Source organism: Bidens hawaiensis, unplaced genomic scaffold (assembly GCF_021521415.1).
Source record: "Bidens hawaiensis isolate Kalapana, Puna unplaced genomic scaffold, B.hawaiensis_p1.1 tig00032748_1, whole genome shotgun sequence".
NCBI lineage: Eukaryota > Viridiplantae > Streptophyta > Magnoliopsida > Asterales > Asteraceae > Bidens > Bidens hawaiensis.
The window spans coordinates 139,656-211,744 of record NW_027495584.1 but is presented as its reverse complement, the minus strand read 5'-3'; the positions used below and the strand labels follow the sequence as shown (position 1 = coordinate 211,744).

The 72,089-nt window shown below is 36.9% G+C and overlaps 3 protein-coding genes and 1 pseudogene across 4 annotated transcripts; 2 read left to right on the top strand and 2 right to left on the bottom strand.

Annotated features, from left to right (window-relative positions):
• The first annotated feature begins 22,603 nt into the window (after nt 1-22,603).
• On the top strand, nt 22,604-26,180 carry LOC143583959 (protein FAR1-RELATED SEQUENCE 5-like). The gene is made up of 2 exons (XM_077066127.1): nt 22,604-24,861; nt 25,857-26,180. The coding sequence occupies exons 1-2, from the start codon at nt 22,651-22,653 to the stop codon at nt 26,028-26,030; spliced, it is 2,385 nt and encodes a 794-aa protein (XP_076922242.1). The 5' UTR covers nt 22,604-22,650; the 3' UTR covers nt 26,031-26,180.
• A 3,121-nt stretch (nt 26,181-29,301) lies between these two features.
• On the bottom strand, nt 29,302-32,653 carry LOC143583970 (uncharacterized; annotated as a pseudogene). The gene is made up of 6 exons (XR_013144272.1): nt 32,408-32,653; nt 30,978-31,130; nt 30,757-30,889; nt 30,627-30,666; nt 29,545-29,678; nt 29,302-29,470 (listed from the first exon to the last, which is right to left on the bottom strand). The product of XR_013144272.1 is annotated as an uncharacterized LOC143583970 (transcript).
• Nucleotides 32,654-50,611: 17,958 nt separating this feature from the next.
• Nucleotides 50,612-53,648, top strand: LOC143583966 (uncharacterized). Its single transcript, XM_077066133.1, has 13 exons — nt 50,612-50,724; nt 51,536-51,620; nt 51,723-51,793; nt 51,882-51,996; nt 52,081-52,160; nt 52,238-52,322; nt 52,406-52,486; nt 52,586-52,680; nt 52,769-52,819; nt 52,893-52,973; nt 53,064-53,136; nt 53,221-53,298; nt 53,566-53,648. Exons 1-13 carry the CDS (start codon nt 50,624-50,626, stop codon nt 53,602-53,604), a joined length of 1,035 nt encoding a protein of 344 aa, XP_076922248.1. The 5' UTR covers nt 50,612-50,623; the 3' UTR covers nt 53,605-53,648.
• Nucleotides 53,649-59,266: 5,618 nt separating this feature from the next.
• Nucleotides 59,267-62,381, bottom strand: LOC143583965 (WAT1-related protein At1g44800-like). The gene is made up of 7 exons (XM_077066132.1): nt 62,164-62,381; nt 62,000-62,062; nt 61,480-61,596; nt 61,139-61,391; nt 60,227-60,385; nt 59,642-59,793; nt 59,267-59,536 (listed from the first exon to the last, which is right to left on the bottom strand). Exons 1-7 carry the CDS (start codon nt 62,355-62,357, stop codon nt 59,338-59,340), a joined length of 1,137 nt encoding a protein of 378 aa, XP_076922247.1. The 5' UTR covers nt 62,358-62,381; the 3' UTR covers nt 59,267-59,337.
• Between the last annotated feature and the right edge of the window lie 9,708 nt (nt 62,382-72,089).

The following is a 72,089-nucleotide window of genomic DNA, read 5'->3' as shown; positions in this document are numbered from 1 at the left end:
TGAACTGTTTTGAGTTTAAGAACTTTGTAAGTTTCTTGTATGATTACCAACTGTAGGATTCCCGGGATTCGGGGTCTTATGGTGAAATGTTGCATAAAAATAAAGGTAATATATTTCCAACAAACCCAAAATCTCCAAAAACCACAAACAACCACAATCAAAACCGAATCAAACAAATCCTATACCAAGAACCACAAACCCTATTCCTTTCACCAAAGTCCTACCAATTTACCCTTTCACCGGTATAATTCAGCATTGGTCTTTTACCGGCAGACCCTAAAGAACCGGAATGCATTCTTTTTAGGGAGAGAATCTTTCTCTTCAGAAATGAGGTGAGGAAAAAGTGGCGCCAAGAGAAACAAAGGTCGCCATTTTGTGGGATCTCCAAAAGCGCCATGAAAAGAAGAGGAAAAAGATATGATGTTGGGGCTGAGGAAACTGGTCTTACGAAGGAAGATGCAGAGTAAGTCAAACCCAATCCCAATATGAATATACCAAACTAATGAGGGTGGGGGGCTATTAGGTTCAAAGCCGAACGATCCATTAGAGTTGGAAGTTATGTTCAGAACAAGGTTGAAGAAGAACCGATCCACATCTTGAAACAAACCGTCTTGATGATCCGACCTTAAAAGAGTCATTGCAATTGTAAAAAAATTGCTGATTCACCACATTTTCGAACGAAGAAGGAAGAAAAAGAAGACAATTAGAAGAAAAAGCTCAATTAGTCATTCCCTTCCAAAAACACCCTTGCCGACAAACCTAATAAAACCTTTCACCCACACTGAAAACCTATGGAAATATACTATTTTTTAATGTATGTAGCATCTCACAAAGTGGGTGGAGAATTGATCTCTCGACAAGCATATTTTCTGTAAGTTGCATCTTGTCTAAGGAGTGTTTATACATACAACATTACACGTATGTCCAGATATAAAGCCGACTTTGTGTGAACATTGCGAGCACGTAATGTTTTGCATAAATTAAAGTTCTTAAAAGCAAACCATAGTTTTAAATATCACTACATATATTAACATGTTTTGCTCTTATGGGTTACTAGGACTTTTCAAAATTTCTCGGATGTTTAGCTTTGATTCAATGTGTTGTTCGAAGAATTTGTTTAGAGCTTGCTTGAGGACAAGCAAGGTTCATGTATGGGGAGATTTGATTTATATAAATTTATACATCTTTAAGGACTAAAATATCTCCAAACAGACATAATATCAGCTATAATATTAGAATAAATAACCACTACTATTTATAATTTCTATTTCTAGATAATTATAGCTTTAAAGAATAAAACAAGCGGATATACAAAGAAAAACGGAGAAAATTGTGAAAATAGACTCAACATACCCCATGATTGAAGCAAGGCATGGCCCATGTTAAGAGCATACAAGGAAAAGACAAAAAATCAGAAGTCTCAGCATGACCCATGTTGACACTACCACACCCCATGGTGAAAGCACAAGACGAAAAGACAAAAACTGATGAAACACAAGCCATGTTAATACCAACACGCCCCATGGTGATAGTACAAGAGAAAAAGACAAAATGGAAGCTTCCAAGCTCACCACGGGCCGTGTTCTCTCACCTGCATACTTTCTAACAATAGGAAATTAATACTATCTGACAAAACACTCAACACGGTCGTGTTGACATCAACACAAGCCGTGTTGAGACCCTTGATCAGCCTATAAATACCTGTCATTCTTCATTGAATGCACACACTTAACACTCCATTAATACACTTCACCCACCTCTTTTCACCACAATTAATAAGGGAATTATCCCATCCATCCATCTTTTGAAGATTAATGAGATTAAGCTCTTGGAAGAAGTCATTAGCATCAAATATTAGTCATCCTAATTGGTTAGATTATTTCAATTTGATCATGTTTGTATCTATTACTTGATGAATAACATTATGCATAGTATTGGCTAATCTTTTATGGTATCATCTTGGTTTATAATAAGTCTTAACTAAAGTTTAATAATATTGGTTAAGCATGTGAATGGCTTATAAAAAGTAAAGATTAAGTTGTAATTATCACTTGATGAGAAATGTTATATCACCTTCAAAAGAGACACAAAGTGCCGAGCTTGATGATAAGATAGGAAACTGTCATTCTTGTGAGGCCTTTGTTGATAAAATATATATCCTTAAAGAGACACCAAGTGTCGATCTTGATGATAAGCCAGGGAACTGCCATTCTTGTGAGACCTTGGTTGATAAAACATAAATCCTAATATGAACGTGGACCAAATGAATTATTAGTAGTAATTAATCATCTTTAAAATAGCAACATTGGCAATGATGTGAAAACGGTTTGTGAAAGTTAATCCGCTAAAATTGGTTGGTTACTTGTTAAGTGAGTGTACAATATAATCTAGTTTAAACAACTCTTGGATGGTTATTACAAAGTTCTATAATTATCTAATAGTTGTGTGGGTTAATAATTGGTAATTCAAGGTTGATCCTTAACAACTTAACGAATCTCAATTGGTATTTTAAGTATAATACAAACGTTATTTTTACTAAAATATCAAAGACAATTCACTTAGTAATTTAATGGATTGTCTCATTTTTAAAGTAAGTTAACCCATGGATACTTAATATAAACCAACTTACTTACATAAAATGATGTTTTTATGGAGGTCATGAAGTTATGCATACCTCTTTCTTTAACTATCATGGAATAACATGACTTAGGAATAAGGTGTTATTCCGGCATTTATTACCAAAGTAATTTTATATCACATGTTAACCAATTAATTGTTAAACCAAGTTAAGAGGATTTTTAACCAAGATGATACACGTTTATCTTTGATCATCTCTATAAAAAATTCAAAAATGTTATCTTTTATTTATGCTTTTAAATTCCTTTGAAGTTTACTTATTAAACCAAAACCATGATGATGTTTAATTCTGGTTAAAATAAATATAATGATTTAATAGTACAAATCAAACAAGTGTGTCTATGGATCGATGTTTGGTTCTTACCCATACTATACTACATACACGATAGGTACACTCAGTGGCGGATCTTGAACGTCTATTATGGATGGGCCGAAATTCACGAGAGCCAAAAAATTTTGTTTTCCCCCACTCCTATGTTTCGGGTCGGCAATCCGGTTCGGGTCGGGTCATACAATAAAAACGTACTATATTCAATCAATCAACTCAAATACCAATTCAATAATTAAAATTTAAATTCAATCATTCAAATTACCATTCTTACACAAATAATATGGATGGGATGGACTCAAATTTCAAGGACGAAATGATATAACTCACCAAAACTTAAACACACAATAATTAATATTGAATAACTCTCAATATTATATAGAGGAAATATAACTCAAAAACACCTATTACACAAAAATCGTGTTTCTCTAGATGAACCCTAACTCGTTTGCATATCGTGTATGTTTCTAATGTCTAATCATAACTCGTTTTTATATATACTAACTTAACTTGCTAGCCAAGACATTACCAAATATAATAAACCCTAATTGCAACCTCATAAACCCATTACATATTAATGAATCTCACGGGCCCAATAGGTCCGACCCGGTCCTCTACACGTGACAGGCCTATTGTCACACCCTCAAAATCCACTAACGGAGTTTTACCGTCAGAGGGTGTGAACTAACAGGATCGGAATCATTAGTTATAATCAAACCATAAAAACGTTTAAATGAAAATAAGTGCGGAAGCGTAAAAACCAAAACATAAACGTTGCGTCACGCAGGACGACTTAAAAACCCAAGTAATAATAGTTAAAAACATGTTTGCATATCAGAATATTCAAAAACCATGCATGATCCTATACCGCGCGCCCGCCTCGGCTACCTGAGAATAACATACTAAAAGTGTCAACACGGGGTTGGTGAGTTCACAAGTTTATATAAAATAAAGCGTTTAACGTCTGCGTTCAGCGTTTTGCGTTAAGCGTTTTGCGTTCAGCGTTTTGCGTTAAGCGTTACCAGATAATGTTATGTCAATTATATATCTATAGGTAGCTAGCCTATAAAACAAGTATTACTAAGTGTTCGACACCGAAGCTGACTGTTTATCATTTGCCTTGCCACCAAGTCTATCCCGACCATGGTATGTGTTTAGCCAAGATTACACCCACTCGACCTCCAGTCGAGTTTAGCGTTGGGTGGGGTTTGTCAAACCCAGTAGTACTACTCAACAATGACTCGCTATTATCCAATATTAAACTGTTCGATGTGAATGAAGGACTTTGGTTATTGCGTTTGCCACTTAGTCAAGTGATATATAATCTATATTAACAAAATCTTAAATGCGTTTTCGGAGTATGTTATCTTCCCCAAGTGAAAAGCGTTTGAAAACAGTTTAAAAGGGGTAAGTGAACTCACTGTTTGCGAAGTATTCCCAAAATAATTCACCAAGATGCGCGTCACAGAAAAACTCTCTCTAGCGTTCTAAAACAACAAAGAGATTTTTCTAAGTGTCGGAATATTATCGAGTCTCTAGACCCGGCACATAATACCTATGCACACAACATGTTTCGTGTTTCGTTTGTGAATCGTGTGTGACTTTAACAAGTGTATTTGTGATACGTTACACGTGTGAGCAATTATTTACGTGTCATGTATTCATAATGTACATCACTAGCAATTACTCCCCGTAAGGGCAATTTGGTCAACACATAACAATTAACCAGTAATTATTCCCCACGAGGGCAATTTGGTCAAATCATGACAATCAATTAGCAATTATTCCCCGCAAGGGTATTTTGGTCAAAATACGACAATTAGTTAGCAATTATCCCCCGCAAGGGCAATTTGGTCAAAACATGATAATAAATTAGCAATCACGTTGTTTCATGCAACTTTCACAAAATTCAGCAACTAGTTTCTTAACGACAGAATTCTACTTGACAAACTAGTCTATCCCACCGATCATAGCATCACAATTAATTTACCAAAAATCATCACAAAAGCATATATGTCTTAGGTTTCCAGAACATATTTTATTATATTTTTATTCCACATAGGTTTCTCACAATAATCAAATCATTACAGCAAACTCATAACAGTCAAATTCATGCGCAACAGAATGTTATTTGAAATTCCGTTAAACGAAAAATCCAATAATTGCAAGACCACTTGGGTTAGGTTCCTAACTTAACAAGTCAACTTTCAGAAGTGGAACCAACCCAATTGGTCTCGTAGTTCATGAGATATAACATTTACAAAACAACCTAACTGCAGGTCTAACAACTCAGCTTTGCACAATGTTTTTGTAAAATCATAAAGGTTAGCTTATACACGTCCAAAAATTGCAAATTTATATTCTTTAGAAACTAGACTCAACCTAGTTTACTGTAGTATCAATAATCTCAACCAATTTTCACATTTACACCCAGATACAGTCAATTGAACATCAACAACACAATCTGTCCAGAAACTGTTTGCAACAAAACTCAACAATTTAACCATCTATAGACCACAATTCATTCATATAACACTTTAGACTCCATAATCATTATCCATGCACATAAATTACACATTACATACATGATTAGGGTTTTATTTGATCTCAAAATCAAGACACAACAATTAACATGTAACAATATCAATTCTAGTTATCAAATCATCATCAATACACCATCAAATCAAACAAAATCATATGAATACAATAACATGTAGAAATCGGACCTAGGGTTTATAATTAACCCATTGAAAATTGAAAATTAAGCATAGAGGATGCATAGGATAGTTGTTTATACCTTCCTAGCACCTTAATCTTCAATCAAAAGCTTGAAAGATTGCTTGTATGTGTGTGTGTATATGAGGCCGATCACAAGGGGGGGGGGGGCTTAGAGCTGCCGTCGGGTTTGGGAGGGAGAGAAAGAGTGTTAGGGTTTTAGTTTATGTTATTATTTATAATAACATGTTACACTTTAGTCCCTCAACTTCCAAATGTTACTTTTCTAGCTTAAATAACTAGTTCTAGCACATTGAGTTAACGTTTATACCATGTTATCACATAACACATAAGTCTAACACATAATTATCACATAATTATTGTTTTGACGTTTTTCGTTTATTCCCCAATCGTTTGCGTCAACTCGTTTGCGTTTCGGTGCCATTCCCGAAAGATTACACATGTAGTAAGTGTTAAGCGTCATTTAAACCCTAGTTTAAATGTAATGAGGTGTGCGTTATAGATTCAGTGATCTTTAAGTTTGAATTGACGGAGTTGAGTTAACGGAGTTAACCTGAAATTGACGATTGTCACACCTATTAAGATAGAAATTGCATCCAACAAAATCTGGGCTTATATTTTGTATTGGGCTTTATTTTTTAACCTTTCGTGGCTGGCCCGGACTCAATAATATGGATGGCCCAGACTCAAATAACATGGATGTGCCATACTTAAATAACATGGTTGGGCCGGACTTAATAAATATAATATTTTTGGAATTTTCCGGTAAAAATACACTACTAAACGAAAAGGATGGTGGGACCGTGGCCCGGTGTGGCCCAAAGAAAGGACCGCCCTTGGGAACACTTGCCTATTTGTGTGTGGTCTAGTTAAGATAAAAATCATTTTATAAATTTAGAACTTGACTTTACGTGAAGCAAAACTCTTTTGAAAAACTCACATTTTTTCTACCACTACGCACGCACATCAGCCATACTGGGACATCATGAGTGCAGCCATTTGAGGATATGTTATACCAGGTAGCATGACGCCTAGTTGTAGGTAAGCCTGAGGCATGGAGCACATGGCTTCTACGAATGATGAGGTTACCATGCTTCTCAACAAAGGCAAGGACATCAGGGCTTCCGTCAACGAAGTTCTTGTTGGGGGAGTATTGCAGAAGGTGAGGTTTGGAACAACTACGCCATGGTGTAATCTCTTGTTCCCATGGGAGTTATGGGTGAAGGCGATAGGCTTACCCTTTCTCGGGGAGAGTTCATGTTTTCTACCTCCCCACATGGTAAGTTACCTAGTCCCGGAGTGTTTCTTCTTGACGGGGAAGGTGTAATCATGCTTGGTGGACTATGTGTCGGGGAGAGTGTGATATCAGGTTCTTCAGTGTAATCTAACTTTATTCTCACCTCTTTTGCTCGTTCCTCCTGAGCGTAGTTGTTCATTAGTTCCCTGAGTTGAAGGAAGTTTCGTTTAACGCATTCCAGTGTCATGTCTATCTTCTCTGTGGGGAGTAAAAAGTCATCCCTCAGAGAGAAAATGCCATTTCTAGACGAAGGTGGTGTTTGGAGCTGAAAAGCTTGCGCCGACGGTGTGGTCGACGGTCTGTTAGTATTTGGAGAACTACAGCCGATATCATCCTCCGAAGAGGAGTTATCTTGAGGCCGATCATCGTTCGAAGGAAGACTTTGTTATGAGTGCTCTTTTCAGCCATACGAGAAGAATATTTGAGAACAAAAGGACTGAGACTACTGGAATTTTTGTTCTAAGTAGCGCCAACCCCACGTTGGGCGCCACTTATTGCTATAACAGGTATATCAACAATGAATGTATGCAATCCAAGAGTATGACACTAACATAGCTTCCTAACCTGCTAGATTTAAAGAACACGACCGGTTAGTCTCACCGCAGAAGGGGATCGTTTGCGTCAACTCGTTTGCGTTTCGGTGCCATTTCCGAAAGACTACACATGTAGTAAGTGTTAAGCGTCATTTAAACCCTAGTTTAAATGTAATGAGGTGTGCGTTATAGATTCAGTGATATTTAAGTTTGAATTGACGGAGTTGAGTTAACGGAGTTAACCTAAAATTGACGATTGTCACATCATTCCCATGTTAAAGAATTTTCGTCCCGAAAATTTGAGTCAAGTCGTGATGAGTGTCTGAAAAAGTAAGAAAAATTTTCAGTTTGTCATATCATCCCCTAGCAGAAAGAAATTTCATCCCGAAATTTAATTCATACATCCGGTGATTTCTGACGGTTTGTCGGGTTTCGCGGTTTTCTGTGTTTGGTCAGCCCTTCAAAAAGGTGAGGATACTTTTTCATCATTTGATCCTCGCGTTCCCACGTGAACTCTGGTCCACGTCTCAAGCTCCAACGAACCTTAACGATTGGAATTTTGCTGTGCTTGAGTGTTTTGGTTTCCCAGTCCAAAACTTCAACTGGTTCTTCAATGAAGCGTAGCTGTTCATCAATTTGCAGTTCATCCAAAGGGACTACTTGGGTTTCATCGGATAAGCATTTCTTCAAATTGGATACGTGGAAAACATTGTGTACACTGCTGAGTTCCGCTGGTAAGTCCAGTCGGTACGCCACCGGACCAACGCGTTCCGTTATCCGGTAAGGACCAACGTATCGTGGGTTGAGTTTGTTTCGCTTCCCAAAGCGAACCACACCTTTCCAAGGTGAGACTTTGAGTAACACTTGGTCATTCACTTGAAATTCGAGAGGTTTTCGGCGCTTGTCGGCGTAACTCTTTTGGCGATCTCGTGCTGCTGCCATGCGATTTCGGATTTGAACAATCTTTTCCGAAGTTTCGAGTACCAGTTCTGGACCAGTGGTTTGGCTGTCACCCACCTCTGCCCAGCAGAGTGGTGATCGACACTTCCGTCCCTACAGTGCTTCAAACGGCGCTGCTTTAATACTTGCGTGGTAGCTGTTATTATACGAAAACTCTACCAAAGGTAAGTGAGGTTCCCAACTTTTTTCGAAATCCAACACACATGCACGCAACATGTCCTCTAAGGTCTAAATAGTTCATTCACTTTGCCCATCCGTCTGAGGATGGTATGCTGTGCTCATATCAAGACGGGTGCCTAGCGCGCTTTGCAGTGACTTCCAAAAGTGCGAGGTGAAACGGGAATCTCGATCAGAAATGATTGAGACAGGCACTCCGTGTCTAGACACTACTTCCTTCATGTAGACGCGAGTCAGTCTTTCCATTCTGTCTGATTCCTTAATCGCTAAGAAGTGTGCAGACTTAGTCAACCGGTCAACGATCACCCAGATGGTATCGCATCCCGTCGGTGTCTTAGGTAAACCCGTGATAAAATCCATTGAAATGTGTTCCCATTTCCACATTGGAAGTTCCGGTTGTTGTAGTAGGCCAGATGGTTTCTGGTATTCTATTTTGACTCTGGCACAAGTCAAGCATTTGCTCACGTAGGTGGCAATGTTGGCTTTCATATTCGGCCACCAGTAAAGTGCCTTTAAGTCATGATACATTTTGTCTGAGCCAGGGTGGATAGAATATCTGGACTTGTGTGCTTCGTCCATCACCAGAGTTCTCAACTCTCCGTATCGTGGAACCCAAATCCGGTTCTCAAAATATCGGACCCCGTCCGTTTTGGTTTCAAGTTGCTTGTTCATGCCCCGCATGAGTTCCGATGGAAGATTATATCTTTCAAAGCTTCAAGTTGTGCATCGCGAATCTGATCGGGTATGTTTGCATGAATCGTGAGTTGCAATGCTCGCACTCGTCTGGGTTTATCTGTTTCTTTTCTACTGAGGGCGTCGGCCACTACATTGGCCTTGCCAGGGTGGTACTTGATGGCACAATCATAATCTTTAAGCAACTCGACCCAACGATGCTGTCGCATGTTCAGCTCCTTCTGATCGTAGATATGTTGGAGACTCTTGTGGTCGGTGTAAATGGTAAACTTGGTACCGTACAAGTAATGCCTCCATATCTTAAGGGCAAACACCACAGCTCCGAGTTCCAAATCATGGGTTGTGTAGTTTTTCTCGTGAACCCGTAGTTGTCGAGAGGCATAAGCTATAACCCTCTCGAGTTGCATCAGCAAACAACGGAGACCTTGTATCGATGCGTCACAATGTACCTCGAAATTTTCCGTTCCCTCGGGTAGGGCTAGAATAGGGGCGCTACAGAGTTTGGTTTTCAATAGTTGAAAAGCGGATTCTTGCGCGTCACCCCAAATGTACTTAGTACCCTTGTGAGTCAAAGCGGTGAGGGGTTGGGCAATCTTTGAAAATCCCTCGATAAAACGCCGGTAGTAGCTAGCCAGTCCTAGGAATTGCCGCACCTCAGTCGGGGTCTTAGGTGTTTCCCAGTTTTTGATAGCCTCTACCTTACCGGGATGGACATGGATACCATTCTCGTTGATCACATGTCCTAAAAAGTGAACCTCGCGAAGCCAAAACTCACATTTCGAGAGTTTAGCATACAGTTGTTCCTTCTTTAACAATTCCAGAATTACCCTTAAGTGTTCTTCATGGTCAGCCTTGTCCTTGGAATAGACCAGGATATCGTCAATAAACACAATCACAAACTTGTCGAGGTACGACTTGCATACTCGATTCATAAGATCCATAAATACGGCTGGTGCGTTGGTTAAGCCAAAAGGCATAACTGAAAACTCATAGTGACCATACCGTGTTCTGAAAGCCGTCTTTGAGATATCTTCTTCGCGCACTCTTAGTTGATGGTAACCAGACCGCAGATCGATCTTCGAGTAGTAACTCGATCCTTGGAGCTGGTTAAACAGATCATCAATTCGGGGTAAAGGATAACGGTTCTTGACCGTCACCTTGTTCAACTCCCGGTAGTCGATACACATGCGGAAAGTCCCGTCCTTATTTCTGGCAAATAAGACAGGGGCTCCCCATGGCGATGAGCTAGGTCGGATAAAACCCTTATCCAACAAATCCTGCAACTGAGTGGACAGCTCCTGAAGCTCTGCCGGTGCGAGCCGATACGGGGCTCGTGCTATGGGTGCTGCACCGGATGTCAACTTGATTTGGAATTCGACTTGTCGAATAGGAGGGAGTCCAGGCAAATCCTCCAGGAAAACTTCCGGAAAATCTCGCACAATCGGTATATCTTCAATTCGCTTCTCCTCCGCGGGTTTCTCAACAATATGCGCCAAAATTGCCGGATGACCCTTTCGTAGATACTTATGCTCCTTCATGAGGGTAATGACGCTGGTGGTCATGCCGCTTCTCTCACCTCGGATCGAAATGATCTCGTCGGAAGGGATAGTAATGTGGACTATCTTGTCGTGACATAAAATCTCCGCTCGATTCTCGGATAACCAGTCCATGCCGACAACGACATCGAAACTACTAAGCGTAAAAGGAATAAGGTCGATATCAAAAACATGACCTGACAGTTTTAACTTACATCCCGCAAGTACATGAGTCGCTACTATAGTCTTTCCGTTAGCTAATTCAACAGGAAACTTAGCATCTAACGGAGTTGGAGTTAGGTCTAAGAGTTGACTAAAGGCTTTTGATACAAAACTCCTATCAGCTCCAGTGTCAAACAAAACAGAAGCAAAACAATCGTTCACAGGGAACTTACCAGTCACCACGTACGGATCATTGCGGGCTTGACCCGACCCAATAACAAAAGCTCTTCCTTTACCATTGTTTCCACCACCACTGCCACTTCCATTACCTCCATTGTTGTCGTTCTGTTTCAGCTTAAAGCAGTCTTTCTTAAAATGTCCCTCTTGTCCACACTCAAAACATCCCTCGGTTGTCATGGGTGGTTTAGGAGCACCCTTTCCCAGCATAGCCGCTCTAACCCTGCCCGCTACCGTTGTTATTATTGTTGTGACTCTGACTGTTGAAGCTCCGAATGGGTTCGGGCTTACGGTAGTGGTGTTGCTGTGGGGGGTTCGAGGATGAGGATTTGGTGTTGTCAAACTTTCTCTTTCCGCTGCTCGGGTTGCTGTTGCTGTTGTTGTTGTCACTGCTCGGGTTGTCACGGGCTTTAGTGGTTGAACCCCTATGTGGTAACGCACCTTGGGTCACTGCTTGATCCGTCAGTTTGTGAGCTAACCGAATCGCTTGTTGAATCGTGGCTGGTCTGGAAGACGTCACCATGCCCTGAATCTGCGGTGCTAACCCATCAATATACATTTCAATCCTCTTACTCGGCGGGTCTACCATCCGCGGACACATCACAGCTAACTCGTGAGAACGGGTAGTGTAGGCTTCGATTTCTGAACCCACCATCTTCAATGACCAAAATTCTGACTCCAACTTTGCAATCTCCTCTCTCAGACAGTACTCCTCTCGCATCATGTTTTTGAACTCCTCCCAATTCATCGCGTTAGCTAGTTCCAATCCAAGAATCTGTACGTTCGAATTCCACCAAGTAAGGGCAGAATCCTCAAGTGTTCCAGCAGCGAATTTGACCCTACTGGCAGGTGGACAATTACACATCTCAAAAGCTGATTCGGCCTTCTCAGCCCAACGCAGGAAGCCTATAGCTCCCTCAGTGCCCTTAAACGAACTGGGCTTGCAGTCAAGGTAATTCTTGAAGGTACACGTTCCAATTGGACCTCCAGCTTGGTTCTGTACATGTGCGGCTAGAGCGGCCGCCGCGTGGTCGTTCAGCAGAGTTTGGAGTTCTGCTGCAGTCAGGTTGATGTTACCACGTCCGTGTCCAGCGTTTCTTCCAGCCATTTCCTAGAATCACAGTATAAAATGTTAAACATGAATTTTTCTTTCATATACAACACACCATACATGTAATAGAAAGATAGGTAAGAAAGAAATAAGAAACAAACATCACATCACAACCATATATTAATCCAAATAATAATTCATGATTAAAACCATTGTATTCGCTACAAAGTATTTCCAATCAATCCTTAAAATCATAAAAAATAATAGTTCGGATGTAGACAACCCCTCCATCTAGGTGTCATCATCACTAGATGTCATCATCTGAGGACACCTCTGAGTGTGCCTCCTCCTCAGCCGGTTCTTCCTCCGGTTCTTCTTCTGGTTCCTCCTCGGGATCTTCCTCGGGATCCTCCTCAGGCTCCTCTTCGGGCTCTGCCTCAGGTTCAGCTGCGTTCTGAGCAATTTGCATTTGTAAGACATCGTATCGCTCTAGAGCTATCTCGGTTCGGGTCCTTGCTACTTGGAGTTGCTCTTGCAAGTCTATCATCTCGGCTTGCATCTTTCTCATAATCTTCATCTGTTGATCACTAGCCTCTTGCATTTCCTTCATTGCCGCTGTCATGCGGGAAATTTCCTCCTTAGTCTCGGTTCCATCTTTTAACAGTCCGGAAACGTTAGCTCTCGTATAGCGCATGTAACCCACATCACGCTCCAAACAAGAAATGACAGCTGCGAGAACTCGCTCTACAGGTTCGGTTATAGGTGGTAGGGTGTTGGGATAAGCAGGATGGTTCGGGTGAGGTAGCGGGGGAACTTGTTCACGGTAGACCATACGCCTGATCATATTAGAATACCAATCCCAGCTAACTTCGTTTTCGTACATGCCTCCGGATAAGCGATACCTCTTCGGTGCAGGCGCTTCGAGTTCCGGGACTACACGGGATGGCGATGAGGTAGGTAACTGCGGTTCCTTCCCATGTGCATGAGTCATCGGATCGGATGATGATGAGGGTGGCGTCGACATCCCTACAGGTAAGCCGTGTATGCGCGCGTATGAGTGAAAAGAGGTAAAGAGATAAGATAACAAAGACTACACAAACATATGCAGTGCGTATCATTATAACTAATGGGTCGTCGCGGTTATAGTCTAGTATGCATGCAGCTTCTAGTTCGCTATAACCAATGGATCTGATACCAATCTGTCACACCCTCAAAATCCACTAACGGAGTTTTACCGTCAGAGGGTGTGAACTAACAGGATCGGAATCATTAGTTATAATCAAACCATAAAAACGTTTAAATGAAAATAAGTGCGGAAGCGTAAAAACCAAAAGATAAACGTTGCGTCACGCAGGACGACTTAAAAACCCAAGTAATAATAGTTAAAAACATGTTTGCATATCAGAATATTCAAAAACCATGCATGATCCTATACCGCGCGCCTGCCTCGGCTACCTGAGAATAACATACTAAAAGTGTCAACACGGGGTTGGTGAGTTCACAAGTTTATATAAAATAAAGCGTTTAACGTCTGCGTTCAGCGTTTTGCGTTAAGCGTTTTGCGTTCAGCGTTTTGCGTTAAGCGTTACCAGATAATGTTATGTCAATTATATATCTATAGGTAGCTAGCCTATAAAACAAGTATTACTAAGTGTTCGACACCGAAGCTGACTGTTTATCATTTGCCTTGCCACTAGGTCTATCCCGACCATGGTATGTGTTTAGCCAAGATTACACCCACTCGACCTCCAGTCGAGTTTAGCGTTGGGTGAGGTTTGTCAAACCCAGTAGTACTACTCAACAATGACTCGCTATTATCCAATATTAAACGGTTAGATGTGAATGAAGGACTTTGGTTATTGCGTTTGCCACTTAGTCTTTACAAGTGATATATAATCTATATTAACAAAACCTTAAATGCGTTTTCGGAGTATGTTATCTCCCCCAAGTGAAAAGCGTTTGAAAACAGTTTAAAAGGGGTAAGTGAACTCACTGTTTGCGAAGTATTCCCAAAATAATTCACCAAGATGCGCGTCACAGAAAAACTCTCTCTAGCGTTCTAAAACAACAAAGAGATTTTTCTAAGTGTCGGAATATTATCGAGTCTATAGACCCGGCACATAATACCTATGCACACAACATGTTTCGTGTTTTGTTTATTAATCGTGTGTGACTTTAACAAGTGTATTTGTGATACGTTACACGTGTGAGCAATTATTTACGTGTCATGTATTCATAATGTACATCACTAGCAATTACTCCCCGTAAGGGCAATTTGGTCAACACATAACAATTAACCAGTAATTATTCCCCACGAGGGCAATTTGGTCAAATCATGACAATCAATTAGCAATTATTCCCCGCAAGGGTATTTTGGTCAAAATACGACAATTAGTTAGCAATTATCCCTCGCAAGGGCAATTTGGTCAAAACATGATAATAAATTAGCAATCACGTTGTTTCATGCAACTTTCACAAAATTCAGCAACTAGTTTCTTAACGACAGAATTCTACTTGACAAACTAGTCTATCCCACCGATCATAGCATCACAATTAATTTACCAAAAATCATCACAAAAGCATATATGTCTTAAGTTTCCAGAACATATTTTATTATATTTTTATTCCACATAGGTTTCTCACAATAATCAAATCATTACAGCAAACTCATAACAGTCAAATTCATGCGCAACAGAATGTTATTTGAAATTCCGTTAAACGAAAAATCCAATAATTGAAAGACCACTTGGGTTAGGTTCCTAACTTAACAAGTCAACTTTCAGAAGTGGAACCAACCCAATTGGTCTCGTAGTTCATGAGATATAACATTTACAAAACAACCTAACTGCAGGTCTAACAACTCAGCTTTGCACAACGTTTTTGTAAAATCATAAAGGTTAGCTTATACACGTCCAAAAATTGCAAATTTATATTCTTTAGAAACTAGACTCAACCTAGTTTACTGTAGTATCAATAATCTCAACCAATTTTTATATTTACACCCAGATACAGTCAATTGAACATCAACAACACAATCTGTCCAGAAACTGTTTGCAACAAAACTCAACAATTTAACCATCTATAGACCACAATTCATTCATATAACACTTTAGACTCCATAATCATTATCCATGCACATAAATTACACATTACATACATGATTAGGGTTTTATTTGATCTCAAAATCAAGACACAACAATTAACATGTAACAATATCAATTCTAGTTATCAAATCATCATCAATACACCATCAAATCAAACGAAATCATATGAACACAAAAACTTGTAGAAATCGGACCTAGGGTTTATAATTAACCCATTGAAAATTGAAAATTAAGCATAGAGGATGCATAGGATAGTTGTTTATACCTTCCTAGCACCTTAATCTTCAATCAAAAGCTTGAAAGATTGCTTGTATGTGTGTGTGTATATGAGGCCGATCACAAGGGGGGGGGGGGGGGCTTAGAGCTGCCGTCGGGTTTGGGAGGGAGAGAAAGAGTGTTAGGGTTTTAGTTTATGTTATTATTTATAATAACATGTTACACTTTAGTCCCTCAACTTCCAAATGTTACTTTTCTAGCTTAAATAACTAGTTCTAGCACATTGAGTTAACGTTTATACCATGTTATCACATAACACATAAGTCTAACACATAATTATCACATAATTATTGTTTTGACGTTTTTCGTTTATTCCCCAATCGTTTGCGTCAACTCGTTTGCGTTTCGGTGCCATTCCCGAAAGATTACACATGTAGTAAGTGTTAAGCGTCATTTAAACCCTAGTTTAAATGTAATGAGGTGTGCGTTATAGATTCAGTGATCTTTAAGTTTGAATTGACGGAGTTGAGTTAACGGAGTTAACCTGAAATTGACGATTGTCACACCTATTAAGATAGAAATTGCATCCAACAAAATCTGGGCTTATATTTTGTATTGGGCTTTATTTTTTAACCTTTCGTGGCTGGCCCGGACTCAATAATATGGATGGCCCAGACTCAAATAACATGGATGTGCCATACTTAAATAACATGGTTGGGCCGGACTTAATAAATATAATATTTTTGGAATTTTCCGGTAAAAATACACTACTAAACGAAAAGGATGGTGGGACCGTGGCCCGGTGTGGCCCAAAGAAAGGACCGCCCTTGGGAACACTTGCCTATTTGTGTGTGGTCTAGTTAAGATAAAAATCATTTTATAAATTTAGAACTTGACTTTACGTGAAGCAAAACTCTTTTGAAAAACTCACATTTTTTCTACCACTACGCACGCACATCAGCCATACTGGGAATCATGAGTGCAGCCATCTGAGGATATGTTATACCAGGTAGCATGACGCCTAGTTGTAGGTAAGCCTGAGGCATGGAGCACATGGCTCCTACGAATGATGAGGTTACCATGCTTCTCAACAAAGGCAAGGACATCAGGGCTTCCGTCAACGAAGTTCTTGTTGGGGGAGTATTGCAGAAGGTGAGGTTTGGAACAACTACTCCATGGTGTAATCTCTTGTTCCCATGGGAGTTATGGGTGAAGGCGATAGGCTTACCCTTTCTCGGGGAGAGTTCATGTTTTCTACCTCCCCACATGGTAAGTTACCTAGTCCCGGAGTGTTTCTTCTTGACGAGGAAGGTGTAATCATGCTTGGTGGACTATGTGTCGGGGAGAGTGTGATATCAGGTTCTTCAGTGTAATCTAACTTTATTCTCACCTCTTTTGCTCGTTCCTCCTGAGCGTAGTTGTTCATTAGTTCCCTGAGTTGAAGGAAGTTTCGTTTAACGCATTCCAGTGTCATGTCTATCTTCTCTATGGGGAGTAAAAAGTCATCCCTCGGAGAGAAAATGCCATTTCTAGACGAAGGTGGTGTTTGGAGCTGAAAAGCTTGCGCCGACGGTGTGGTCGACGGTCTGTTAGTATTTGGAGAACTACAGCCGATATCATCCTCCGAAGAGGAGTTATCTTGAGGCCGATCATCGTTCGAAGGAAGACTTTGTTATGAGTGCTCTTTTCAGCCATACGAGAAGAATATTTGAGAACAAAAGGACTGAGACTACTGGAATTTTTGTTCTAAGTAGCGCCAACCCCACGTTGGGCGCCACTTATTGCTATAACAGGTATATCAACAATGAATGTATGCAATCCAAGAGTATGACACTAACATAGCTTCCTAACCTGCTAGATTTAAAGAACACGACCGGTTAGTCTCACCGCAGAAGGGGATCTCATGCGATCAGCCTCCGGCGTGAGAATTAGTGATTTGATACGAGTAGCAGGTGATAAGAGAGTAAGTATGAAGAGAGAGTAGAGAGAAGTGATAAGAATGAATGAATAATACCATTGGTGCAGTCCTCCTTTTATAGGTAATGCAGGAGCTTCTTTGGGGAAGCTTAAGCTTCTTAAAGGAAAATGGCCAACTATTCTTTCAACATGTTCAGACAAGTCATACCATTTTAGTGTAACTTGCTATCTACTTTTGTCCTGTCATGTCAGAATTTATGCTTTATGACAGATTTCAGCTTTATGTCACATTTGAAGTGACTTTTCTGAGATTTACTGTAGCGAGGAGCTTCCCTTGTCAACCTAGAAGCTCTTCTTCGAGCTTCCTGGCTTAGAAGCTTATGTTTGTTGCTTCCTAAAACCTCTGGTGGTGAAGCTTCGAGCTTCCTGGCTTAGCAGCTTATGTTTGTTGCTTCCTAGCTTCTAGGCTTTCCTGGCTTATGGGTGGGTAAGGGTGCCCACGGCATCATCTTCAAAAACCGATTGAGTAGAGTGATGAACCTATCTGGATGCTTTATTCGTTTAATATTTTATTCATCTCATTGTATTAGACGATACCTTATATTCACGTCTTCATAATGCTAAAATACTTAATGCTTGAGACACCATTAGACCACTTATAGGCAACTTAGTAAAACAATCATAATAGGATTCCAGGGACGTCTAGATTGATTAAAGATCTAATACGTGTTCCAACATTACGTGATAATGCATGTCGTACCAAGATACAAGCACCGAATCAAACATTTGATCTCTGAGCATTGATAAATATCCCAAATCAAGGTTCTGAGTCAACTAAGGTTTAATACTTTTAACACTAATATCTAAGTCATTAAACACTGTTTAATTATTATGTGGTCACCTAAAGTTAGAAAGTGAAGAAAAGAACATGAACACAATGAATAGTAATAGTTTATCAAAATCTAACAAAAAAAAGGCATCATACTAAATCGTTGGACTGTTAGGCTTTAATGGAAGTCCAAAATCTTAATTGCCTCCTTATTTCTAACTTTATTCATTAGTTATAACTACTAATTCTTCAATCACGTTTATTCTTTCAAGTTAAATACATAAAACTAAGTTTCTTGATCGAGCAATGAGAGAGAAGTAAAAAAAACAATTAGCATGACACTAGCTAATTACAAAAACATTTCAGTTGAGCCGACCCGAAACACGCCACGACCAAACACGAATAAAGGTATATGAATTGCATTTAAATGAACGATTCACCCACCTTCTCGAAACCCATCAACTTGCCAACCAAACCCAATTAATAGGGCTGTCAAGACATATCAGACATGACTCGATAAGACACGATGATCTGTGTCACACCCCGACCAAAAGCGACAGAATATGTCGGGGCGCGGAGTGATTGTTTCAATGCACACGACACTATTAAAGTGACAATATTTAAGCAACTCATTCATGTCATTTAACATCAAATACAACACAACATGTTCATTACAAATAAACCAAGTACAAGAAAATAAATAGTTCATTTCATTAATAACCTAACGGTCCAAAATAAACTAACGTTTTCAAATTTTCAATCAACCAATAATCAAACCTGTAATGTTGCATGAAATATATTTTGTCAACACGAATGTTGGTGAGCAATACCATCATTTTTGTGTATATATAATATGAGGCAAAATCCACAACTCTTATGCGAAACCGTAAATAATAACAACAATTGCGGTATATAAATCATAAATAAATGAGATTCCTTTCTAATAGGTAAAAATACCAAATTAAAAGGAGCGTATGATCATACTTATTGAGGATGAGGATGAGGATAAGGTCAACCAACAAAAGCAATAAACATTTAACAATTAATCATATGAGACATATAACACACAATCGAGCAATTATTCTAAGTAGCACATAAGATAGAGTTTGCGATTTGAGAATTCAAGCTTTAAATTATTTTGTTTAAGTATGCAAGCTATCCCCAAAGTATAAAAGCGAAAACGGGGATGAAATTATTCACTTGAAAAATAGTGATGTCGATGAAGAAAACTTATAATAATAATAATAATAATAATAATAATAATAATAATAATAATAATAATAATAATCTTCAAGAAAGCGAGCCGACGATTTAGCATGTGTGTCCTAGATTGAAAGACCCTGAGTTAATAATGAGTCTTGAAGATGAGATATAAATGGTATAAAAGTTCATAAAAACAAGGCTTGAGTTTTCGGGAGTTTAAGTTATATTTTACAAAATGCGGTTAAATAAAGCAAGCATAACATGAAATGGGTTTTACATAAAATCGGGCCTTTGATGTTTAGTTTTACTCAACATTTGTTAAGTTTTACATAAGGGAGTTGGTTTAGTGCTAGTGTGCACGATCCCGCTAATGTAAGCATCAAGATCCGACTTTTAAGATTTGTTCGGTTTAGTCGGTTCGGGACTTGATAAAGTAACAAATCCACATCCAACTTACCAAACATTTTAAATATATGAATAACTTCAATAAAATCAGTAACTTAAACAAGTTTGAGGATTTTTATCAATTAAAATCCCAAACTCGGGTTTAAGCGAGTGTAAGTCGGCCCGATCTCGGTATAAAACCAAGTTTGGTTCCGACACATCATAATCTTAGAAATATAAATAATATAAAGTGTAACATGAGTTAAAAAGGTTTGGAAAGAGTTTTGGTGGTTTGAACGGTGACGAGCTCGTTAAGACGAATAGTTTGACTTTTACTCGGTTTTTACCTGAAACTTGGTTTAAGCCAAGATTTGTTCTAACATTTCCAAAATCTTAAGTAACCTGAGTAGTATAAAATAAAACATAACTAAAAATATAATTTGAACTCTTGGTGGTTTGAACATTAACAAACTTGTTAAAACAAGTGTTCGGTTTTACTCGGTTTTTACCCGAAACTTAGGTTCAAGCCAAGTTTTGTTCTACACTTCCATATCAACCATATAATGACTAAAATATGAAGAAAAACTCATATCTAAAGTGTTTGATGAAACATGGTTGTTTAAAAGTTAATTAAAATGCTTAAACGAGTGTTCGGTTTGGTTCGGTCCTTGACTCGGTATGAAACCGAGGATGGTTACCACATGTCCAATACCATAGAACTAAAATATAAAGGAAAACTTAGATGTAGATTGTTTCATGCAATATGGTTGTTCAAAAGTTAATTAAAGTATTTAAACGGGTGTTCGGTTTGGTTTGGTCCTTGACTCGTTATGAGACCGAGGATGGTTACCACATGTCCAAAATCATAGAACTAAAATAATGTAAAATTTCCAGATCTAAACTCAAACAAGAAAGTTAAGCGAGTAAATTTTCCGAAAATGACCCAAACGGGCCTAAAATGCATAAATACGTGTTTGAAGGTCCAAAAACCTTAAGCAAAGAAGAAAATGATTTTCTTAGCATAAACTAACTTAGAACAACTAAAAATATCAAAAACATATACCCGACACGGGTTGAAATGCAAGATTTGGTTCCGTTGACTTTTAAAGTCAAACTTAAGCAAAACTAGCTAGAAGTCTAGAACAACTTGCAAGATTAACCACTTTGGAAGAAGAAGATGAAAATGAGCAGGTGAAATGGCTGAGATTGAGTGAGTATTTGTAAAGAAAGATTAGGGTTTGAGGGGTTGAATAAAACATTTATCCAATGGATAACCGGTACACTTTGATGCTTTATTTAAAAAATGGGTTTTGAATTAAATAAATTATGACCAGGTATAAAAACATATTGGAGGGTTCTAGAATAATTATGGGTTGAGTTTTGGTTGGTTGGGATGGTTACAACACGAGTTCGGGCCTTAAACAAACTTAAGCGAACCAAAAAACGTTAAAAAAAACTATTTTTTTTGTTGCTAAAATGAACCGTGGCTGCTTCGCAGCAGGCTATGGCCAGCCCTATGCATCACGTGAGGTGCGGTTCTTGGCCATACTTTGCTTTTTTTTGCAATTTTAGTCCCTACAATTCGTTTTAGGTCGTTTTGAGCATAAAATAAGCGTTTTAAACACCTTTAAAGACTTTGGAACGAAACAAAAAGTATGAAACATGATTATAACATAAAATTCAGTGTTTTATTAATATCCAATTTTCCGAAGCCAAAATGTGTCGGGTTTACAATACAAAAACAAGTACAAATGCGAACCGAAAATGATGAATGTCACAATCTGTGGCACTAAACAAGAACACAACACAATAAATGATCGTGCCGTTTTTTCCAAACACGAAAACGAACATGCTTAGTAACAGATTAATATTTTAAGACTTGTTAAGAAACCTGTTTAAAGACACAATGAATAATATGAAATAAAAAGTTTCAAAACGAGCACAAAAGTCCTAACTAATACATAATCCATAACATGATTGAAACAAAAGGCCATAAAAGCAAATCATATCATCCATTAAAAATATAATATCAGGTTTTGACAAGTAGAAGTGAGACGTCGTATGTAACTATGATTTTAGGAGTGTATATTAATTTTTTTTAAAATTAAAAATCTAAACAGATTACTAAAATTTAACCCGATCAAACATGTTAACCTCCACAAAAAGCTCAGACCCAAACACGTTAAAACCCTAGTCAGTCGGAAATTCGCATCCACTACCAATTAACACCATTTGTCTCTGTCGGGCTCGAACCCAGTGGGGCTATCTAGTCCCCTGCATTTACCTTCGGTTTCGTTTTCTATTGTTTACGGGAAAAACACCAAAAAAAGATGACTGGCCACCGAATTTGAGCAGAAAGAAGACCAAGAGGAGATCATTAACCACCTATTTCAATTCCATTCGGTATCGTTAATTAATTAATTAGTATCTTCTTCTTTGGTAAACCCTAATAGTAAGTATCTTCTTCAATTCCCCATTGTTCAATCCAATTGTTTTCTTTTGTTTTCATAATATGAAGCAATTACGTCTGCAATGATGCAAGTAAGCAATCCCTTCACGTTGATCCTCTCTTGAAACCTTAGTCCATGCCATGATTATTACTTGTAAAACAACACATATATAATTCCTTTCAAATTAGCCCTAATTTGGACATGGAAAACGAGGTGATCGAATTCGACATAGGGTTAGGCGTAGGCGTAGGCGGAGACGAGTCCGTCACCATCATCGATGATGATGATGATGATGATGATGATGATGATGATGACTCTCCCAATATGGAAACAACAACCATCAGTGGTAGTGCCGGCGGAAGTGGCGGTTTCTTCATAGACAGTTTACCTTACGCCCCTCGAATGGACCTGGAACTCGAGCCCTACGAAGGTATGGAGTTCGAGTCTGAAGAGGCCGCCAAGGGTTTTTATAACTCGTATGCGAGACGCGTAGGGTTCAGCACGCGCATTAGTTCCTCTCGTAGGTCTAGAAAGGACGGTGCAATTATACAACGCTCCTTCGTTTGCGCGAAAGAAGGGTTTCGTAATTTAAACGAGAAGCGGACCAAGTATAGAGAGATTAAACGCCCGCGCACGGTCACTCGTGTTGGTTGTAAAGCGTCCATGTCTGTGAAGATTCAAGATTCGGGAAAATGGGTTGTGTCGATGTTTGTTAAAGAACATAATCATGAGTTGGTTCCACCGGACCAGGTGCATTGCCTACGGTCGCATCGACAAATCTCGGGTCCTGCCAAGACTTTGATTGATACCTTGCAGGCGGCTGGGATGGGGCCCAGAAGGATAATGTCGGCTTTGATTAAAGAGTATGGTGGGATTAGTAAAGTAGGGTTTACAGAGGTTGATTGTAGGAATTACATGAGGAATAACCGTCAAAGAAGTTTAGAAGGTGACATACAAGTTCTTATTGATTATTTAAGGCAAATGCAAGCTGATAATCCGTCATTTTTCTATGCTGTTCAAGGGGATGATGAACAATTCACAGGTAATGTTTTCTGGGCTGATAGTAAAGCGAGAGAAAACTACACTTATTTTGGAGATACTGTCACATTTGACACCACTTACAGATCAAACAGGTATCGTTTACCTTTTGCACCGTTTACTGGGATTAACCATCATGGGCAGCCTGTGTTATTTGGCTGTGCTTTTCTGTTGAACGAATCCGAGTCCTCATTTATATGGCTGTTTAAAACATGGGTTTCAGCAATGTCGGGCCGGTCCCCAGTGTCTATCACTACAGATCATGACACTGTCATACGGCCAGCAATCATGCATGTTTTCCCCGAAACGCGTCATCGGTTCTGCAAGTGGCATATCTTCAAGAAGTGTCAAGAGAAGCTATCTCATGTGTTTCTTCAGTACCCGAATTTTGAAGCAGACTTTCATAAATGTGTGAACTTATCTGACTCGGTTGATGAATTTGAAGCATGTTGGTTGCCTCTTGTTGATAAGTATGATCTTAGGGATCATGAGTGGCTTCAAGCGATATACTCCTCACGCAGACAGTGGGTCCCGGTATATCTGCGTGACACGTTCTTTGCTGAAATGTCTATAACGCAACGGAGTGATAGCATGAACTCTTATTTTGATGGATATATTAACGCATCAACAACTTTAAACCAGTTTGTTAAGTTGTATGAGAAAGCATTAGAGAGCCGGAATGAGAAAGAAGTTAAAGCGGATTATGATACAATGAACACACTTCCTCCTTTGAGGACTCCTTCCCCTATGGAAAAACAAGCATCTGAACTTTACACAAGAAAGATATTTATGAGGTTTCAAGAAGAGTTAGTTGGGACACTTACTTTAATGGCATCAAAACTTGAGGATGATGGTGAGGTCACAACTTATCAAGTATCAAAATTTGGGGAAGACAACAAATATTACCGTGTCAGCTTCAATGTTCTAGAAATGAGGGCTATTTGCAGCTGCTGTATGTTTGAGTTTTCAGGTCTTTTATGCAGACATGTGCTGGCGGTTTTTAGAGTCACAAATGTTCTTACTCTTCCTTCTGGTTATATTCTAAAGAGATGGACTGTGAATGCTAAGAGCAGTGTTGTACTTGAAGAACGAGTTAATGATGCGTTTTCTAGTTATTCAGAGTCGCATACTGTTAGATATAATACACTTAGACATGAGGCGTTTAAATTTGTGGAAGAAGGGGCTGAGTCTGTTGACTCATACAATGTAGCCATGGCTGCATTGGAAGAGGCTGCAAGAAAAGTTGCAATGGCAGTGAAAAACGAAGGGAGGGTTATGGTTAATGGGCGTAGCAGGGAAGATTCTAGAAGTAATGGAACACTAACAAAAAGTAGTGCAAATCACCTTGGAAGTTTGGACCAGAATATATCAGAGGTTAGTTTCTTATTATCTCTCCGGTTGCCTGTTGTATTCAGACTTCTTTTCTTTTTTGTTTAGCTTTCCTTAGCTTTCTTGATCTTTCTTTTGATATCTGATGTTTTCTTCATATGATGCTAAAAGTTGTTTCTTTCATTGCTCAAAAAGGAGAATTCTTTGTTTTGCTTATCATTGTTAGAGATTTAAGGGTGTAATTGTGACCCATTTGTGTGGAAATGGTTCATTTAGGGTTATAATTTATTGATAGGGTTATAATTTATTGGTAGTGTATGCAACCTATCGGTAAAATAAGAGATTTAGTTAGAAGGAAAAAAGAATTCGGTTATTCTTTTTCCATGAAAAAAAGTTACTCAGTTTAACAGTTTAAATAATGCCAAAGCATGTTCAAGTGTTTGCAACCTCCTGAATTGCTGTTATTGATGTGACTTTAACAATAGTTTCGTCACTCTGTATTAAATTTGAATTCTAGGGTTACCATTATCAGGGACGGGGAGATTAACTTGTGGAAGCAGATTCTAGAACGGAGATTAACTGAGAATGTGTTAGGAATCGATATGAGTTGATTGTGATAGATTGGATTTAGGGAAGAAAATAGGAACAATATAGACGAACGATTGTATTACTGAAACGTAAAGAGGAAGTTACAAGATATTCCAGGGCTATGCCCTCTCTCCATGCATCACGCAGGAGCCTTAAAGATCTAAACAAACTTAATCCTAACCCTAACAAGCCTTATGATCTATTACTTATACTACCAATATATTACACTTTAGCCACTTGTATTATTTTCTGTTCACCCCCTTTGAGAATACATATATTGCGTTTCCGTCATAGCTCATTCCCATCAGAATGAACTTGCATTGAACATATAAATTTGTCATTTGTTGTGCAAAATCTATTTTTTATATCATATTGAGTTTCTCTTGAATGTGTTCTGGATGTTGGGTAAATACTGCTTGTTGTTTATGAATCAGAATCTGTATCTTGTGCAGGACGAGAAAGACAGGAAGATTGAACAACTTACCAATGAGCTGGATTGTGCTAGGCGCAAATGTGAAGTTTATAGGACCAATCTGCTTTCAGTATTAAGAGACATTGAAGAACATAAACAGCAGCTGTCGCTTAAAATGCAGCTCATGAAGTATAGCATGAAAGATTGCTTGTGAAGGTTGGTTTTCAACATCTTATAGTTATTTATTTTCATAGTACCGGGCACTTTTTGCTGGTTTTTTCTGCCTTCAAAGGATTATTGGATGCCCAACATACATGCATGCATACATATACGTATGGATGGATGTATGCAGTATGTATATAATTTTGTTTTGATCGTCTTTTTTAACATTATGAGACGACACTTGTTATATAATAGCTGGAACTTAAATTATTTGTTGCGGCTTAATGCCAGAAATAATGAGTTAAGGTTAATTTATTATGTTTATGATATACATTGTGTTTTCATCTGCTTGTGGTGAAGCTTCAAGTTGAATAGTTAGCATGGTTTATGGTCTTTCTGATCACTTACATGCACTGATTCCCCTTAAAATCCTACAGGTATATTCAGAATTGGAGGTGAACAAAAACCCGGTTTGTAACCCAAACCGGTTTGTGCCCATAACCTGATTTGTGCACCTCTATTCCGAATGATGGGAATTGGTCGCATGTCTAACAATGATGATATGGCTAATAAAATATGAACTTATCTTGTCACACAAAGACGAAGTAGATATCGATCACATGTTTTAAGTATATATAGTTCATATATTATATATTTTTATATATTATATATTTTTTTTGCGCCCTGCTTGCGGTCCGCGCATATAAGGTATATATGTGTGAACCCTCGGATGGGCAAAAGTGAAATTGCACTGATTTTGACGTTATTTTACTAATCTCGTGAAAATAACGTTAAAAGTGGCGGAAGGTTAATCAGGCATCATGTGGTGGCGTTGATAGTCGAAAGAGTACATGCACCAATCGGTCGGTGTCTCGATGGTTGAGTGTTATGTGCCTTAGTTCAAGGCTTGATGTAAAACTACTATCGAGCTGGGGGTCTCACCGGAAGCAGCCTCTCTATTCTTACGGGGTAGAGGTAAGACTGTCTACATCTTACCCTCCTCAGACCCTACCATAGCTTTGCTCTTGGTGGGATATATTGAGTACGATGATGATAATGATGATATTATATATTTTTAATGTTCAACCCAAATAATATTTTATATAGTTCATAAGTATGTATAGTCCACAACATTATGTTCTTTGATTGTTCAGTGGTTGATGATGTGTCTATCTTCGATTGTTTAAGATTCTGATTATTGAAATTTTTGAAAAGTTGTTGATGAGGCAAATACTTTTCAAATAGGCAACTCGAATACAAGTAACCCCCTTTTTTAGCACAATTAGAGAGTCGTTGATGTACGCTTAAAAAGATTTTATTATGGATCGAATCAGAAGCATTACTTCTGAATTCAATTATGTTGATTGGGGTAAAAGCAAACCAAGAAGGAGAAGGCTATAAAGATCTCTTAACCCCCCAACGTGTTGAAGATCATTAAATTGCTGAAGATCACGAGAAGGCGCCCAACGTGTTCTCTAACTGCTAGATTGAAGTCTGAATACTTGCATAAGTATTCAGATCTTGAGTGGACAAGCATGATATGGGAGGTCCAAAGTTGACAAGATGGTCAAAGTTGGTCAAGTATTGTAGCTGCAATTGGAGTCTGCAGCTTAAAATACATTTGCTTTTGTCTAGCTTTTGAATTTAAAAGGAATTATGAGTCACTATATGTGTAGCTTGAGCATTCAATTTCCTTCGGTCAAAGCTGAATCTCATGGCTTAACCTTGGGGATGATACAAACTTAGGTGCTGTTTGTTTTTTCAGAGGTAAAATGTCTGCAGTCTGCGGACCACATCTGCAGACATCTGTAGCATAAGAGGTGGATCAAACCTCTGCACTCTGCAAGAAGAATATTGTTTTTTAACGTCTGCAGACTACTAAAACTTTCAATATAAGCTTCTATACCAAAAACATAAATTATTCGGCAACAATTAAAAATATAAATCCAAATTTTATACCTCTGAACTAGCAAATTATAAAACTTACATAAACAATTTTCCACATGAATGTTTTTTCCTCTAAAAGTTTCTTCAATTGTTTTCGAAAGTAGATAGTTCATACAAACGAATGAAACGAGCCAAAACTCGAGCTTAAAACAACTCACAAGCCAATGACATAAACCTAAACTTTCTATAAACCTTTTTCAACAAAAACTTTCTATAGACTTTTTATAATCCTTAACTTTCTACAAACTTTTTTCAATTAAAAATTAATAATACTTGAACAATTATGCAAAATTATAATTGAACAAAAAAGAAAAAACTAATCAATTAACAACTCAATTGAACAAATCAATTAACAAGAATTCAATTAACAAAAACTTAATAACTTAATTGATATCTGATGGAAATAATGAGTTTAGAAGAGGTTGGAAGACTATGGTCCAAGTCTGCACCAAGAAGAGGGCGCGCAGACGTTTTTTAATGAAACGTCTTCGAAAAAACAAACAGTCTGCAGAGGGCAATGTCTGCGCGTGGTCTGCGCGCTGCAGACAAAAGAGGTCAGGAAGATCTTTTATAAAAAACAAACACCACCTTATACGATGCACAACTCAGGTTCAGTGATCCAGAAAAGTTAGTTGGTCCCAAAGCAAGGCAGTTGGAATATTTTATACTCTATTTGAGTATTCGGTTTGAATCATCATCAAAGCTACATTTGTTAAAACAGAGGAGACCTTTAAAGACTTGCTGCTTGATTTTCGGCTTTAGCACTCATAAAAATAAAATAAACTTGACAACTTCAGGAAAACAGCAATCAAGCGATATTCTTGCTACTTTTCTAGCATACAAAAACATCGAGGATGCTATTTCTCGATACTTTATTAGGAAAACATTCATTATAAAACAAATTCCATAACTTAGAAATCAAACCTAAATAATCAATATCGGTCATTGAAGAAGGCTCGTAACCTGAAACTTGAAGGCTCTTGTACATTGACATAGTGTAGGTGAGTTATACCATTTAGTTTTCAGATAATGTACTCATATTGCTTCATTTGCCTTAGAATATATAAACGAGAAGAGGAATGCGCATACACACTTCCTAAAAGCTTCTATCCTCTCTATAGGTATAAAGAGTAGTTTGTAATTTTAGAAACTAATATCTATTTGCATTTTGGCGAAGATGGTTATTGTAGCGACAAGAAGTCCTGTCACATACTTTAGTTGTGTATGGAGATCGCTCCGGTTTGAGTATGATCCTTCAGATATTCGTACTCGCATGGCATCATCATTTATCATATGAGACGCTTCCACCCTAGCAATGCCACATCGCATTTAAGTCTGTTTGTATCACTATGTCACGACTAACATTGATTCAGACACTCAAGTAAGCTCTGGAAAATATATTTCAGTCGTTTGTTGGTGTGAAAACTTGGCTTTTCAAAAACATTAAAAAGAAAAAAAAAGGAAATGTGATTTGTCTAAACATCCAAAGAGTCAGTCAAGCATGATGAATATAACCCTTTTGAGTCTGCACCTTGAACCGTTCACCTGATGAAAACAAGTGAAACAATAAATCTCGATTGACTGACGTTATAAGATTTGGTTTTTGTTAAGCAAAATACCTGTTGATAATGGACCAGAAGATATTATATTCCAGAGACAAAAGTTTCACTTGCTTATAGTAGAAGACAAGTAGAAATTCCAGAATATAGAATTCAGGGACATGAACCCAACACGCGCTTGAAGAGGAATAGCCCTGTAACATAACATGCCAAACCATCATTAATCACTCATCCAAGGATCTTTATGTTTCATACAGACAGAATCCAGTCTGAACAGAATTTATACGCATGAGATTAACCGTGCAGAAAAAAAAATATTATTTATTATTAAATAATTTAACATATAGATTTTTTATAAAGATCCACTAAATTAACTTTTTTAAACAGCACTATAGTAACTGCATTTTAAACAGAAGAGATGGGCGCATTGATACCAAGATTTGGGGATTTTAGGTGACAGAGAATATGTCAATGTGTTCTAAAATGAATCAGTAAAGTCGTTTCACAATTCATATTTAAAGATGACAATTTCGAGCAATCTGCTTATGAATGAGTTAGTTCAGGTTATGTATCTTTAAAGGGTGAAAAGGGTAAATTAAAGGGAAAAAACAGCTTTTAGAAGAAAAGGCGAAAACAAGTTGAAAGTCACCTAAAGCGTATCTTTAATATTAAAATCATCTTATATCAATTAGAAGAAAAATATATTACTAAACTAATATTATTTTGGTAAATCAAATTTGACACACCAATTATATAATTTTTTTTCCAAAAATAAAAAATAAAAATATTAAACATTTCGACCCCTTACTCATCAAATCTCTAGCCCAAGAATCTCTATTCTATACCAGTCCAAAAAAACACCACAAATAATACCTGCATAGTCTTAGTTTCTTTCTTATGTAACCAAAAAACACAAATTTGTTTGTAATGTTATCATTTCTAAATAAGAATTTTATTTCAATACTTTGTAAAGAAAAGACTATAAATGACCCTTATCCCTGTAAATTTTGTGCACTGCAGAGATTAATTTAACGACACAAAATCAAAACCAAAATGGATAAAGAAACTATATGAATTCCATTACTGCTTAAGCCAAGCTCACAGTTATATGCATAGAGAGAGAGAGAGAGAGAGAGAGAGACCAGAAATTAATCACGCTGACGGGAATCCAGAACCTAAATCCTGCAGCAATTAGATTGAATATAAACGAACTGACAAGGGATAACTGTATGTTACTAATTAGTTTTTTTTAATAGCAAGTAAAGTGGTTACCAAAAAGTAATGTAGGAAGAGCGTCTTTCTGATACTTATTTGGAAGCTCTGAAAGCTTCCCTTGCCACAAATTATTCCAAGCAAATACAACAGCAATAACACATGGACCAAGTATAATTTGGTTCAATATAACCTGCAAATTTTTATCATAAAAACATTAAAATAACAATCATTCTTGACTCATTTATTTATAGAGTAATAAAAGAAGGGTTGTTTTTAACCTTGGTTATTATGTCCTGTGCTGTCTGTTGTGGCATGCAACGATCAAGATACTGGTACCAGACATAAGACCCGGGCCCATACAAAAGGAACCCGTAAGAAGCCATTCGGAGGGCTCGGATTCAATTATGGTCCAGCAGACTCCATGTCACATTCTGATAATAATACATTACATCTGGTTTTAAATCTCAAAAGCAAAATAGTCAAATTACAATTTCAGACTTTAAGCCACTGAGGCTATGGCCTAGTGGTAAGAGTGATTTCCTCTTTGGTGAATGCCCAGGATCGATCGCTAGGTGTAGTATGTTTAGGAGATTTGTCATTGCCAATTTGCCATTCAAAAAAAAAAAAACAAATTCAGAGTTTGAATTTGTGATGTCGATAACAGAATGCCAACAAAATGCCAACAAAAACAGATTGTATGCTTTGCATGTATAAATTTAAACAACAAAAGTAACATGTATAAGAATAACTAATCCGACTACAAATGTATGTTACAGATGAATTATACACAAAAAGGAATTCTAAATCCAGTTGGCATAAAAATGTTAACAGTTTCTTAGATAATATAAACAAAGGCTAAACCACTATCAGGACAACAAATGTAGCTTTAGATGTGAAAATTAATAAAAATAAAAAAACTTTTTTCGTTGGGTTCGTAGCTTGTTTTAGTTTTTCCCTAAGAAGCTTAAATAAAAGAACGTGTTGTGACAATAGTCAGTAAAAAAAAGAATAGCATTGATGACGGTAACAATGATGATAAATATGGTTTAATATTAACCTAACTCATGTACGGACTTCTATTCTGTGCAAAGCTTTCAACTTTTAACTCGTGAAACAGAAAAACTAAACATCAGATTTCCATCAAAGGTTTTTTGTACGTTTACAAAGAACAACCATGAACTTCAAATGGATCTGACCAGCATTACAATTTGAATCTCCTCAACATTTGTTTTAACAACTTCTTTCTTGTTCGTGTCACCATATCCACACTTTACTTGTTTTGAACTCTAAGCACAACATCACGTTAAAAAGATGATATGATAGGATGAATGAACGGGTGAAAAACAATACAACAAACTTAAAAATAAATGACTTCATATATCGTTGGAGCTTATAAAAGAATCATATAATCATTTTAGTGCTGTTCTAATATTCAACTTCTAAATTCTAATTTAAACTTACTTCTTCGCAGACTTGTCAATATAAATAACAACAGCAGAAATCAAGGCTTACTCTATTCATTTACATGACTAATTCGAGTCACTAACATGAAAAGTTTAACTTAATTTTGAACATGTGAAAAACAAATGTAGATAATCTTTAAAAAATTCAAGATTGAATCATCAAGCAAAGTTATAAAGTTGAATACAAAGATATGAAATTCAAAACAAAGTAAAGAAAAGAAATGTTAAGTTGGGTTTTGGGTAACCTGATTAGAAGAATCAGAAGGGTGTTGAGTTTGGAGTGATTTGGAGTTGACCCATCTTTCTCGAAGCTGAGCAATGGTGTCGCCAGTTAGGGCAAGAGTGGCGGCTGTGGCGGCAGGCTTCAATGGGAACAACCATCCGCTTGCTTCACCGGAAACCTGAGATGATGATTTGGATTTGGGTGGTCTTCTTCTATTTCGTCCGCTTTCAGGCCAGTTAAACCCACCACCACCACCCAATGACCCCATGCTTATTATTATTATTATTATTATTATTATTCTGAGGCTCTAGCTTGCACACACAAAGATACTAGTAGTAGTCAAGGAGCTTTATACTTTTATTCCTCATATGTTACATAGTTTTTGGTGTTTTTTTTGTTTTCTTTTTCCGTTTTTGTTTTCCCTTTTTTTCTAGTTTTTATATTTTTGGTGTTTTATTGTTTTTCTTTTTTATTTATTAGTTACTGGCTTTTAAAATCGTGCGTTACACGGGATTTGTCAAAAGATAAAAAAGGATTTGCTATTTAAATAAAGAAATAAAATTAAATATAAAAAAAGAAATGTAATATATATAATACAAACAATAAGAAGTTTAGAATCTCAAATTTATAAATTTGAGAAAATCAATTTATATACAACATTTGATATTTTATCACAAGTATTCTCATCGTCATCAAATATTAACAAGACTGCGTCTCTAATTATCCTGGATAATGAAACATATAGTGTCCATATTAAAAAACTGGGTATCGAATGAACAAACCAACCCTAAAAAAAGATTGTTCTTGACTAGGGATGAGCAAATTCGGTACTGGTATCGAACTGGTACCAAAGTTTTGAGTTTCGGGATCGATGCGGTACCGGTATTTTCCAAATTTTTACCTTCAATACCGGTACCATACCGATACCGAACCGAATATTTCATTACCGGTACCGGTACCAAGAATTCGTGATTTTCGGGATCGGTATTTTCAGTATCGGTACCAGTCGGTACCGGTACGGTACCGAGCTCATTCCTCTTCTTAGCTATTTTCTACTTGTTTAAACTTCCTTATTTATACTTGTTTGATCTTCGATCATTATTTTACTTCTAATTTCCTAACTATTTTATAACACAATTACCAAAATGATTTTGATACATGGCCCATTGATAGCAGGGGTGTTCAAAAGAATCTGAATCCGTGTCCGAATTATCCGACTATTCGTATTCGAACTATCCAGAGTTTCGGATATTTGAGTCCCGGATATCCGAAAATTCAGATTTGGATTCGGATTTTGTGAATAAAAATAAAGTTATATGAAACCTATAATCCAAATATTGCTTAACGAGTAACCAACGGGTTAGATGATTATTTGAAATACAAGGCGTCTAAACGAGTGCTAATACGATCAAACGTTGTACTACAACAACAACAAAGTGCACGTGTATGTGCAAAGTGGTGGCAGGAAATTATTTTGAAATCTTCATATTGAAGATTTATGTATTAATCAATGTAGGGTAGAATCGACTCGATCAATTTTGCAATATATATGGGAAGCAATTGTTAAAGTTCAAAATATTATTCGGCCTTCCTCTCAATAGAAACAGGTATTCATTTTATAGCTTTAATTGTAAATTTAATATTTTAAATTATAAGAGTAGGTTTTAGGGTTATAACCAGGGTAGGCGTTGAGTGATGCAAACATGTTCTAGACATGGACTCATCACCCATGCTTAAACTAGGTAGGATTACCCAAAAGCCAACCACGGATATGACTAGTTAGGTATGACCTTGCTTAACCCCAACTTACCCTAACTTGTAATAGGATCAAAGGATGGACCTTTCGTGTTGTTATGTTAACAACCATTATACCAATGAGTTATCATGTTTACTTTTAAACTATGATAGTATATGTAACATCCGGCTTCTCGCACCACCAATATTGTCCGCTTTGCCCACAAAGAGCTCACGGATTTGTTTTTGGTTGCCCAGGTGGAGACTTCCCAAGAGGTCATCCATCCTGCTACTACTCCCACCTAAGCATGCTTAACTGTGGAGCTCTCCTCTCGTCCACTACCATTAAGCCCAAAACGCGTTGGTGATTTAAGAGGCAGGACATTTACTTATGAACCAAGGATATCTCTTGTCAACGGCCGATGTGGGATTTGCCTAAAGTGTTACAAACACCCCCCCCCCCTTTGGACACATCGTCCTCGATGAGGTTTGCCCCACCATCCAATCCAGGATGTAGAATTTGCCTAAGGTGTACCTCGCGACACCCCCGGGGACTCACCATCTCAGATGAGGTGTGCCCCACCACCCCGAACGGCACAAGAGTGGCTCTGATACCACTTGTAACATCCGGCCCCTTGCACCACCAATATTGTCCGCTTTGCCCATGAAGAGCTCACGGATTTGTTTTTAGTTACCCAGGTGGAGACTTCCCAGGAGGTCACCCATCCTGCTACTACTCCCACCTGAGCAGGCTTCAGCTACCGCCGCACCATAATATTGTCCGCTTTAGCCGGGACGTACCACCATCGCCTAACGGATTTCTTTTTGGTTGCCCAGGTGGAGACTTCCCAGGAGGTCATCCATCCTGCTACTACTCCCACCTAAGCACGCTTAACTGTGGAGCTCTCCTCTCGTCCACTACCATTAAGCCCAAAACGCGTTGGTGATATAAGAGGCAATACATTTACTTATGAACCAAGGATCTCTCCTGTCCACGGCCGATGTGGGATTTGACTTATGTCAAGTGAACGGGAATATCATGTATTTAGTTTCTTTTACTCTATAACTGAGACTTTACATCTTGACTTGTGAATTTTACACTTTTCATATTATATACATATGCAAAACTTTATAAATTCTCACCAACATTATTGTTGACAAAATATATTATTTTAAACGTGCTGTAGGTTGAAGTTTAATTTGAGGATTGAAGAATAGATAGTTGGACCATTAGGTTATTAGAAACATATCATAATAAAATTCAAAGTTATTGTATTGTTATTTAATTAGTGCCAAATTGTGTATTTGTGATTTAATGAAATGAAGTAATTATATTTTTCACATTATAGTGTCATGAGCTTCTGAGCAATCTGTACGTACCGCCCCGACATATTCCGCCCCGGCATATTACGCCGAAGGTCGGGGTGTTACATTTAGCTGGCAAACTCGCCAAAGACTCCTTCACTCAAAAATGTTAACAAGCAAATGATCTGCAAGGACTCATTCATACTGATGTTTGCGACCCTTTCAAAACCATGTCTATAAATCCCGAAAGATACTTCGTTTTTTTATTGGCGATTGAAGTCAATATGCTTATGTGTATCTTATAAAACACAAGCATGAAACTTTTGAAAGGTTCAAAGAGTTTCAAAACGAAGTTGAAACCAACTTGGAAAAACAATTTTAAATGCTTCGATCAGATTGAGTTAGAGAGTATCTCAGCTTGGAGTTCATAAATCATCTAAAAGAGCGTAAAATTGTTTCACAGCTGATGTGCATGCGATGCATATATAAATATTTGGTTAGTTTTCACACGAAATCGGGTTTTAAAAATGGTTTTCACCTAAACTTAATAAAACACACACAAATGGCAAGTGTACCAATCGTACATGTAATATAGTCGTGGTAAGAACCGAGTATTAATCCGTTGACACGTAAATTTCAATACTTAATCTTTGCAATTAAAATAACAGTGAGAAAAGATCTTGATTGGTTTGTTTTCAAATTAAATTTTAAAACTAGTTGCTTAAATAAAACAAGCTAAAAAGTCTAAACGAGATAATAAAGTAATAAAGGCTACCACCATAATTTGGAATCCACTTGACTCTTTTTGATGACGAATTTCATAAACATGTGATAAACTCGCTTTTAAGATAAAGATAGAATAACCTCTTGTTAAAGACAATTATTCTCATGACATGTTGGAAAACTAGAATGAACAATTTACAAACTAATCACCACGAGTCATGCATAATATAAGTGAGGTAATCTTTAAAAACATATAATGATTAGATTCTATTTCATGTTTATGACATTCAAATCTAACAATCCTTTGGAAAGATTAAATGAACAACAAATAACCCACCTAAGATTGATTAAAATAGACAACATTCATGCATTCCTTTGGTTTATAATCTTTCAAGACTAGCATAACAACCTAAGTATTTTGCGTTAACAATAACTAAAAGAATATTACGACTAGTTAGATTGATTATAACAAGTGTATTCTTTTTTCAAATATAACACAAGGATGCTATGAGCAAATACTTTATAATGATTCAAGACTCCCTTTTACCATTTCTAGTTTAAAGGCTACATGTTGTATGCATGCATACAATTTATAAACAAATGATAGAAATTTAAAGTTTTTTAAAAAGGATTATCATTTATTAATCTTGAAATCATTAATCGAGCATTTAAACACAACTTTTTACCAAAAAATAATCATGCATATGTCATTGCTTCAAAGATAATTACCACATGTTTATTACAATCATCAAACTAGTCAAGTTTCATCACAAATCATGGTGGTAAATAGAAATTTAGCTCATAATGAGCATAATTAAAACATCAAGAAAACAAAGAGCATATAAAACTCATGGTAATTAGAATGATCTAACCAAGAATTCTGTTAAAGATGTATGGAGATGATAATGCTCTTTTCCAAATGTTGTTGAATCTTCCAAGCCTTTCTTCACCCTCCAAAATACTTGAATTTGGGAGATGTGATACTAATTTTTATCAAGTTTTGATTAAGTTTGGATGCCCCCTTTGAATGCAACAAGTGATTATATTTATTAGGCAAAATTCTAGAACTGAACATGGGGCATGTTGAAGCTGAGCACAGGGGCATGCTGTAGTTTTGAGCATGGGGGCAGGTTGCAGTTTGAGCATGGGGGCGTGTTGGAGTTGAGCACGGCCCATGTCCGACCAAGTTGTCAGAGTAATTAATGCGCATGCGCAAGTACGTCAGAGTCTTTAACCACGGGTGCGTGTTGGAGTTGAGCACGACCCATGTTGCTTCCTTTCAGGAGACATGTACTTTTTGTCTTTATATGAGGCCAAGCATGGAGGCATGTTTAGGTTGAACATGGGGGCATGTTGCACTTGTTTCTAGAAGCAAGCTTTTGTCTTCACATGTAGGTGGCCATGGGGGTGTGTTGGATTTGGACATGGCCCCTGCTCTGAGAGTATTTAGCGGAATTTCCTTCTTTTGCTTCATGTTTTAGTTCCTTTGCTCGTTAAGGCCATAATCATTCTGGAAAACAAAATTAAAGCAATATGTACCGGTTTCAAGTATTTTTAAATAAATATATGTAAAATATGGAGTATTTGATGTATAATTGATGTATAATTTTGTGTACATCAAACATACCCACACTTGAACCTTGTTTGCCCTCAAACAAGCTAAACGTAAAAATTCTCCAAGTGACGATGGTTTATTAGACCGAAGCTACAACATCCCCAAAAGTTAAGGTAACCTCGAAGAAAAACGCAAGAACAAAACAACCAACGGGGATCATATGAATATATGTAGTGACGTGGGAAAACATGGTTTGTATGTTATGAGTTTCTTTTTATGCAAAACTCCACGTTCTCACAATGTTCACTCACACTCGGTTTTATATCTGATCATACATGTAATGTTGTATGTATATGAACACTCGTGTCAAAATGTGACTTGTGAAAAATAAGCTTGTCAAGAGATCAATTCTCCACCCACTTAGTGAAATGTTTGTATAAACAAGGAGGTAATATATGTTGGTGTTTGGTTTTGGTGAAGGTGTGGATGGTGTGTGGAAGGTTTGTTGATATGAGGTTTATGGGTTAAAAGAAAAGTATTTACAAACAGTTATAATTTGATCGGGAGCTGTGATAAGTCTTCCATGCTTTTTGAGTTCACAACATTCTGCTCCTTTTATCACCTTTTTTTTTACATATAAGTAGTGACCAACAATTGAAATATAAGTCTTGGTTGTCGTCGGTCTTCTTGAAACTGATCTTGAAATAAAAATAAAGTAAAATAGTTTGAAGTTGAAAGGGTTTATATGGCTAGTTGGTTTTGTGTAGGGTACAAGGGAATGTTTATTTGGAGTAGGATTGATATGGCTTGTGATCGTGTTTGAGGGAAGGTTTTGGTAGGTCATATATTACCTCCCTCTTTATACAACATTTCGTTCGGATCTTGAAAAGTATGCTCAAAACAAGTTCTAAATCACAAGAAACAAATGACTCACTCAATCCGCCAAAAACATAAGCGATGATATAAATACGGCTTGAAGCTTCGCTCACGGAAATGGAAGGATTGGGTATAAACACCACATTTTGCATAAAGTTTTTCTCAAGAAATACAAACCATATTTTCGGTTTTCACATTAAGTTAAAGTCGATTCGGTGGTTGGTTTGAACGTGCGCTTTTTGAAATGCAACGTTAACCCTTGGTTTTGTCAAAAATTTATTAAAAGCTTAACAGTCTTTTATTATTTATTATATATATATATATATATATTTGTCACAAATATTATAATTTGAAGAGATTTTTAAAAAAATTTTATTAGACAAAACAAAGTTCAAGTAAACCCCTTCCCACACTTGAATCTCACATTTCCCTCAATGTGAAAAGATATATGAAAAAAACAATACAAAAATGTAGGGTAAAGGTGAAAAGTAACTCCCCTAAATGCCGGCGGTCTTTGGTTGCGTCCAAAATCCACAATTGTCTTCCAGGTAGATGTTCCAGCAAAAGAAGCAACAACCATCCAAACAAACAACAAAAAATAAAAGCCATAAAAATAAAATAATATAATGTCTAGACTGCGCACAGAGCAACTAGTACCCAAATAAGCTAAAAATTGTCTAAACATTTCCCGAAGAAGTTTTTTTTTTATATAATAAAAAAATATGTGCAAGTGCCAAGTTTTTTTGATTTTTTTTATTGAAAATAAGCAAAAACTATAAACAGTTGCCAAATTTTAGTAACGGGTCTTTGGCTGGACCCGACCTCGCATTCATTCGTCCTTGGGGTAGAGGGTGATGATTGTTGAAACACCCTCATTTGAACCAATGATATAATGCTTAAGACGATGACCATTGACTTTAAACACTTGTCCTTCATCATTTTCAAGCTCCACGGTATCGTAATCAAATATCCTCTTTACCAAATACGGTCCTGACCAACGGGATTTCAATTTCCCAGGAAATAAACGAAGGCGGGATTTGTATAACAACACACGATCACCCACTTGAAATTGTTTATGTTCTTTTAATTGGGCATCATGTTATCTCTTCGTTTTTTCCTTGTAATTCCATGAGTTTTCATAGGCTTGATTTCTTAAGTCTTCAAGTTCATGGATTTGAACGAATCTGTTTTCACTTGCACATGCTAAGTTGAGATAGACCGTTTTTAAAGCCCAATAAGCTTTATGTTCAAGCTCAACGGGCAGATGACATGTTTTCCCATACACAAGTTTAAACGGTATTGTGCCAATGGGTGTTTTATAAGCAGTACGAAAAGCCCAAAGAGCATCGTCAAGCTTTTCGGCCCAATTTTTTTTCAGTTTAAACCAACTGTTTTCTCGTGAATTCTTTTGATGCCTCTGTTTGTGACTTCAACTTGTCCACTGGTTTGTGGATGGTATGGTGTTGAGAATCGATGGTGCATTCCATATCGGGACAAAGCTTTTTCCATTTGGGCATTGCAAAAGTGGGTCCCTCGATCACTAATTAAAGCTTTCGGGGTACCAAATCGTGAAAACAACTTTTTAAGGAATTTGACAACAACTCTAGCATCATTAGTGGGGAGGGCTTGTGCCTCAACCCACTTAGAAACATAGTCAACCGCTACTAGGATGTATCGGTTTCCAAAAGAACTTGGAAACGGTCCCATGAAGTCAATTCCCCAGACATCAAAGATTTCACAAACTTGAATGCTCTTTTGAGGCATCTCGTTTCTGGCTGAAATATTCCCAGTTCTTTGACAAGCACCGCATGCTTGGATTAAGGACTGGGCGTCTTTGAACACTGTAGGCCAAAAGAATCCTGAATCAAAGACCTTTTTAACTATGAGGGTTACACCATGGTGTCCTCCAGTGGGTCCTTTGTGGCAATGTTTAAGAATTTCCATGGCTTCATTTCCGAAAACACACCTGCGTATAATCCGATCTACCCCGACTTTGAACAAGCATGGATCTTCCCAAAAATAATATTTGAGATCAGAAAAGAATTTCTTACGCTGCTGGTGTGTTAGACCTTTTCACATGATTCCACATGCTAAATAGTTTGCATAATCGGCAAACCAGGGGCATTCATCTTGATCTTCTGTCAAAATTGTTTGAATGTGCATAAGAACCTCATGGGGAAAATTGTCATTTATGTGAGACCCCAGTGGTTCGTGTGAAGCTGGGCACTTCAAACGGGAAAGATGATCGGCGGCAACATTTTCCGCACCCCTTTTGTCTTGAATTTCAATATCAAATTCTTGAAGCAGCAAGATCCAACGGATTAGTCAAAGCTTTGCATCTTTTCTTGTTAAAAAGATATCGAATGGCTGCATGGTCGGTATAAACGATGGTTTTCGAAAGAACAAGATAAGATCTAAATTTGTCAAATGCAAACACCACGGCCAACAACTCCTTTTCGGTGGTTGTGTAACTTTCTTGTGCATCGTTGAGAGTCTTGCTAGCGTAGTAGATTGGGTGAAAATGCTTATCTTTTCTTTGACCTAGAATCGCTCCTACAGCAAAATCGCTTGCATCACACATGATTTCGAATGGTAATGTCCAATCTGAGCAACCATGATTGGAGCATTGACAAGTTTTTCTTTCAAATGATGGAAAGCTTTTAAACAATCTTCAGAAAAAACAAATGGTGCATTTTTTTCAAGGAGTTGGGTCATTGGTCGAGCGATTTTTGAAAAATCCTTTATGAAGCGGTGGTAAAAACCCGCATGACCAAGAAAACTCCTGATTGCTTTGACAGACGTTGGAGGTGGGAGTTTGGAAATTGCTTCGATTTTTGCTTTATCAACTTCAAGTCCAGCTTGGGACAAGAACAATGCCTTCACGAACCATGAAATGACATTTTTCCCTGTTAAGAACAAGATTCACCTCTTAACATCTTGTCAACATTTTTTCCAAATTCTTAAGACAATGATCAAAAGAGTCACCAAAAACAGAAAAATCGTCCATGAAGACTTCCATTGAGTTCTCGATCATCTCATGGAAAATGGCTACCATGCAACGCTGAAAGGTAGCAGGTGCATTGCATAGCCCAAAAGGCATTCGCCGGTAAGCAAATGTGCCATAAGGGCATGTGAATGTAGTCTTTTCCTGGTCTTCATGAGCAATGGGAATTTGAAAATAACCAGAAAAACCATCAAGGAAGCAATAGAACATTTTCCCAGACAAACGTTCAAGCATTTGATCAATGAAAGGGAGTGGAAAATGATCCTTCCTTGTAGAGTCATTAAGCTTGCGATAATCAATGCATACCCTCCAGCGTGTGACGGTTCTCATTGGTATAAGCTCATCTTTCTCGTTCATTACCACAGTCATTCCTCCCTTCTTAGGTACAAATTGAAACGGGCTTACCCAAGGTGAATCAGAGATAGGGTATATCAGCTCTGCTTCAAGGAGTTTGATTACTTCTTTCTTCACAACATCCTGCATGTTGGGATTTAGACGCCTTTGATGCTGAACCACAGGTTTGTAGTCTTCCTCCTTGAGGATTTTGTGAGTGCAGAACGAAGGACTAATGCCTTTGATATCCATAATTTTCCATGCGATGGCTTTCTTATGAAGTTTAAGAACCTCGAGCAACTTTTTCTTCTCGTCAATTGACAAGTCGGCCGAAATGATCACAGGGAGTTGGGATTCATTTTCCAAGAAAGCGTACTCCAGGTGAGCTGGTAGTTCTTTTAATTCCAAGGCTGGTGGTTCCTCGGTGGATGGTTTATCTTTGGGTTCAAGTTCGCTATTTACAACATGGAAAACTTCTTGAGATGAAGATTTCTCTTGACTCTCCAGTTCGATGATTTTGTTGAAAATGTGATCCTCTCGAATGGGTTCAGAGAGAGGTTTCTCGAGAATTTGTGTATCAAGAGCATTTGAGATGACAGAATTCCTCACATGGCAACTCACAATCGAATCAATAACATCAATGCAATAAAGTGAATCATCATGGTGTTGTGGGTGCTGCATGGATCTACCTATGTCGAATGTAACCTCCTCATCATTTACTCTAAGAGTCAGTTTGCCCGTGCAAACATCTATGAGTGCTCTAGCCGTGGCTAGGAAGGGTCTCCCTAAGATGAGGGGTACATTCTTGTCCTCATCCATGTCGAGGATCACAAAATCTACTGGGAACACGAACTTGTCAATTTTGACTAACATGTTCTCAACAATGCCTTATGGGTATTTTATGGATCGGTCAGCTAACTGGATGCTCATGCGGGTGGGTTTTGGTTCACCTATCCCTAATTTTGCAAAGACCGCATAAGGCATCAAATTGATACTAGCTCCTAAGTAGGCCAGGGCATTGCTAATAGACAAATTTCCTATGAAACAAGGAATAGTGAAACTCCCTGGATCAGTCATCTTCTTTGGAAGTTTGTTTTGCAGAATGGCTGAGCATTCTTCGTTCAATGTGACATGTGATAGCTCCTCCAGCTTCCTCTTGTTGGTGAGAACATCTTTCAAAAATTTGGCATATTTTGGCATTTGTGAAAGAGCTTCAACGAATGGAATATTGATGTGAAGTTGCTTGAGCAGCTCGAGAAACTTTTCATATTGAGCCTCCAACCTTTCTTTCTTCAAGCGTGCTGGATAAGGTATTGGTGGAATGTAGGTTCTAACTGGTTCTTTTGGTTGTGCGGTACTTGCTGGGACTAGCCTCTCTTGCACCTCTACAGGAATCTCAGTTTCCTTTTCCTTGGTTGGTTCTGAATATGGCTCGGCAACTGTAGTGGTTCTGCCACTCCTTAGGGTGACTGCATTCACAGCTGCATTTGGGTTGTTTATTGTGTTTCTTGGAAGGCCATCTGGTTGCCTTTCAGAAAGAAGTTGAGCAAGTTTCCCCACTTGAGTCTCGATGTTTTGTAAGTGTGCCTTCTGATTCCTCAGTTCTAACTCATTCTTCTGGAATCTCTCTTCGGTTAGTCGGTTCCTTTGCTCAGCTAGTTTGTTTGCAGTTTCAGTACTGACCAACAATTGTGCTAGAAGACTATCTGTTGTAGTTCCATTGTTTGTTTGTTGGCTGGTACTTGGCTCTTGGTTTTGGTAATGAGGCTTTGGTTGGGAGGTTTGGTTCTGGTTGAAAGGGCATTTGTCAAAACCAGGTGGTGCTTGATTGTTTGCCCCATCCCTCCAGCTGAAATTAGGATGATTCCTCCAACCAGGGTTGTAATTGTTCCCGTAGGAGTTGTTTTGTCAGCTTACAAAATCGACTTCTTCAACCTTCATGCTCTGCTGGCAATATTTTGTTTTATGTTCGCCCCCACACGTGTTGCATTTGGTCTTGGCTTTCACCAACTTTGTTTGTAGTTGCTCAAATTTCTTCGAGAGTGCTTCGAGTTGTGCAGTGACAAGAGTGTTGGAGTCAACTTGGTGCATACCCTTGTGTGATGGGGTGGATCTTAGTGGGCTGTAAGCAAAGCTTTCTTGGCTGCTTTCTCTAGGATTTCGAATGCTTCATTGGGACATTTGGTTCCGAGATCTCAGCCGGCAATTTGGTCGATAGCTTGTTTGTTTTGGCTTGATTGAGCGTCGAAGAATGTCTGGACTTGGAGCCATTTGTTCAGCCCATGATGTGGACATCTTCTTAGCAAGCTCTTATATCTCTCCCAGGCTGCGTGCAGCGACTCGTCTTCGTCGGTTCTGAATCCGGTGATGCTGGCTCGGTACTTTGCGGTTTTATCGGGTGGAAAGTATTTAAGAAGGAACTGCTCTACCATCTGGTCCCAATTGGTAATGGTTCCAGATGGCAGTGACTCTAGCCAATCCAAGGCATGACCTCGGAGGGAGAAGGGAAAAATCTTAAGCCTAGCTTGGTCTTCATAGCAGTTTTGGATTTTGAAAGTACCGCAGATTCGTAAGAATCGAGAGATATGAGACAAGGGGTCTTTATCGAGAAGCCCATGGAATTGAACAGAATTTTCCACCATATGGATGGTGCTGGATTTGATTTCGAAATTTTCACTGATTGCCGGTGGCGCCACACCATTGCCATAGCCTTCGAGGGTCGGCTTGCCATATTGGCTCATGTTAGGTTCGTTGTCTGGATTAATTAGAGCCGCCATGTTTTGTTCCATTGTGTTTTCTTCGGTTGTTATGTCCGCAAACGCCTCGTTTTTGATCGTCTCAGCTACTACGCATGAACGGTTGCGTAACCTTTGGTGAAGGTGTCGCTCGGGTTCCGAAAGTGGCGAAACAAGCTCAGGTGTGGGCGTGGTGGACATTCATTACTTAAGAAAATAACTAAACAAGTAAAAATAAACTAAAAGTAAAGAGGAAATAAATAAACTCTTTTTTTTAATAAGTTGAGCTAATTTTTTTTTGAACAATTATAAACAACGGTTAAAATAAAAACTTGGATTTGGATTAAAATTTTACCGTGTCCCCGGCAATGGCGCCAAAAACTTGATGTACGTGCGATGCATATATAAATATTTGGTTAGTTTTCACACGAAATCGGGTTTTTAAAATGGTTTTCACCTAAACTTAATAAAACACACACAAATGGCAAGTGTACCAATCGTACATGTAATATAGTCGTGGTAAGAACCGAGTATTAATCCGTGGACACGTAAATTTCAATACTTAATCTTTGCAATTAAAATAACCGTGAGAAAAGATCTTGATTGGTTTGTTTTCAAATTAAATTTTAAAACTAGTTGCTTAAATAAAACAAGCTAAAAAGTCTAAACGAGATAATAAAGTAATAAAGGCTACCACCATAATTTGGAATCCACTTGACTCTTTTTGATGACGAATTTCATAAACATGTGATAAACTCGCTTTTAAGATAAAGATAGAATAACCTCTTGTTAAAGACAATTATTCTCATGACATGTTGGAAAACTAGAATGAACAATTTACAAACTAATCACCACGAGTCATGCATAATATAAGTGAGGTAATCTTTAAAAACATATAATGATTAGATTCTATTTCATGTTTATGACATTCAAATCTAACAATCCTTTGAAAAGATTAAATGAACAACAAATAACCCACCTAAGATTGATTAAAATAGACAACATTCATGCATTCCTTTGGTTTATAATCTTTCAAGACTAGCATAACAACCTAAGTATTTTGCGTTAACAATAACTAAAAGAATATTACGACTAGTTAGATTGATTATAACAAGTGTATTCTTTTTTCAAATATAACACAAGGATGCTATGAGCAAATACTTTATAATGATTCAAGACTCCCTTTTACCATTTCTAGTTTAAAGGCTACATGTTGTATGCATGCATACAATTTATAAACAAATGATAGAAATTTAAAGTTCTTTAAAAAGGATTATCATTTATTAATCTTGAAATCATTAATCGAGCATTTAAACACAATTTTTCACCAAAAAATAATCATGCATATGTCATTGCTTCAAAGATAATTACCACATGTTTATTACAATCATCAAACTAGTCAAGTTTCATCACAAATCATGGTGGTAAATAGAAATTTAGCTCATAATGAGCATAATTAAAACATCAAGAAAACAAAGAGCATATAAAACTCATGGTAATTAGAATGATCTAACCAAGAATTCTGTTAAAGATGTATGGAGATGATAATGCTCTTTTCCAAATGTTGTTGAATCTTCCAAGCCTTTCTTCGCCCTCCAAAATACTTGAATTTGGGAGATGTGATACTAATTTTTATCAAGTTTTGATTAAGTTTGGATGCCCCCTTTGAATGCAACAAGTGATTATATTTATTAGGCAAAATTCTAGAACTGAACATGGGGCATGTTGAAGCTGAGCACAGGGGCATGCTGTAGTTTTGAGCATGGGGGCAGGTTGCAGTTTGAGCATGGGGGCAGGTTGCAGTTTGAGCATGGGGGCGTGTTGGAGTTGAGCACGGCCCATATCCGACCAAGTTGTCAGAGTAATTAATGCGCATGCGCAAGTACGTCAGAGTCTTTGACCACGGGTGCGTGTTGGAGTTGAGCACGGCCCATGTTGCTTCCTTTCAAGAGACATGTACTTTTTGTCTTTATATGAGGCCAAGCATGGGGGCATGTTTAGGTTGAACATGGGGGCATGTTGCACTTGTTTCTAGAAGCAAGCTTTTGTCTTCACATGTAGATGGCCATGGGGGTGTTTTGGCTTTGGACATGGCCCCTGCTCCGAGAGTATTTAGCATAATTTCCTTCTTTTTCTTCATGTTTTAGTTCCTTTGCTCGTTTAAGGCTATAATCATTCTGGAAAACAAAAGTAAAGCAATAAGTACCGGTTGCAAGTATTTTTAAATAAATATATGTAAAATATGGAGTATTTGATGTATAATAGATGTATAATTTTGTGTACATCAACAGCCCACTCCACCCGGCATACCCCAAAATAATGGTGTGAGATAGAGGAGAATCAAACCTTGCTAAACATAGTCCGATCAATGATGTGTAGTACTAACTTGCCTAACTTCTTTTGGAGTTTTTCCCTTATGACAGCCACCCACATTATCAATCTAGCTCTGATTAAAAAAGTAAAAAAAAAAAAGAAAAAAAAAAAAACCCTTATGAGATATGGCATGGGCGTAAAATTTGTCTTACCTTAGAGTACGGGGATGTGATGCATATGTCACCAATGATTCTTGTGACAAGCTCGATCCTCGTGGCGTAAAAGTTGTTTCTTCGGATACTATAACCAAAACGGATATTATTTATTCCATCCTGATACAAATTTGATTTCTAACAAAAGGAAGGGTCACTTCCACAAGAATGAAATTCTCGATTGAGGAACTGAAAATAATATTGTCGATCTTGAAGAAATTCGAGAATCACAAATAACCGTTGAAAAAGTCAGAACGTCTGATCTACAAGATGTTGTTGCTGATACATCAGACATAATCACGAGTGTTCGCAGAAGTATTAGGAATCCCAAAGAAACAAATAGATACCTCTGGCATCTAGATAGTCCCGAAGTCCTATTAGTAGCTGAGTCAAATGACGAGCCTACTAACTAAAAATCTACTGTCTTAGATTCGGAATATGAGAAATGGAAAGAAGCCACGAATGCTGAGATGCAATCTATGCATGGAAATCAAGTTTGGAACTTGGTTGAGCTACCCCCAGAAGTTAGGGCAGTAGGGAGCAAGTGGATTTTCAAAAGATAAACCGACATGCTTGGAAATGTACAGACCAATAGAGCATGGCTAATCGCGAAAGGTTTTACTCAAACTCAGGGTATTGACTATGTTGATACCTTCTTGCCCGTTGCTATGACCAAATCGATCAGGATATTGCTTGCCATAACCGTGTACTATGACTACGAGATATCGCAAATAGATATCAAAACCGCTTTTCTTAATGGACACCTCTCTGAAGATGTCTATATGGTTTAGCCTAAAGGTTTTGTCGATTCCGAATATCCTAATAGGGTGTGCAAACTAAATAAGTCCATTATGGACTTGAAGCATCTCGCAGTTGGAATCTTCATTTTGACGAGAAAATCAAAGAGTTTGGTTTTACCAAAAATAAATATGAGCCTTGTGTTTACACAAAGATGTCACACCCCAACCTACGACAGAACATGCCAGGGCGCGATATAATTTGTATCATAGCTAAAAAGACACTAAGTAAATTATACGTGTCCATAACTAAATTATTTATTTCATAAAACGATCAAATACACAAAAACATAACATTGTTTCAAAAGAAAATAACATTACAATTAAATCTTTAACAAAAATAAATCTTTAATTGACATGCAACCTAATGTCCATTCTAAACTCCATCACTTGCTTCATCCCTATAGCTACCAGCGTTATGTGTGAAAATACATAGTTTGTCAACATAAAGCTGAGCAAGTAATCACGGTTTCTCTGTGTGTGTGTGTGTAAAATTGAAGATGACAATTCCTTGCGGTAAACATGAATCACTACAACTAGTGTATCAATAAAAAATAAATAAAAACCCATTTCCCCTCATCCCAAACGGGTCGAGTTACTCCTACGGCCTATGGTCATACTAGATGAGGATGAGATACCAACAACCATAATTCGTAAATAAACACATAGTCGCATTCGCATGTATAACTAATTGAGCAATATCACATAAACGCAAATAACGAAATTGTAGTGTGAAAAGTAAAGTAATTGAATGCGAACATATAACGCTCCCAAAATATAAAACGGTAAGAAGGGGATCTGTCCTATAGAGACTTTTAGGAAACATATACCTCAAAGATTCTTCTTATATACCCAAAACCTTATCAAAGATAAACAAGTTGAAATAAGATATTTCTAATCTAGCAACAATTCAACTGATCTTTTCACAAAGACACTTCCTACAGCGACTTTCAGGAAACATGTTCATGATATTGGCATGCGACATGTACGGACAATGTAACGACCTACAACTAGAAGGGGGGGGCTATATACTGGCATACTGCATTCGTTTTCCCTTAGCTAAAGTTTTTTCCCCCTGGATTTTCTTTGGCAAGGTTTTTAATAAGGCAACACTTCAAGATCCCGAAGTTTGAAAATGAGTCATCCAAGGGGGAGTGTTATAAACATGTTGGTAAATGTACATATGAATGGATGAAAATTTTCAACATAAATTTAATGACCATGTTTCCAAATAGTAAAACATTAAGAGTAAATTGCATTCAAGAATTCACATTCTGATATATTTGCTATCACTATCTTAAAGTTTCTTTGAACGTATCCAATCTTGTTGTTATAATCTACCTATTCTAATAAAGTAAAATAAATAGGGACACTTGTCATGTTTTGGTTAATTCTCACAAATTTTTCTCTCCAAAACTAATATACCCTAATATATGTAATAAATCAATAATTATTCACTTTCCTTTTACACTATATTTATATAATATCTATATATTTTTATAAATATAAATATTAACATATTATTTTACTATATATTTCAAAATACTTGGTGAATTCCAAAAATCAACAACAAATCATGTTTCTCAAATGAAAATTGTTTCGGGTTTTTTGTGGAAGTTAAATTTGATTTTATGGGTCAAAAGTTGGTAAATAAATTGTTTGGTACAAGTTAACTACATTTGGGTCAAAAGTTGTTACGGGTCAAAAATAAAAATTTTGAGTACTTTTAAAAGTTTGAGAATACAAAATAGATTTATCGTTAAATTTGTTATGAGTTTAAAGTGTTGACTTTAAAATGTCAAAAATATGAAAGTTAGAATTTTAAACATGATTCGGGTTTCAAGTTTATTTTTAAGGGCATTTTTTGAAATAATCAAATGGTTCAAGATTTGACAAATTGACTATTTTTCCTCAACTATTAAAATTTAAGAAAAAATTGCGAACACTTTCGACATGCCACCCCCATGCCTATTAATGCTTCTAACTTTTATCAAATTTGAAATATTTATGTCAACATTAATTTTTCCTTCAATGGTGATCAAAAATGTCATGCAAAACTATGCTCAAATGAAACAAAATATTCACAAAATTGAATTGGTTAACATGCTATTTTTTATGTTGTCAAGAAGCCCTCTAAAACTTATCAAAATCATTTTTATTGTGTAGCTCTGAAAAACATAGTTCTTGAAAAATATCAATTGCTACAATTTAATATCCTACTTTCATTTGATGGGTGGTAAATTGATAAATATATCAATAAATGTAACGCCTCTTTTGTATTTAAGCTGAGTAGTTAGAACTACAATCGTATGAGAAGTCTTATTTTCGAAATTTGTTCATAACCAAAATTCTTTCAATTATACATATATGACACCGAGAATGAATTTTTCAATAGAAAGAAGCATTCCCGGATACATTTTATGTACACATTGTATAGATTTATGCATAGATGTAATGCAAATTTTTTTCATATACGCTATGCAATTATTTGTTTTACTTATAATTTTATAATTTGAATTATCTCGTGTGTGACATGTACTCTAAAACTAACCGTGGTAATATTATAACAAAATCATAATTGTAACAAGGAGGGCTTAAAGAAAGAGTCCCTTACCTTTTTACTGCCCCATTCGATTCCCATTGCAACAAAAATGGAACCAAAATCATCATCAACCCTCGCACCGCTTCCAGAGGATAATCAAAATCAAGATGAATCTGCTTTCGGCTCAAAACCCATTCGTCCTCCCACTCAGTCAGTTCCCTTTGTTTTTTTTTAATTTTCAATTGATAGGGCTACTAATTGTTGTGGGATTTCGGAACATTTTAAGAGAGTGGGTTGCAGATTGAGTAAAATAGGGTTCTAGCTCAAAAGGAGTATGTATGATCATATCATATGCTAATACTGATCCATTTTAGCTCTGAGTATGATGCATGATCGTAATCTTCTTAGATCATGTCTACAGTGGGTTTGGTCAGTGTATTATTAAACTTAACATTTTTCTGTTTTTATTTTAAACATGGTTGAGATCATTGATCATGTGAATTACTATCAACTTGCGTCTGATAATGAATGGCTTTTCCACCAATAAAATGATGATTATTTTATAATCACTAGTTGGAGGATCATTGATATTACTTCATTTCACTTACACTTTGTTTCTTATTTTATGTTTTTGTTCTAAGTAAAGTTGCTAGAGTCTCACCTCACCACTCTAAGATATACAATACATAAAGGCGTATGGTCTTTTAAAATTAACATTCAGATCTTTTCAATTACAAGGGACATTGGTGATTTCAATGGAATTACGTTCTACTATCACTATAGTGAAATGCTTTTGGTTTTTCCATCTATGATAGGATGCTTTGAATCGCAAAGCAAAATTACATGTTAATTTGGTTGATGACGATTGTGGTGCCATTACAGTAAAGTTCTACTGATTATTACACATGCTACTAATTTAAGATTCTTGTGCACATCTGTGTATATTGTTTTTATATTATTGAGTTTCCTTTATTTTTATTATTCCAGTTAAACTCAAAACAATTAACCTTTGACATTGTAGGACATCTTCACAAAAATACTCCCCGTTAGACTGGAAAGGATATTTTGACCAAGAGGAGGATGTTTGCATCCCCAACTCGAATGATGTTAGTGACATGTTTCATATACTTCATTATTCTCCCAATGCAGATTTAACTGTTTTATGCGTTCAATAATCTTCTTTTCTGCTAATTTATCGTGTCATTTAGGTCTTTCACATATACAGTGCAGGGAAAGAAGGACCCGTTGTTTTCTGTCTACACGGTGGTGGTTATTCTGGGTATGTCTGTTTGTCCTCTTCGAATATATTTCATATAATCTTATCTTGTTTAATGTACAGAATTATATTTTTGATATGCTATTATTAGGCTATCTTTTGCATTATCAGCGGGTTTGATAAAGGAGAAAGCAAGGATAGTTGCAATGGACCAGAGAGGACATGGGAAATCATCCACAGAAAATGAAATAGACATGTCTATCGAGGTGCATTTGTTGAATTGTTTTCTGTTATAATTTCCAAAATAAGATTTCATTTAATAATATGTTATTATACTTTGTTCTTTGCAGACTCTATGTAAGGATGTTGAAGCTGTTGTGAAGACAATGTACGGAGATACTCCGCCTGCAATCGTTCTTGTTGGTCACAGGTTTATTATTCACTTAAAAAACCCTAATAAACTTAGAACTTAACTAAGTTAATAATTAAATAATTAATTGCGTGCAGTATGGGTGGATCGGTTGCTGTACATGTGGCAGCGAAGAAATTGTTACCTAGTTTGAATGGACTTGTGGTTGTAGATGTTGTTGAGGTGCTTTGACTCATACTGTTTTCATGAACTTTTGTCAAGTTTTGAAACAATCAGTTATAAATATTCAATTATTATGATGTCAGGGGACAGCTATGGCTTCTTTGATGCATATGCATAAGATTCTATCAAACCGAATGCAGTATTTCCTGAGTCTTGAGAAAGCGGTAAATGAGCCTTTTGACTTTCACTTATTATTTTGAATGTTTTCACTGAGCCCATTTTGCTTGTGATAATGAAATTAGATGAACTGTAAATGCATGCAGATTGAATGGAATGTGAGAAGTGGCTCTTTAAGAAACATTGATTCTGCTAGAATATCAATTCCTGGTACCGTGAAGTATGATGATTCACAGCAATGGTAGGTTTATGTGTGTGTGTATTATTTTTAATCTTTTGTTATAGTATTAATTGTTTCCATTTTAAAAGGTATCTTGTTATATGTGCAGTTACCGTCACAGAGCACGCTTAGAGGAAACAGAACAATATTGGAGAGGATGGTACATACTATTTTCTCTAATATTTATTTATTTAAGAACATTTTCATATTTACATATATTTATGTACGTTAAGGTATGAAGGTCTCTCAGAAAAGTTTCTATCATCTCCTGTTCCGAAGCTTTTGCTGTTAGCTGGAACTGATAGACTTGACAGGTCCCTTTTGCTTTTTATTAGAATTATTTCTTTTCGTTTAAAATGTTTGTTGAAGGTTATGATATAATGTTTTTTTATTTGGTGACACAGGGCTCTTACAATAGGGCAAATGCAGGGTAAGTTTCAAATGGTGGTTGTACGACATACCGGCCATGCAATACAGGTTACATTTCTTTCTTCTTGTCTATTTATTTATTTATTTGTTTATACATAATCTGTTATTTATTATTACTCTTGAATATTACAGGAAGATGTACCTGATGAATTTGCAGCACTTGTACTCAATTTCATCGCACGTAACCGGATAGGACCTCATGGAGTCGAGGTTGGTGATATGATCATATAATCTAATAATATTTCTTATGTAATCGCATATATAAGTTGTGTACTAGTATAGCTCGCAAGCCGAGTCTAGTTTGGTGGACAAAACTCGGGCTCGAGCTCGTCTACTAAACGAGCTCTAATTAGGTTCAAGCTCGTTTAAGCTTTGCTTGGCTCGGTTTGAACTGTTAGCTAGCTGATCTCGAGTAGTTTGGCTCATTTACACTAGGTTTTGGATTTGTTTTGAATACTCAATAACTTATTTTTGCAGATTCCAGGACTTCGACGGCCACCACAGCCACATACCTGAACAAATGACGAAATATGTAACCAGCCTGCTGCAAAATAAGTATGAACCCATCATACATGCATGTATGTATGCCTGCCTGCATGCAGATTAGAGTTTTCTTGTTACTGGTCATCTAGGGTTTGTCTAAACTTTTGTTAAATACAAATTACTTACTGTGGTGTAGTTATATTTGACCTATGTTACAAAATGTTTAATTTCTTTTATCTCAAATTTTTTTATACATCAATAGCCCGTTACCAGAAAACTTAAGGATTAGTCTAGTGTTTGTTGTTAAACATAGACTTAGGAAGATACACTATCACATGAGTCCATCTTTTGCTTCTTTGCTATATTTTTACCGGTTATAATTCTATTCCAGGTTCTTCGAATATTATTTCCCTAAAGTGAAAATTAATTTTAAAATGTTTTGTTCGCTCATGAAACATTTGCTGCTGTTAGAATAGCAGCTTTATTAACACAAAATATATTGGTACATTGTAAGAAACATTCACATCTTTAAAAGATTTTAAAAATCCAAATAACTACAACGTTGCAAGGCCCTGCATTTTTATTTAGCAATAAAAGAGACACCGTAGGTTGTACCTTTTTTTTTTTTTTTTTTTTTTTCAAAAAAAAACTTTTCCGAGCAACAAGTCTTCCAAACCAAAACAAAGGCAGTAACTAGTAATCCAGTTATTGAGTTACTACTACACTCAATATGTTGAAGTTCTAAAAGGTTAACTAAGAGGTGAGCTGAAAAACTGATTAACTGCACTCGAACCCAGTGATGGAGCGAGATTTTCCAATAGGTTAAGAATGTTTTGGTGCTCGAATTTATTACTATCTGGTGTTAAAAGATTTGGGTCGGGTTAGAATAATAAAAATGCAAGATCATAACATAAGTGCATTGAGAGCAATTAACAAAATATACAATCATCTGAAATAAAAAAAAAATTAAATATTGCAGCTATTTTTATTAATTTTCATGTTTTAAAACAACTCATGACATCTTTCAATCATAACATTTTTTTTTTAGAAAAAGGAAAAACTCATTTCGGCTAATTTCTTATTAATATTCTAGCCCTCTCTTAACTCTTTAATAGATTATATGGTACATACTCCATATTCATTTAACTAAGATGAATATATTTGGGTTTACTAATTTTCATGATCTCTTTATGGATTTTATAAAAGCAGAAGTTAGTAAAAAAACCTATTTACTAAATCATTCATAATTAGTGAGCTCAAAATTCATTTAGAATAGGTATATTGGTTTTTAATGATCCCAACTATTGCCTTTTGGTCATTACTGGTCCCAACTAATGAATTGGCTATTGATGATCCCAACTTTTAAAGTATTTGTTCATAATGGTCCGCGACTAACAGAATTCTAACGCCGTTAATTTCAGGTCGTCGGGAAAACGTTTTTGGCCGGAAAATTCAAATTTGTTGCCGGAAAACACCACTTGAACACCGCAACCACCGCCAATTAACTCACTGCTAACCAACTACCACCACTTGAGCACCATCAACCGATTCCGACAATGGTTTTAGGGTTTCCGACGACCTCAATAATTGGGGATTTTACTACAAAAAGGTTCATAAAGGTCCGATATGAAGTTACCAAGATGTTTGGGACGAAAATGTTGAGTATTCGGGAAAAAAATTGAGTTTTCCGGCCAAAACCGTTTTTCCGGCGACCTGAAACTAACGACGTTAGGATTCTGTTAGTCGCGGACCGTTAGAAACAAATACTTTAAAAGTTGGGACCATCAGTAGCCAATTCATTAGTTGACCAAAAGATAATAGTTGGGATCATTAAAAACCAATATACCTTTAGAATATTAATGTGTTCAATCGTTCAAAAAAAAATGAGTTTGTTTGTTAAGAATGTACCATACTTGCTAAACAAAATCAAAAATAGATTAGATTCGGGTATACCCAAACCCACATATGTGCCTCCGCCCCTGCCTGAACCAAATAATCTACATAACAGAACCAGTATAACCGACCCAAACAAATATTCGGTGGATCAGTTATAGCCATTTTTAAAAACTGAGTGTTCTGGTTTGGTTTTACATGATCCTAACCGAAGTGATATCACCCAATCGAACCAACCTGTTTCCACTGATTCAAACTTGAGTTCTTACATTTAGCTTAAAATTAAAGAAGCCAGATAAAAATGATTAGAGAACGGGAAAATAAAGAACTGATAGAAGATTCAAGAGAAAAAATTTCAATTATCAAAGCAAAGTTATATGGAAATTTAAAATCAAAGTATTAACTGTTTAACATTTTTCAAATTACCACATTTAAAAATAGTAACTTTTTTGCAATTTTTATTTTTAGTTTAACATGTTCATTAGACAGGTTAGAGGATTAACCCGTTTACTAAACGGGTCATATAAGGGTCAATTTTTTTTATTAAACGTTTTGTGTTTTGATGAATCCATTTATAATAAACTAAGTATATATTGGTCGATCTGAAATCTCATAATTTTAGATGGTTTTATATCACAAGTCACTCCTATGTATTTAATAGAATCATTTTGAACTTAAATCATATAGCGCATGCGATTCTTTTTGTACATGGTAAGACAAAAACAACCTTTTTGGTTATTTGTTGCGGGGCTTTAACAGAGGCGACAAAAGTTATGTGGCGTGGTAACGGGGCTTTGACACTGCACCGGGGCATTAAGACCCAGGAAGTAAACAAGGAAATGGTAACGGGACTTTAATAAGAAAATGGTGGGGTTTTAACACCGCACCGGGGCGTCAAGGCCATGCGGTGTTAAAGCTCAGGAGGTAAACAAGAAACGGTAATGTGGTAACGGGGCTTTAACAAGGAAATGGGGGGCTTTAACGTGATAACTAGGCTTTAAACCACAACGCGATGTTAAAAGAGTATGCTAGTTAAAGCTCTACTGCCTACGTGACAGTAACGTGATATTTTAACTTGGCGCTAAAAGCTCACCACAACAAATATCTTTACTCTGTCCATGGTGTTTGAGGTAAAGAAATTAGCAGGACGCGTAATGATGTGTGTGGGCCTTTAAATTTAATTGTCTACAATTTATCCGTCACACAAAAAACTTGTCAGTTTCATGTCGCACGGTTTGTTACAGTCGTTAAAACCTCAATTCATCCCCACCTTATTTTTCTTCTAAAATTTTGTTTTCTTGTTAGAAATTGTCTGCCGACACAAGATTTCTTCTTAAAAGTTCTGTCGGTAATTTGATGGAAGGAAATTACGTACAAGCATTTTTTTGTAATCTATAGGAAATAGCTACTATAATCAGGTAGAGATTTGTACCGTACCAAAAATTAGTTAACTGAATATCAAGTATTATACCGAATTTTTTGGTATTGATACGAGTATGGATATGAGTATCGGCATGAGTACTTTCTGTAGGGCATCCATTTTGGTACAACTCTTTTTTCTAACAAAAAAAATCTCCACAGAACTTGGTATTTGTACCGGAATGCGACAGATACCAAATTGGCTAAATTGGTACCGTATAGGTATTGGTACGGTACGGACATTCAATAAACTATAATACCAAAATCATAACCACTTAAAGCCTTGAACAAGTACGCGATAGTTACCAACGGGTATCGCTTGAAGCCTTGAACCACTTGAAGATGATACGCAAGGGTTGAGTGTTGGACATTCAGTAAAAACATCTACATATTCCAAATGGATATCGAGTGCCGAAATACCCGTACATGTACCCATAATTACCAAATACCGAAGCCCTCAAATCTTGGTACCAATACCGGTACCGAATACGTGAGTACGAATGTACAACAACTGAACGGATACGGGTATCCATGAAAAAAGTCTCATCCCTGATTATAATTAAGGGATAATTACAAAATAGGCATGGTGACACAAAATATTTTAAAAATAGCCATAGAAAATTTCCCTAACCAAAAATAGTCATGAAACTCTCATAAGCAGTGATGGTTCTAGAAAAAAAAATAATATAATAGTATCGCAAAAAAAAGAGGGCCTAGATGAACGGTTAATATATGGTTGACAAGTGAAATGGTTAAACCGAGAAAGAAGAGTGTTAAAAATTGAAAATTGGTGATACAAATAATCAAGAAGGAGAAGAGATAATGAAGAAGTTATTGAGATAACTATTACAGTTCGAGATAAAGTTTATTTATTAATTGTTTGAGTATTATTAGGAATTAAAGTTGGAGTATGATAAGTCATTGTTAGTAAAAATAAAGATGTTAGGGTATTGCATTTGGTTGTGTGGTTCTTTGTTCATAATAATATTGATAAAGTTTTGGCGAGTCACCACAAAATTACCGATGTTCGTGGTGTTCGATCCAATTAATTCAAACACTAGGAGTATTCTGATAATTGCTTAGAGGTATACGATACATAAAGCAAAGAACAGAAAATTTGCACTAATTTTGTACTTAGTCAAAAAAAGTTGAGGGATTGCCTAAGTATCCTAACATCTTCATAAATCCTCTCCTGCCACTCACATCTTTTCGCATGAGCTTCTTAGGCACCATTAGGCACCAAAGGGGCAGACATAAAATACCATGTAATCCATTTTTGCAAAACCTTAGTATAACGTGTTTCATGATCAGGTTAATAGGGGTAAATTGCAATGAATGAGCTATGGCATTGTTCGGCACTTCTTTTTATGTTTCATGTGAAAGACAATTTATGCAATAATGGTGAGGCACCGCCTTAACTGAGGCATGGATGGTGTGGTGAGGCTCCATCTTAGTATAACCATTATTGCATAATTATTGTCTTTGTCAATAAACATAATAAACATAAATTTAAGTGTAGGGCAATATTAGAGTTGATTTAAGGTGGTTCTCTAATAGCGGTGTTCCTTCTTAATAGTATTTATGGGTGAGTAAGGTCTGAAGTGTTAAAATTAATATGGATACTTTATTTTAATATGGACAGTTGACAACCCGTCTTAAGAAAAACTTACTCTGTAATTGGAGATTGTTTTGCATGTTAAAAAAAATACATATTTTATGAATATTTTGATTAAACATGCCTATTTTAAAATTTTTCTCCTTTAATTTATGGTAATTTTTAACTTTGTCGATGAAGCCCTTATTTGTTTATTTGATTAGTGGTGTTTACTGATGATAATATTGGATTATATTATATAGAGAATGATATGTAAAACCCTAATCATTTAAGTGGACTCGTGGGCTCATACTACATAATATAATCCAATAGATAGATGGTAAGCATAAATATAGCAATCTGATTAGTTTAAACTTTAAAGAATTGCTATCTTCATCATTTCGCTTGTTTCAATTTAGTTGTACTATATCTACTTGTGGATGCTGGAGTCTAGTGAGTAGTGACCCGTATTTATGCTGTCTATACTCTAATTCCTATAAAAAAATTTGACGTGCAATATGTGAAGAGTGACGTTGATTCACCTTTGAAGAAGCATGTAAAAAGTTATCACAAATTCGTTTTATGTTAAATGTTTTTGAATCCTTATGCAATTTTGATTGACATGCATAGCTAATACATATGACCATCAATGTTCTAAACTTGAATGATATATATTCCTTTGGTTAGCTGATTCTTATTTGGAGAACAACCAAAAAAAGATCTCTATGATGAAAACTTTAATCATAATATTTTCATTACACGTTGCAATAAAGATGATTTTGTAACTCACATTCATGACCTTTATGCTACACAATAACAATAAACGGATATATAGATATGTTATAGCTTAAGGTGAGGAATCAAGGTTCTTGTGGAAGACTTGCATCCTTTTTTATGACCTTGAATGGTTCATCCATGGTGTCAGCTGCCTGGAGATGGCGCTTGTCAACGGTTGGTAATTCATGAGCCGCACCTTTCTCCATTATTAGTAAATGATCTTTGCTTTTACCCCACACCACCGAGTAAAGCCCCATCACTATGATAATGGCTCCTAGCAAACTGTTATCACGTGCCATAAAATGATAAATTTGAAGTATATGCGGTGAAACAAATATTTATAACTGATGTAGTTGATACAAAACTCAAAAGCAAGTAGCTACTTACCTTCCAAGGTGAACTTGCTCAGATAACACGATAGCCCCAAGAACCGCGGTTATGATCATGCACAGTGGGCTAAATGCAGTCACGAACACTGGACCGCGAATTCTGTTAACCACTCCTTGAACATAGTAGGCAATCCCAGAGCAAACCACCCCCTATAAATTTATTAAAACTTGTTAGGATCAAGTATCAAGATGCTAACAATTTATTAAAACTTGTTCGGATCAAGATCTTGACTTTTATCTTTAAGAATAATCTAAATCACTTTATTAGTGTCCCCGAAAAGACATTTAGATAGAATATCTTTATATAAAGCATATTGTGTAACGGTGCATATATTAATGGCGTCACATTGAATATATGCTATAATTATACGGTTCATGTTACATCTTAATTGTTATATTCGCGAACCGAGCAATCATCGTTGCTATCCCAAAAATATGAAAAGAATATGCAACTGTTCGAATAAGAATATATTTATTCATCTTCACGTTTTCTTTTTCATGATATCTTGCAAACGTATAATAAAATCCGTTGTCGTAATTAAAGAAGTAAAATAATCTTTACAAATTTAGGTAATTAACTCACCGAATAAACAGAAGCAAGAAGCCTAGAGTCAAAGCCAAGAGCCCATGCTTTTGGATCACGCTCTACAGCCATGGCTATAATCCCACCTTCCACGGTACCAGCTAAACATACCAACGACGTTAGGCTCAGCTCGGCCGGATACTCTTTCAGCGTCATCGACTGTGCGTAAAATAGTTCTCATTTTATTTAAACATATATAAACCAACAATCAAACTAATTTTTTCATATGAATTAAATAAACCTCATAAAACCGCTCCAAAAAATTCCAAACATTTTTTGAGGCAGCATTATGTGAAGTGGTACAAAAGCGTTTATATATCACCACACCTAAAACCCGTTAATATACGAGTGACATATATGTCTAGCTAGTATAACCTACACATGTCTATTTCATATTTACAAGCAAAAAGTTAAAAATGTCTATTTCATATTTACAAGCAAAAAGTTAAAACTAATTTATCCATTTCGTTTTTAGTTTCAATTAAAATCAATAAAAAATACTAAAATATTATTTTATCCTCCGTGTTCTCCAATAATTGTGCATATAAACTGATTGTAGGAAAGTTTTTATGTCACTTTCCCTTTATAATTATGCCTTACTTTGGTTATATATTTGAGCAAAATAATTTATGTTAAAATAAGTGGATAATGGCCGGAAAAGAGCTTTGATAAAAGCATGATAAAACAAGCTTGTTAAAGCCGTACGACACATTCATACGGTGGACAAATTTGTTTGTTTCGAATAATACAAACGTATATTAGTTCCAGACAACATGATGACACAAAGGACAATTTGATGGGTATCAAACTCTTGTTACATATTCATGTAAGCTTATTGAATCATAACTTTACTAACAAGATAAATTTTAATTATTAACTTCACGGTTTATAAATGAAAGAGATGTTACACACCTGCACAATAAAGTAGCCAGCCCAACTGCATGTACAAAGTAGAACCATCAAAGTACCAGCGAGATAGTTTTGACCGGACGACGAAGCACTGGCAGCAGCATGGTGCGTGTTTCCTGCCCCGTGATGGGAGTACCATAATATGTCAACAATTGGTCCTTTGTACAAAGTCATAACCGTTGCTCCGGTCACTGTAATCAGTGTCCCGGCCACTTTTGCTTGGCTATGCACCCTTTTTAGATTCACTTTCTCAATCCTAGATTTTAAGTTTTTAATTTTAGAAAAAAATGTAATAATTAATTAAGAAAGCTAATTAGTGAATCTGAACATGCAAGTGGATATACCTGAAAATTAAGGCCATAATAAAGGTGAGGGCAGGAAGAACATTCACGATCGCAGAGGCATATGTTGCGGATGTGATGGACATCCCCAAGAAGTAGAGGTTTTGATCGATCACAGGTCTGTATATATGATTGTAACATTAGTGATCTTTTAGTTTCTTGGATTTGTATGTGGTTTAAAGTTGTGGTAAGTATTCCTAGGCTAGCTTTTTCTAAAGGTTTTTACAATTCGTACGTTGCTCAATGAAATATGACAATATTTTACAAAATTTAATTAGCCAATTTTTCTCGAGTTCGCTCATAGATGTAGCAAACTGCATGCCAGTTCCTACACGAACTTTTGAAAAATGACTAGATCGGTTGTTTATCGCATATCTAAACCACCTACAAATTAATCCAAAGATTTCTAATTAATGTATATGCAAACTATTTATGCACCATCATTTTATGCATGCAGCATACCAAAACTAAAGTTACAATATTTATCAAAGTAACAATAATATTTCATAGTAAGAAGAATTACTCAAGCAAACCAAGAAGCAGCACTTTGAGGAACACCGAGCGTGTCATCTTTGGCCTTATTTTGCTGCAAAATAAAGCAAATCATGAATTGTAACTCATAACTAATTCGGTCTAATGATGTAGATGTGCATGCATGCATGTGAATAGAGTCCTTATGAAACAAACCTCTCAAAAGCGAGTGCAAAAGGAGTAATGACAAGAGTAGCCGTAGCATGGCGATAGACCACGAGAATCCAGTGGCTGAGACCACGCTTCATACCGATCATTGTTATGATGAACATTCCAGCATAGCCAAACTGGAGAGCCACCATAGCTAGGTATGGTTTTGCTGAGTTTAACGCGTCGATTATCAAACCCATTTGGCTATGTCTAATTTAGAGTTATGGGTTGCTTGTGGAATTTAATTGGTTTAATGTATAGTTGATGTGCTTATTTGGAATACAAGGTTGGGTTTATATACACGTGGGAAAGCAAAGCAGATTTAACCTGGGTGGTAATATTGTTGAGTGGAGATCGACAACGTTTGTCACGTACGCTATCTATGCTTGCACCAAGGGAAAGCACTCACTTTGATTCTTTCGTTAGAATATTCCCTCATCCATTTGTATTAACAGATCCTATGATTTCATATGTTTCACGCCAACATCATAAGTGATATATGGAATCTACACACATGCAATAAAAAAGTATATATGTAAAATAATAGAATACTAATTATACACATGCAATAAAATTAAGGGTCCTGCTAGGGACACCGCCCCACCACCACCCTATACGCCGCGTATAGGGCTATACATGGCGTATTAGGGTACGATTTGACGTCCTAGCCTGGCTCTGTCATAGGGATGTCGGATCGTACAGGCTATACGCCGCGTATAGGGCTATACGCGGCGTATTGTCTTTTGTATATTATTGGAGCTCGGCTCTCTCCCCTCCCTCTCCACCATTTCTTTTTTCCTTTATTTATTTTTCTTAACCCTCACCCTCTTCATTCAACCAACACCAACCATATATGTTTCCGGAGTCGAACGAGGAGATGCCGGACGGGTAACGGTCAGTCGGAGTTAAACCATGTATGTTTCCGGAGTCGGACGAGGAGATGCAGGATGGCGCTAACGGTCAGTCGGAGTTAAACCAAGTTTCGTTTTATCTTTATTTTTTTACATGTTAGGACATAGTTGTAGATGTTAGGACAGAGATTTGGTGAATGGTTTACTTTAGAAATTTGTAGGCACCGACCGTTTGACGGTAACCCTAGTTCGTCGGGCCTCCTAAACTTAAAATAGATTTCCCGTATTGTTACCGTTAGCGCTAAAATTTTTATTAAATTATTACTATTAAAATATTAATATTATTATTAAGATATTGTTGTTATGAAAATATTATTGTTAGTAAAATAAAATACTATTATTGTATTTATTAAAATAGTATTATTATTATTAAAATAATAATATTTAAATACTATTTAAATATAAATTATTATATTTTTATTATTATTATCAAAATATTATTAAAATAATTATAGTAAAATACTATTAAAATATTAATTATTATATTATTATTATTTTTATTCTAAACATATAATTATTAGTATTAAAGCATTAATTTTTCTATTATTATTAATACTAAAATATTATTATTATTAGGTACCTGATGTACGCCAGAGAGTCAGATGCTGGGGTTAGGCGGCGACACAAGACTTTCGAATGTACGTTTGTATAGCGTATTGTATAATATAATATAGTATAATATAATATAATATAATATAATATAATATAATATAATAATATTATTATATTATTATATGTTAGTGAGTTTTTCTAGAAAAGCCCACCAGTGTTGTCTTATTATAGTTTTGTTCTTCCTTTTTTTATTTCTTTTCTTTTCTTTTGTTATTTTTAATGTTATTTATGATTATTATTAATATTAATATTATTTACTTATAAATAACATATTATTTTTCGAAATTCGATAACGAGCGTTCAGTAGCAGGACTTATTTGAGAAAATTGACTGTGCGAGACAAACTTATAATTTATTGGCTGGTTCTGTTATGGGCATCTTGAATCAGTTACAGTGGCTTACCTAGGAAACTGGCATTTCCAAACGAACTTTCAATTTCTTGGCCGCTTTCGTTATCGACATCTCAAATCTGGCTCTTCGATTTCTTCGAACTCCAACGGTCTTGACCGTCGATCACCACCGACATCCGTAGTTGTGTTCACTCAAACACATATGAGTCGTCACTAAGCTTAATTTTAGGCTTGTTATTAGTTTTATTTTTAATTGGGGGTATTCTAAGTTGATCATCTTACGTATATTAAGAGAATTATCAGCTTATATATATATATACTTATATATAGTAATTGTGCGGTATAAAAATTCATTGCACCGACATAACCAGCAGCAGATCGAGATACTAGTTTGATGAGTTTGAATCTCTTGGATCCGCAGCAGATCGAGATACTAGTTTGCTAACGACAGCGAGAATGGGAGCCTCTACTTTGGAGAGATAGGTGGAAATTCGGTCATTGCTCAGCACCAGATTGAGATATTAGTTCGGATTTAGCTAAACCGGTTGACACGTATGCAGACGTGGATTTAGGGTTCGGTGTTGACGCGGATATTAACGCGGTTGTTTACAACATTGGTTGACAGGTTAGCATAATACACAATGAAAGCATAAACTCAAACAACAATCCATACAATAGCAATTGTCTTCGTTATTTTTCTTTTCTTCTTGTTTGACTGGTCCTTTAAGAGAATTGCTATTGTATGGATTGTTGTTTAAGTTTGTGCTTTCATTGTGTATTATGAAAATGTGTTAATATCAGCGTCAGCACCGACCCTAAATCCACATCAGCATACGTGTCAATCGGTTCAGGTAAGTTCGGGCTAATATCTCAGTCTGGTGCTCGTTGAGCTGGAGCAATGACCGAATTTCCATTTTTCTGTCCAAAGTATGGGCTCATATTCTCGCTGCCGTTACCGGATACCGCGGATGCGAGAGATTCAAACTTATCAAACTAGCGTCTCGATCTGCTACTGGTTATGTAGGTGCAATGAATTCTTATAACGCACATCTACCATATATGTATACGTATATATATATACGCCAACAATTCTTTAATATACGTAAAATGACCAACTTAGAATACCCACAATTAAAAATAAAACTAATAACAAGCCTAAGCTTAAGCTTAGTGACGACTGATATGTGTTTGAGTGAACACAATTACGGTTGTCGGTGGTGGCCGAAGGTTAAGATCGTTGGAGTTTGAAGATATCAAAGAGGCGGATTTGAGATGCCGATATCGAGAGCATCCAAGAAAGGGTTCGTTTGGCACTGCTAGTTTTTCCCAAGGTAATCACCGTAACTGATTCAAGATGTCCATAACGATATCAGCCAATAAATTGAAGGGTCGTTTTGCAATGTCAATTTTCCCATAGAAGCCCTGCTACTGAACACGCTTTGCCAAATTGTGAATAATAATATATTATTCATAAATAAAATAATATTAATAATAATTATTATAAATAACAATAAATAACAAAAAAAATAAAAGAAAAAAAAAACAAAAAAAAACAAAAACATAACAAGAAAAGCTGGTTGGTTTTTCTAGAAAAGCTCATCTATACGCCGCGTATAGGCCTATACGCGGCGTATTAGTTTGATTCCAACCTGCCCTGCAAAAGCTGGGCAAGGTTGTCAACTCATACCTTATACGCTGCATATAGGCCTATACGCGGCGTATTTCTTTTGCTGAATTATTGGAGCCCGACTCCCCTCCCTTCCCTCCTTTCCTTTCTTTATTATAAATGGAGACGTATCTCTCAACGTTCAACAAAAAAACAACACAACATTTGTACTATATATACCCAGAATGTCTTGGTTTAACCATTTATTTCCAGAGGAAGAGCCGGGTTACGCCGCTAACGATCAGCCTGGCACGTCGTGGTTACCCGACTTGAACCAGATTTCGTTATATATTTATTTAGTATGAATTTGGTAGTTTTTTTTACTAACACATTCTGCATTACGTTTTGTTAGGAGTATGTCGGGTATGATACCCAGCCCTAACAACCTTACTGTCAGCCCGAACAGTTTTATGGTAAACTGGCTCGCCGGGCTTGCCAAACTTGAACCAGGTTTCGTTATATAGTCTTATTGTAAATATATGGTTATGTTATTATTATTTTAATATTCTTATTTATTATGAAAATATTATATTTTATTTTTTTATAGGTATTATTGTTATTTATTATTATCACTAGCACTGTTGTTTGAATTTCTAATTTATGTATGGTAGGAGTACTTCGTGTCGGATTACGGTAGTCAGCTGTCGTACCCGTCATCTGTTGCCTGGTCGGATTATGGAGGTCAGCCAACTTCATCGTACCAGCCACCGGTAGCAAATGATCCGTTTTATGGAACCGAGTCTTCATCGCACCACGGGCAAAATGATCAAGCCGGGCCAAACCCAAATAACGAAGATGGGTACGATGACGACTATATACGCGAGGTGAAGGTTTCGTATAAAAAATATGTTGTAAGACACCGTGTGTTTTGTTTAAGTTAATATTGTTTGTTTGTATGTTATTTAATAAACGGCTTAAGAATTAGCGTAAAATGTTTCAGATTTTTGAGAGCCGCGAGGAGCTGGAGAAATGGGTAAAAATTAGATGACGGGAGCATGGGTTTGATGTTGTGGTCCAGCGGTCAAGCAAAAATGCCGTGGACCTTGCATGCAATCGTGGAGGCGAACCCAAAATAAAGGCGACGGTGAGACGTACCGGCAGCATCAAAAAATGCTATCTGTTTAAGATCCTGGGCAGGTACGACTCGAGGGGTGCATGTTGGAGGGTTCAAGTGGTAAACGAGACTCACAACCACGATCCCGTTGAATTCGAGGAGGGGTGTGTGTCTTTTAGAAAAATGAACGCTGACCAGCTGGATATGGTTGAGAGTTTACACAGGGCCGGCGTGAAGCCGCTAGAAATTGAAGTAGCCCTCCGCGAAAAGTTTCCCAGTGTGCAACCTGTAATAAAAGATATATACAACCACACCGCCAAGATTAGGAGGGATGGGCTACTAGGCGACACCCCTATGAAGGTAGTTCAAAACACTTGTTTTAATGTGTACTTGTCGTGCTTGTAATATTTACCAAAGTTTTATTTCATCCAATGCAGGCGCTGGAAAACTTTCTCGCAGGCAACAGTTTCATGTTCTTTACCCGGGAGAGTGATACCAACGACAGGACGGAGGAAATTTTCTTCTGTTAGAATAAGTCGCATAAGATGTGGCGTGAGTTCCCCGAGGTGCTGATGATTGACACGACGTACAACACCAACATGTATGACTGGCCGTTGGTTCAGTTTATTGGTGTGACCTCGACATCACAGTCGTTTTATATTGCCGCCGCGTTTGTGATCAGGGAACGACATAGGAACTTCAGCTGGGCTCTGGAGAAACTTAAATAAATGCTCGACGACTGCATGGAGCTACGCGTGATCCTGACTGACGCGGACCAGGCCCTCATGAACGCATGCGACGTGGACTTCCCTAATGCCACCAAAAATTTATGCAGGTGGCACATATCCGAGAATATAAGGAGAAAATTTAAGGGCCTATATAACACGGAAATGGGGACGGACTTTGCGTAATGGTGGAAGGTCCTGTATAAGTCGCCGACGGTGCAGGAGTACGACCACCATCGCCTCAACATGTAGTGTCATTTGATATGGGACGATAGAGCCGGTGAGTCCTTCGTATCACCTGACAGTTTTTAATAGCCTAAACATACGTCTTAATAACGTTTCCTTTTATTTTTCAGAGGTCTGGCAAAACATTCGCAAGAGCTGGCTGGATCCATACAAACACAAGTTTGTAGCCTGCTGGATCGATGAACGTCGAAACTACGGCGAAACTACGACGAACCAAGTTAAGATCCGGCACGCAAATTTGAAAAGGTACCTCAATGGAAGAAACAACTCGCTCGACATAATTGCCAGGCAAATCCTTAAAATGGTCAACTCACAGATGAAATAAATCGGTAAATCTGCTGAAGCCTCCCGTTCGAAGGTCATAGAAGGACATTGACAGCACGTCTGGTTGAAGAAGCAAATAAACAGGGTGTCAATTCACACTCTGGGTCTACTTGTGAACGAGTATGGGTTGATACACAAGATGCATGACGGCGGCGCTCATGCGACCACCATTTGTATTCGTCTTCGGGGCTGCCATGTGCTTATCGGATTGAGGGATACATAGTTAATGACACGTGTATCCCAATAGAGGATGTTGACCCATTCTGGAGGAGGCTTAATTTTGATCCAGCCTGTCCGCTGAACGAAGAGCCAGACTACGCAACAGGTATACAGGACATCACAGATACGCTATCGTCCATAGATGACCCTAATCAAAAGAAAAGTTTTTTCGCCAAGCTCTTGTCTACTATTCTATTGAGATCTAAAAAGAAGGAGCCAGAAAAAAGAGAGGATCCTCGAGGGCGTCCCAAAAAACCAGATCCCCCGAGGCACAGCGTAAACACCCCCGCTCCAGATCTCCCCAGACACATCTCCTACAACCCATCCTCGTCACAGGGGCCCAGCCAAGAAACCCCCACCCCATCCTCGCTGACTCGTTCATTGTCCCAGTCAGCGTCGTGGTTTAAAACTCCTCGTTGACGACCTAAGACATCGAAACCTACGGGAGCTCACCTCGGGTTTCCTTTGATGGTTTCGCCAGCGTAAGTACCGGCGATAGAAATGTTTAGGAGCGTCATTCCTAGCTGGGCCTAGCCGCTCTTCGCAGACATCAAAAACGTACGCCCAGACGGTAACTGCGGTTTTCGATCAATCGCAGTGGGTTTGGGGATACATGAAAAAGTTTGGCCAGATATTAGGCGGGCGAAGCAGAACGAGCTGGAAACGAACGAAGGGTGGTGGAGGGAGATGTTCAACAAAGAGGATGAAAGATTGTACAGCTGGGTTCATTCCAGCATTCCGTACTCCAACACGGTCAAACCGGCGCCGCCGAGTCGTTGGTTCAGCTTACCCGGTCACGGGCACGTGGCTGCTCAGACATACGCGTGTGTGTTAATCAACCTAGCTGGCAAACAGACCGAACCTTACTTCCCATTGAGAATCGGTCCTGACTTGGTTCCGGATCCACAGGTTATAGGCATCGCTAACTGGGGAGGTGATCACTGGATATATATCAACTTGGTGAATTTTAAACAAGTTTATAAAGAATATGCGATATGAACAATCAAAATAGAGTAAACACGTATGAGCACACGTATAGGACCCTAAGCATAACAATACTAGGTCGTTACGTCTAACCACCTATCCTATTGTCATGGCTCTGATACCAATCTGTCACACCCCGACCAAAGGCGGCGGAACATGCCGAGGTGTAACGATTGTCCATAAGCACATGACACTAATTAAAGTGACAGTATTTAATAAACTCATTTCATTTCACAACATCAAAAATATCACATAACAATTATCCATAAAATAACCATAAACAAGATATCACAAAATATGGCAAATTGATATTGTTCATCTTTACTAATATCCTAAGGTCTTTGATGTCGTTTTCTTCACAATCATTAATCAACCAAGATGCAAACCTGCAACATTTCTTAAAATAAAGTTTGTCAACACAAAGGTCGGTGAGCAATTCATAAGTTTGATCATATTAGTATATAATAAAGATAGCCACAAAACTTGCATACGAAACGATAAATAAAAGTGGTAATTTGGATAAATAGATATCGCTAAACACATTAGCGACACCTAGCTATAAGGGGATGCCAAATAGTCTAGGATTTTATAGTTATCGTTAATTGCATTACGTTAACGACACCTTGCTATAAGGGGATGCCAAATAGTCCAGGATTTTATAGTTCCACCAACCAAAAGCGATAAACACATAGGCATATAAGCATAGAACACCAAATCGAGCAATTATTTAGGTAAAGTATACAACTACGTTTGTGGTTTAAGATTCAAATATAAAGCATTTTGTTGAATAAGTATGAAATGTCACCCCCAAAATAAAAGATGGAAAATGGGGTATGAAGTACTCACCTTCAAGTGGTAAACTTGAAAGATGATAATTTGGAGATTTGTCGGAACGACGAGTTTAACGCACAATGCCTAAAAAGAAAAGAAGTCTTGAATTTAGAAAGGTTGTCTTGAAGGTCTTTAAACAAAATAAATGTTGAGAAATGTAAATAATTAAAGTTCAAGGTTTAAAATGTGACTATTTAAGAATTTATAATAATAACCCTTTAAAAATGTAAGTTTGCTCGAAACCGGGTTAAAGTATCTAACCTTAATATTTACTTAACCTATGTTAAGTAATAAGGTGGGTAAAATGCAAGAATGCAAATCCCTTTGGAATAAAGATACTAAAATGGGTTTTTTTATCGAGTGTTCGGGTTGTCGGTTCGGGTCTTGATAATTGGTCAAACCCAAAGTCAACTTTCCAAAATATTGAATGTTATGAGATAACTCAATAAAATTTAATAAGACTTAACCAAGAATGTAGTTCCATTGTTTTAGAACTAACAACGCACGTTAAGCGAGTGTTCGGTTTTGTCGGTCCAAACTTTGTTATGAGATCAAGTTGGATCCAACATTTCCAAGTACTTAAGAAAATATTTAAAAATCAATTTGTAACTATTTTTAAAGAAATATACAAGTCTTGATGGCTAAAAAAAACACACTTGTGTGTCTTAAGCGAGCAAGAATCGGTTTGGTTCGGTTTCCATCTCACAGCAAGTTCATAGATGGTTTCCACATGTCCAAACACTAAAGAACTTGTATAATAATGTACAAATAAAAAAATACCAAAAGTTAACAATAAAGTCTTTAAATAAAAGTTCGGTTTTCGGTTCGGATCGTGTTTCGGGTTAAGACCGAGGTAAGATTCTACAAACCCATAACCATAGAATTTGTAAAAATGATTTTAGAAACTTAGATCTAACACTAAGTATGTTTAAACAAACAAAACTAGTAACAAAGTTCGGTTTACGGTTTAGAGCTATTTACGGTTAAACCGAAGCATAGACTTTTAAAAACCCATAACCATGGAACTTGTAAACATGACCAACAAACTAAAATAAGCAAGATTAATATGTATGAACAAGTTATATAGATGTATATATATCAAGGACACGAAGTCCTCCATGAAGCCTTGCCTTATGGGGTCCAAAACCTCACCGACCGGAATCGGAGAAGTAACTACCAAAGGTAAACAAGGGGTGTATATTATATATATGTTGCACAACCATAAACAAGTATTAATAAGGCTACATAAACTAATTAAGATGAAAGACCAAAATCCTTCAAGAACACTTAAGAAGATAACCTTGAATCTTTGATGTTTGAGAGAGTTTTTTTTTTTTTTTTTGAGTTGTAGCAAGGGAAAATGAAGAGGAAAGGTGGTGTATATATAGGGTAATGTTGGTGGTCAAATATGGGTGTGAGACACAAGAGTTTTCATGCAAAATGGATCAAGACAAAAACACAAAACAACAAAAAAATAAATAAATAAAAATAGGATGTTTTCAAGACCCAACAAGTGTGAAACAATATTGTAACATAAATCCATCATTTTGATTATAACATAAGCTTTGGTTTACAAATCGGGTCGGTTTACATAATAAACAAATACAAAAACGAATACAAACAAGACCCGAAATTGACGAATGTCACAACGACTTCGGGGATAGGACCTTGGACACCAGTTCCAAGTTCTCGGCTATTAGGGACCCGCTACACAGGTACGTTCTTGAAATGTATTATATTATATTATATTATATTATATTATATTATATTATATTATATTATATTATATTATATTATATTATATTATATTATATTATATTATATTATATTATATTATATTATATTATATTATTATTGTTAATAAATTATATTATCTTATATTACACAGGTACCTTCACAGGTGGATTGCGATGTCCATCGCGGGTCCCAATCAGGGAGCGGAGCACTGCAGCATGCGCGACCTGTTTTTTTTAGGTGTCTGCTGACTCACAGGTACTGCAACCTTGCTAG

What these genes read in the sequence shown, in the direction of transcription:
- LOC143583966 (XM_077066133.1), top strand. Translation starts at nt 50,624, where the DNA reads ATGGAACCAAAATCATCATCAACCCTCGCACCGCTTCCAGAGGATAAT. An exon ending in TATGATGATTCACAGCAATG is followed by an intron (nt 52,681 to 52,768) that starts GTAGGTTTATGT and finishes TTATATGTGCAG; the next exon opens with TTACCGTCACAGAGCACGCT. An exon ending in TAGGACCTCATGGAGTCGAG is followed by an intron (nt 53,299 to 53,565) that starts GTTGGTGATATG and finishes TTATTTTTGCAG; the next exon opens with ATTCCAGGACTTCGACGGCC.
- LOC143583959 (XM_077066127.1), top strand. Translation starts at nt 22,651, where the DNA reads ATGGAAAACGAGGTGATCGAATTCGACATAGGGTTAGGCGTAGGCGTA. An exon ending in TGGACCAGAATATATCAGAG is followed by an intron (nt 24,862 to 25,856) that starts GTTAGTTTCTTA and finishes TATCTTGTGCAG; the next exon opens with GACGAGAAAGACAGGAAGAT.
- LOC143583965 (XM_077066132.1), bottom strand. Translation starts at nt 62,357, where the DNA reads ATGGGTTTGATAATCGACGCGTTAAACTCAGCAAAACCATACCTAGCT. An exon ending in CTGCTTCTTGGTTTGCTTGA is followed by an intron (nt 61,597 to 61,999) that starts GTAATTCTTCTT and finishes TCATATATACAG; the next exon opens with ACCTGTGATCGATCAAAACC. An exon ending in GAGCAAGTTCACCTTGGAAG is followed by an intron (nt 59,537 to 59,641) that starts GTAAGTAGCTAC and finishes ACGTGATAACAG; the next exon opens with TTTGCTAGGAGCCATTATCA.